The sequence below is a fragment of the Pelodiscus sinensis genome, chromosome 17 (assembly GCF_052426305.1).
Source record: "Pelodiscus sinensis isolate ZL-2025 chromosome 17, ASM5242630v1, whole genome shotgun sequence".
NCBI lineage: Eukaryota > Metazoa > Chordata > Testudines > Trionychidae > Pelodiscus > Pelodiscus sinensis.
The window spans coordinates 6,330,140-6,402,228 of NC_143068.1; the positions used below are offsets into that span (position 1 = coordinate 6,330,140).

At 46.8% G+C, this 72,089-nt stretch overlaps 1 long non-coding RNA gene across 1 annotated transcript; it reads right to left on the bottom strand.

Moving 5' to 3' along the window:
* Positions 1-25,110: 25,110 nt before the first annotated feature.
* Positions 25,111-31,713, bottom strand: LOC142818797 (uncharacterized). The gene is made up of 3 exons (XR_012896449.1): positions 31,238-31,713; positions 28,334-28,445; positions 25,111-25,416 (listed from the first exon to the last, which is right to left on the bottom strand). It is a non-coding gene; the product is annotated as an uncharacterized LOC142818797 (long non-coding RNA).
* Positions 31,714-72,089: the final 40,376 nt, after the last annotated feature.

Sequence of the window (72,089 nt, forward strand, 5' to 3'; positions counted from 1 at the left end):
GCATTAGACCCAAGATTCATCATTTGTTTCTTTACAAAGTAAGAAAGCATTAGTAGAGCCCTGCAAATCCGTAGATATCTGCATCACATCTGCAGGCATCTGCATCCATGGACACATATCCAGGGATCGTTTTTGTAGATGCAAGTGCGGATACAAATATAAAGTTTGTATCTGCACCGGGCTTTAAGCATCTACTTCAAGGCATTATTTAATGTAGATGCTGTTAATTGGGACCAAAATCCAAAGCAAAGCCCTGGTCCAGGCGGTAAGTTGTGGAATGGCTGAGTAGCTGCCCTTTGTGGTATGCTCCACCCCAGAGCCTGGAATTAGCTTGGTGGGTCTTTAAACATCCTTCATTTCTCACGTAGTATAGGGGTGGACAAGATCCAGCCTGCAGGCTACATTTCACCTGTCACCGTCCGGTGGCCCAGGGAAAGCGGCTTCAGGGATTCCCGGAGGGCCTGGCACAGGGCAGCAGCAGCAGTCGGGCCCCCCGCACTTCCTGTGGTAGCAGGAGCCATGGGCAAGCAGAGCACAAGTGCGCCTGCTGATTGTGTGCCACTTCCCTGCAGCTCCTGCCCCCGTGGGGAGGGCAGGGTGGGCAACCACTACTGCTGCCCCGTGCCAGGCTCCTTCAAGCTGCATTCTCAGGGGGTTGGGTGCCATGGGGGAAAGGTGGCAGGAAGGGGCAGGGCTTGGGGAACAGGAATGGACAGACCTCCCATGGCCCACCAGGACTCCCACACTGGATTGCACAGCTGCTCTGGCTGGGGATGTCCCACAGTCTGGGGGACCCCTGCCCTGCTTTATGCTAAGTGCTAAGCTATTGTCTCATAGGTTTGGGCCTGTAGGTCCCTTGCATTACAGCCTTGTCGGTGTATCTGATCGTGGCTGGAGCAGAAGCCATTGATGAGCCCTTTCCCCACCTGGCCCTTGACTGCACAGGAGGTTGACTAGTTTTGAGATAATGCTGCCTAAGGTGAAAGGGGGGAGAAAGAAAAAAGCTGAAAGATCTGGAAGCACTTGACACATTTCGATACTGAGGTCATATCACTCGACAAGAAGATGCAACAGTTTCTGGAATGAAATGTGGCAGCTGTTTAAAAACGCACATTGAGCTGGCACAAGAAACGGAGGGCAGGTGGTGGAAAGGAGTAGCATATACATCCCAAAGGGCAGGCAGGCACATGCGTAGAGATGCAGAATGTGATTACGTCAAGGGGAAATTGGCTAGACACCAAGTATAAGGTTTCTACAATTCAGAACCCTGCCATCACATCTAAGTTTGTTGTTTCAGCATAAAGACAGGTCATCATCCCTAGCAAAGATGAGTCTGGTTCACTGACTGAAAGGGGAAAGTGAATCACAAATGCCATTTTTGCAGCACCTATGTTCCTCTGAGGTCTGTCTTTCAAATAATTTTCAAATCCAGTGCTGCTTAAATTGTGATAGACAACAAGATCCCATTGAAAGATGGACGCATTACAGAAATAAGTGAAAAAGAACTTGTGTATCATGTCCTCTAAGCCATTTACTTCCCTTGCTCTGGTATGCAGACTTGAATTCCAGTTACAGAATGCGTTTATTTTTAAAGTAATCAAGATAGAGCTAGAGCCAAAATGAATTGATGGCAGAACCTTTCCTCTGGCTAGTCTGTGTTCTGACAGTCCTCTGTCGTGTTGCCACTGTGCAGAACTAGAGAGAACACAGACATTCTGTGCCTTTAGGGCTCAGCGCATAGTGAGGAATTCTGGGATTTGCATGGGAATGGAGCTAGATCAATGTGTGTGTTCAGGGGCCATTGTCTAGAATAGCCGCTAAAGCTGCCAGCAAAAACCCATGTGGGCTCCTGTGTTCAAGTTGTGTGTTTCGAAAGGTGTATTTTTAATCTGTAGGTCTCCATAGGGTGCCTCTGAGCTCACTGGCTTTCTGCCTCTGTAAACAAAATAGTAATGAATATCATTATGGTTAAGTTCTAGCTTCCTGCATGTACTAAGCAGAGCCGTGTCAGTACAGAGTTTTGAGTTCATTGATGTGCACAGATACCGCAGTAGGAGTTGCGTGAGTGAGTCCCTGCTCCAAATGAGCTAACCGTCTGACTGGACAAATCCTCCCAAGAGACTGCAACGAACAACTGGGCAGAGAGTAACAAGAGTAAGATGCTGTGTTAGTACAGACTAACGGTCTTAGTCAGTCAGCAGCAGGAAAAGACTGCTTTTTATGCCAGAATATTTGGTGAGGTCGGCAAATTTGAAGCATCTATTGTTGAATGTTTGTGGCAAACAGCTATTGGATTTGTAATCATGAGTAGGCATGCTGGAAATGTAGCTCTAAGAGTGAACACTCATTCAATCACGGAACAGACATATCTAGGGCTACCAACTTTCTGAACATCCTACACCCTGCCCAGAGCCCCATACGTTCTCCAAAGCCCTGCCTCTGCTTATTTCATTCCCTCCCTCCATCGCTTGCTCTCCCCCAGATTTACTCATTTTCACCAGACTGTGACAGAGGGTTGGGGTGCACACGGAGATGCGGGCTTTCAGGAGTGGCTGAGGATGAAAGGTTTGGGGTGTAGAAGGGGTTTTGAGATTGGGACAATTTGGGTGGGACGTGGGCTCTGGGTGGTGGTTACCCCTGGAGGCTCCGGCAAGTGGCTGGCATGTCCCTGTGGCCCCTATGCAGGGGGCAGCCAGGCAGTTCTGTGACCTTTGTGACATACTTGGGATATGTCTACACTAGCTCCCTAATTCAAACTAAGGTCTTACTTCGAATTACCGTTTCATTGCCACGTGTAGCTGTGGGCAGTTACTTCGGACTAGTGGAATTTAAAAATGGCGACCTGATGGGAACATGCAAATAAAGCCCAGGGTATTTAAATCCTGGGCTTCATTTGCAACTTCGAATGCCTACATTAGCTTCCCTACTTCGAACTAGGGGGCTAGTGTAGACATACCCTTGCAGCCTAACTCATTAGGTGATTGCTGTCAATGGGGTTTGATGAGGTGGTTTCTTGGTGGGTCCTTATTTCCCATTCCTCATGGCTTTAGTTATACACAATATAATCAACCACCCTTGATTTTAGTGCACCAGAGGCTTGTGAAAAGTGCCACAGAATCAGCGGTGGATATGGTGGTTGGGACCACAACTCGATCCTGTGAACACCTACCTGTATGAGTAACTTGCTCTCTTGAGAAGCTCCATTGAACTCAATAGGCTTATTCCCAATACAAAGTTACTCAGGTATGTAAGTGTTCTCACTGGATAATGCTAGTTTCAGCAGAGCAGTGTTGCAAGCTACAAAGCCACAAACTCTTAGCGTACTTTTGAAAATATTGCTTGTGAGTTGCCTAGAATAGAATTGACACAAGCAAGCACTTGAAGGAAAAAAAAAAAAAAAAAAGGTTACCTACCTCTTGTAACTATTGTTCCCTGAGATGGGCTGCTCATATCCATTCCATTACCTGCCCTTCTGTTGGAGTTGCTGTCAAGAAGTATCCGAGAGGGCATAAAGTCGGTGGTGCCTACTATACTAATGCATGATACCACTAAGGCAAAAGTCTGACTTTGCATGTGGGTGCACACACACCTAGAGTGGAATGGACATGAGCAATACAACTTAAAGAACAAGAGTTATACAGATAGGTGACCATTTTTTTTAGAATTGGGTCCAAAACTCAATAAATGAGATGGCTCTATTGATGTTATTCATTCCTGGAATCAGGAGGCAAACTCAATCTCCACAGTGGGAGCAAACACCACCGTGTTTTGCATAGCAGTCTGTGGGCACCAGTGTGCCAGGTGTAGGCACTGGTTTCCTAAGATGTATTGTGAAATAGAGCTGCTTTTCAGAGACTTGGATCTCAGCCCCCATGACTGAGATGCTCTTGGATTTGCAAAAAAATCTCCTGTCATTTATGGTGGTGAGAGAAAGCAGCAGATGTCCATTAGGAACAAAACAATTTCTCCTTCTTCCTTACGTAAAAGTATGATCTCATTCCAAGTTACAGGTTTGCTGCTGATTTCCTAAACGAAAAATATGACAAAGGGTGACAAACAAAGCCTAAAATCCATTAAAATATTTTATTCTGTGGGCTTTTAAAATACCATCTCACTCTGAGGCTAAGCTGAAATCTAATTTTGCTCCAGTAGCTTTGCTAACTAGATCCACCTTCCAAGGTCTTATCACTTGGAAGATTTCTTCTAATTCATCCGGATTTCATTTTTAATCTCTCTGTCTGACTTCAAATAATTTATCCTTTTTCATATACTTAATTACCTAACCTGCTTTAAATAATCGGTAGGAGATTTACCTGGTGTTTCTCATGTCCTTAACTCAGTTAAGTTGGCGGGGGGGTTTGGTTTGGTTTTTATGAGAAGCCATCTCATTGGAAGCACATCCCCATTTTCCTGGCGCAACCAAATCCCATATTACTTTAAGTTATGATAAGAGGAAGCTGGATACTGAATTTGGTGGTTCTAGCTCTTCGGGTATGTCTACACTGCAAAGTTAATTCGAAATGACAGCCGTTATTTTGAATTAACTTTAAAAGCGTCTATACATGCGGAGTACTTAATTCGAATTTGGTAAACCTCATTCTACGAGGAGTAATGCCAAATTCGAAATAAGTGCTGTGTAGACACTTAATTCAAATTAGCTGGCCTCCAGCCCTTCCCAGTTTCCCCTGGTTGCCACTCTAGGCCAAACCAGGAAAACTCCTCTCCTCTCCCCCAGCTCCAGAGCCCTTAAAGGGGTAGACTCCGACCAGATGGCACGTGCCAGATCCAGGCCTGCCAGCAGTCTCTGCCCCTGACCCAGTGGCCCCACGATAAGCCGGGCAGCCAGTGCCAGCCAGACGTCCCCTGCCCAGTCCCCCAGCACCCAGGAGCCATCCAGGGTCGTAGACACTGTGCTCCATCCTGGACTAGTGCGGAGATCATGGACTTCATTGAGGTTTGGGGGTAGGGCCTCAATGTCCATGATCTCCGCACTAGATGGAGGAACGCGGCCGTCTATGGCCGCATAGCTGACACCATGGCCCAGAAAGGCCACAGGTGCACCCAGGAGCAGGTGCGCCTGAAAATTAAAGAGCTATGGCAGGGGTACACCAGGGCCACTCGAGGCAGCTCCTCAGCAGGGGCAGACAGTCTGCCCCTACTTCAAGGCACTGGACCACATCCTGTGGGGCAGGATGATCTGTGCCACCCCAGTGGGCAGCGAGCCGGGACCAGAGGACCCTGACCAGGGCGCAGAGGAGAAGCCACCACAGAGGGTGCCACACTGGCCGGACAGCGGACTCACCAGGGTCGTCCAGGGAGGCCACACCATGTAAATGCCATCACTGTCCCCTTCCTGGAGGGGAGGTGGGGAGGGAGACCAGGGACCACGCGCGTGGCCCTTACTTACTATGCATCACGCTGCAACCTGTGCACGTGCGAGCATGTGCCGGGTCACCCCTGGGCAGGTGGCTCCAGCTGCCTGCCACACAGGGGCCGTGGCCTGATAGCCACACGTGTGTATGAAGAGATCTGACATGCCCTTTATCCAGGGGTGGGACACAGCAGGACGCCCTTCCTTCACAAGCCCCCTCTAATATCTCCCCCCACCTCACCCACACTATACACAGCACAGGGGCCTGGGTGCAGTCTCGGGGCAGCTCCCACTCCCGGGGATAGCCGGACATTCCGACCATGGCCTCTGGGCAAGCACAGTGGTTCTGACGGTGCAGGGCACGGTCATCCTCGAGGGGGCTGGGCTTCACCCACTGTGTCCCCAGGAAGAACTGACCACTTCTCTTGTTTCTCCATAGCCGCACGTGCAGGGCGCACCACCCCACCCGCACCTGACATGCTCCCGCACCTGAGGGCTCCACAGGACAACTGCAACACAGCAAGGGTTCGGAGACCAGCAGCTGGGGGTCCTGCGAGCTCTGACCCACATCATGGAGCAGCAGGCACAGGAAGAATGGGAGTTCTGGAGGGAACAGCTTGCTCAGGGTTGTGCCATCTGTACCCCTCTGCAGACCCTGGTGCAGAGCGTGTTGCCTCATACCGCTCCAGCACCTGCTGCCCCCGTAGCTACCGTTCCTCCTCCCACTTCTCCCCCTCCTGCCTCTCCCTTCTCACCCTCCTCCTCAATCTCCACACACCCCACCTCAACCTCCACATCCTCCTCCCCATCCTCCCGGGGATGCTGAGGCCCCCGCACCTGCCCTGCTGGGACATGTGGCCCAATGAGACCCCCACCACTGAGCGCTGAGCTTCCCCTCCCCCTTCCTCTCCTTGCTTCCCCCTTCCAGCTCTCTCCTCCCAGTTTTCCCCCTCCCCTCTCCCAACCTCTCTCTTCCCCTCTCCCACCTCCTTTTCCCAGTATCCCCTGAGGTTTATCCCTCCCCCCCCCCCCCCCCAGTTTTGTTCAATAAATCAGTTTCTATTTTTGAACATACGTGTCTTTTGTTTGACATCAGGAAGGGGGGCTAAGGAAGGGTAAGTATAAGGACATGAGGGAGGAATGGGGCATGGCCCAGGTGGCTCTAGGGGCTCCTCAGGGTGGACGCTCTCCCACAGGGCATCCTGGACCCTGACAGCCCCCCGATGCATCCCCCAGATGGCAGCCTGCAGCAAGTGCAGCCAGGCTGATGGCAACAACCCCATGAGACGCACTGGCATGCCCAGGGGCAGCTCTGGCTCCATGTGGCCGAGTGCTGTGGTGGCCGAGTCAGGACTGCTTTGCTGTCTCTCATCGAGGTACACAAGCAAGTGGGGAACCCTGAGAACTGTCTGTCTGGGGTCGGGGTAGGGTCCCTTTAAGAACAGAGCTCAGTTAGCCTCAGGCAGCAGCCCCACACACTAAGTCCTAACCTGATGCCCTGCCGGCACTGGTTCCGCCCAGCCTTAACTTCGGTTCAGGGTCCACTCAGTGTGGACGCGCTATTTTGAAATAGCAAAACGCTATTTTGAAATAGGTTTTGTGTGTAGATGCATTATTTCAAATTAGCTTAATTAGAATTAACTATTTTGAATTAAGTTAACTTAAATTAACGCTGTAGTGTATACATACCCTTACTGTTTAGAAGGAGTTCTTGAACAAAACAAAAACAAACTATGTAATATATACGGTACATATGGTCAGTGTGTGCGTGTCTGTACATTATAGCTGTGGTGGCAAAATTGAATCTCTGATCCCACTGCTGAGATCTATGTGAGAGTGCATAAGTCTCTGACTTTGCATGTGGGTGCACCCACACAGAGTGGAATGGACATGAGCAACACATCATAAAGAACAAGAGTTATGCAGGTAGGTAACCATTATTTTCAGAACTGGGGTCCAAAACTCAACAAATGAGATGGCTTTATTAATATTATTCATTCCTGGAATCAAGAGGCAAACCCAACCTCCACAGTGGGAGCAAACAATCTCTATTGATTAGTCTCTAATCAATACAAATTTGGAAACATCTGTGCAAATCAAGGTTAGGAAATATAAGGGGGGAGCAAATATAACGGGGGAGCAAGTTTGCACAAAATGAGACAATGAGAAAAGCATTGAGACAATGAGAAAAGACAAATATTTCAGTTACATTAGTCTGCTTTACACCAAGAAATTAAATCAGAGGAAACTCAAGTCTGTCTTCTTGTCCTCTCTCAATTTCTGCTCCCTATTATAGGGAAACATCAATGGGGTTGATGGTGGTTTTAATGCACAGGGACATCAATGGGATTTGATGGTGCTCCAAACTGTAAATAATCAGGACCTAAATTGGGGAGATGGAGTTGTTACTGGCTTTTTACCAGGTGCTGTATAAAATGCCATATTTCAGGCTCTGATTGCCCCAGAATGACAGCATCTCTGTCTTAGTGCACAGCTACACTCCGGAGATTAATCTACACTCTGAAGTTCAATCTTCGGCATTTGATTTAGCGGGTCTGCCCATTGACTCTGGAATTCCTCTCAGTTGTGAGGAATAAGAGAAGTCAATGGGAGAGTTTCCCATTGACCTCCTCCTTTGGGGCCACCAGAAAATTGATACAAGGTGTGTCAGCTTCCCCCAGCTACACAATTCACGTAGCTGGAGTTGCATATCTTGCATCAATTTTCTCTGCCAGTACAGACCTGGACTTGGGGTGTGTCTAGACTACATGCCTCCTTCGACGGAGGCATGTAGATTAGCCAGATCGGAAGAAGGAAATGAAGCCGCGATTAAAATAATCGCGGCTTCATTTAAATTTAAATGGCTGCCCCGATCTGCCGATCAGCTGTTTGTCGGCAGATCGGGGCAGTCTGGACGCGACGCGCCGACAAAGAAGCCTTTCTTCATCAGCACAGGTAAACGAGGCTTACCTGTGCCGATGAAGAAAGGCTTCTTTGTCGGCGCGTCGCGTCCAGACTGCCCCGATCTGCCGACAAACAGCTGATCGGCAGATCGGGGCAGCCATTTAAATTTAAATGAAGCCGCGATTATTTTAATCGCGGCTTCATTTCCCTCTTCCGATCTGGCTAATCTACATGCCTCCGTCGAAGGAGGCATGTAGTCTAGACACACCCTTAGAGGCAGCATGCTCAGCACTTAGAGAAAGAGAGTGTCTTATACTACTGTACGGGAAGCCAACCCTCTCTGTTTAATGTTGGGAGCAGAATTGTTGAGAACTGCCGCCATCTCTCCTGAACCAAAAGTTAGGCTGCTGTAGTCTAGAAGAGCAGCAGTGGGAGAATTGAAGCAAACTGAAAAATAAGGTTGATGTGAGGTTCATTTCAATAAAGGCCTGATCCAGAGCTCATTAAGTCTCATTTTGTAATAATGAATGTGATTCCCACGGTAAAGAAAAATTACAGTGATTAATCATGAGTAACTTTAATTTTCACAGCAGTCTTTAGCAGCATCTCACAGATTTACCTTCTGCAGAACTGTGAAAGAGGTGAGTATTTCCTGAATGCAAGCTTCTTGTTCAGAGGTCTGGTCTGCAGAGCTCACTCAGGTGTGTGCTTCTAACAAGTAGTCTTTGATTTTGTCATGATCCACAATTAACTTGGAATGCAGTTTGTGCTACTTAGATATCTAAGTGCCTGCAGATTTTGGGAGCAGTAGCATTTGGTTAGAAAGATGTTGAAGGGCTAGGAATTTTGCTTGCCAGTTTTGTACCTGCAATTAAATGCAATCAGGTGGAGATTATTTGAAAAATAACAGCCTATAGTTCAGAGTCTGAAGGTCAGTATTTGAATCCATTAGAAATCAGGAGACTTAAATAGAACCTAGCTTACAACAATTCCTTTCTTATTATTGTAAACTCCTTTTGAAACAGCATTAGAAGTCTCCTGCTTTCCTATATATTCAAATGTGAGCTCCATTTCTAGTGCCAAAGGGAAAGAAAAAACTCCCATTGATTTCAGTGGACTTTGGATCACATTGGTAATGTGATCTTTACAAATCTTTGGATCTTTACAAATCTATCTGCCAGCATGGATTTGTAAAGAACAAATCACGTCAAACCAATCTGATAGCTTTCTTTGATAGAATAACTAGTCTTGTGGATAAGGAAGAAGCAATGGATGTGGTATACCTAGACTTTAGTAAAGCATTTGATACGGTCTCACATGATATTCTTATCAATAAACTACGCAAATACAACTTAGACGGGCTACTATAAGGTAAGTGGATAACCGTTCCCAGAGAGTAGTTATTAATGGTTCACAATCCTGCTGGAAAGGTATAACTAGTGGAGTTCCATAGGGGTCTGTTTTGGAACCAGTTCTGTTCAATATTTTCATCAACGATTTAGATATCGTCATAGAGAGTACACTTATTACGTTTGCAGAGGATACCAAGCTGGGAGGGGTTGCAACTGCTTTGGAGGATAGGGTCATAATTCAAAATGATTTGGACAAATTGGAGAAATAGTCTGAAGTAAACAGGATGAAGTTTAATAGGGACAAATGCAAAGTGCTCCACTTAGGAAGGAACAATCAGTTTCACACATACAGAATGGGAAACGACTGTCTAGGAAGGAGTATGGCAGAAAGGGATCTAGGGGTTATAGTGGACCACAAGCTGAATATGAGTCAGCAGTATGAAGCTGTTGCAAAAAAAGCAAACATGATTCTAGGATGCATTAACAGGTGTGTTATGAGCAAGACACAAGAAGTCATTCTTCTTCTCTACTTTGCACTGATTAGGCCTCAGCTGGAGTACTGTGTCCAGTTCTGGGCACCACATTTCAAGAAAGATGTGAAGAAATTGGAGACGGTCCAGAGAAGAGCAACAAGAATGATTAAAGGTCTAGAGAACATAACCTGTGAAGGAAGACTGAAAGAATTGGGCTTGTTTAGTTTAGAAAAAAGAAAATTAAGAGGGGACATGATAGCGGTTTTCAGGTATCTAAAAGGGTGTCACAAGGAGGAGGGAGAAAACTTGTTCTTCCTGGCCTCTGAGGATAGAACAAGAAGCAATGGGCAAGAAAGGTTTAGGCTGGACATTAGGAAAAAGTTCCTAACTGTCAGGGTGGTTAAACACTGGAATAAATTACCTTGGGAGGTTGTGGAATCTCCATCTCTGGAGATATTTAAGAGTGTTTTACCTCGGTGTTTTCGTACCTCGGTACCTTCGGTGGTCTGGACTGTCAGTGTCAGCGTCGTCTGGTCAGGGTCATCCTGGCATGTTCTTGACAGGACCTCTACTCTGTCGGTGATGATAATCTTTCGGCTGCATGCGTAACAATTGGTACTCCCTTTATCTAGAGTGTTAGACCCTGTGCACTTGGGTCAACACAGGAGATCTCTCAGAGGCCCCGGAAACGACAGATGCAGGCAAGGTTTGAAATCAATCGAGCAGGTTTATTGTCAAATGCGAAGCTCTACCAGTTGGTAACAGAGATCAGTACAATGTTACACCACTGGGCACTATGGCCCGCGTTGACAAGGTACCAACACTGGGCAGGCCTATTGCCATATACAGATACTAACAGCAGTTAGTCAAAGTTAAGCTACTGTGTATTCTGTAAGTTTAGGCAATGACACCTGCCATTCAGGTGCCTAGTGCGCCTGCCCCCCCCAGGTCGGCCAGCGGTGTCCTTTTATAGACAGGTACAAACAACTTCCATCATTTCTTTACGTACCAGGTTACCACCCTCTGTTGCCTAGTTACCACCCCTCACCTTATGGAAGGGGGGCTTACTTACTATCCTTCATGCCGTCAATCTCGACCCGGTCCTGAACCTAGGTCGGTATGTGCATTAGTTTTTAGGGAGTCTTTGTACCAAGACATTCCTTAAGATGTTCCGTTACTCCCCTTTGGCTCACAGTCTGTACCCAGTGCCTCCCTGTGTCCTTCCATGCTTCACCTAACTTACACAATTGCACAGTTATCAGTAGTGCCTCTTTCTTTGCTCCTGTTACTGAACCAAAGTCTTGCTCACTAGATTGCAGGCCTGTGGCTGTTTTCATGTTACTGGCCTTTATTTAGGCCTGCTGACTCCATGTTACTGATCTCAACTTACTACAAAGAGTCGGTTAGAAAATGTCTATTGGGATGGTCTAGACAGTATTGGGTCCTGCCATGAGGACAGGGACTGGATTCAATGACCTCTTGAGGTCCCTTCCAGTCCTAGTATTCTATGATTATCAAATTGACAACTCCTTAGGTGCCCAACAGAGGAAAACACTTAAGAATATGCTGAACATTCATCATTTGCTTAAATCCAACTGAAACTGGTGGAAGTTAAGCAGATACTTTAGTTAGGGAGACCAGATGTCCTGATATTATTGGGCCCATCTCAATAGTAGGGGCTTTGTCTAATATAGGACCGTCTCTCCCTCCCCATCCCAAATTTTCACAGTTGCTATCTGGTAAACCTAGCTTCAGTAATTTCTTGAATCAGGATCCTGTTGTTCTGAATCAAGACATTGGAGCAAGTGTGAATACCCTCTGGCAATTTTTGTTTTGTCCACTTGTGGGTGTCAACATAAGTTTTGCTGATAAAAGTTGCTAAAAACTTAAGAACGGCCATCCTGGGTCAGACCAAAGGTCCATCTAGCCCAGTGTCCTGTCTGCCGACAGTGGCCAATACCAGATGCCCCAGAGAGAGGGATCACAACAAATAATCCTCACATGATCCCTTCCTCAAGAGAAACAGAGACTAGGGATGCCATTCCTACCCATCCTGGCTAATAGCCATTGATGGACCTAACCTCCATGAATCTATCTAGCTCTTTTTTGAACCCTGTTAAAGTTCTAGCCTTCACCACATCCTCTAACAAGGAGTTCCAGAGGTTCACTGTGCACTGAGTGAAGAAAAACTTCATTTTGTTTGTTTTAAACCTGCTTCCTATTAATTCCATTTGGTGACCCCTAGTTCTTATATTGTGGGAATAAGTAAATAACTTTTCCTTATTCACTTTTTCCATACTAGTCATGATTTTATATCATATCATTTCATAGCCCCCCTTAGTCTCCTCTTTTCTAAGATGAAAAGTCCAAGTGTTTTTAATCTCTCTTCATATGGGACCCATTCCAAACCCCTAATCATTTTTGTTGCCCTTTTCTGAACCTTTTCTAATGCCAATATATATTTTTTGAGATGAGACAACTACATCTGTATGCTGTATTCAAGATGTGGGCGTATCATGGTTTTATATACAGGCAATAAGATATTTTCTGTCTTATTCTCTATCCTTTTTGCAATGATTCCTAACATTCTCTTTGCTTTTTTGACTGCCGCAGTACACTGAGTGGATGTTTTCATAGAACTATCCACAATGACTCCAAGATCTCTCTTGAGTAGTTATAGTTAAATTAGTCCCTTTCATATTGTATATGTAGTTGGAATTGTTTTTTCCAATGTACATTGCTTTACATTTATCAACGTTAAATTTAATTTGCCATTTTGTTGCCCAATCACTTAGTTTGGTGAGATCTTTTTGAAGCTCTCCACAGTCTGCTTTGGTCTTAACTGTCTTGAGCAGTTTACTATCATCTGCAAAATTTGCTACCTCACTGTTCACCCCTTTCTCTAGATCTTTTATAAATAGGTTGAATAGGATGGGTCCTAGGACAGACCCTTAGGGTACCCCACTAGTTACTCTCTCCACTCGGAAAACTTAACATTTATTCCTACCTTTTCTTTCCTGTCTTTTAACCGGTTATCAATCCATGAAAGGACCTATACTCTTATCCCATGACAACTTACTTTACTTACGAGCCTTTGGTGAGGGACCTAGTCAAAGGGTTTCTGAAAATCTAAGTATTCTATATCCACTGGATCCCTCTTGTCCACATGTTTGTTGCCTTCCTCAAAAAACTCTAGTAGATTAGTAAGGCATGATTTCCCTTTACAGAAACCATGTTGGCTTTCCCCCAACAAATTATATTCATCCATGTGTCTGAATTTTATTCTTTACTATAGTTTCAACTAATTTGCCCGGTACTCACGTTAGACTACCAGTCTGTATCTGCTAGGATCACCTCTAGAGCCCTTTTAAAATATTTGTGTCACGTTGGCTATCTTCCAATCATTAGGTACAGAAGCCGATTAAGGATAGGTTACAAACCACAATTAATAAGAACATAACATAAGAACATAAGAACGGCTGTACTGGGTCAGACCAAAGGTCCATCTAGCCCAGTATCCTGTCTGCCGACAGTGGCCTGCACCAGGTGCCCCAGAGAGGGTGGACCGAAAACAATCATCAAGTGATTTGTCTCCTGCCATCCCTCTCCAGCCTCTGACAAACAGAGGGCAAGGACACCATTTTATCCCCTGGCTAATAGCCTTTTATGGACCTAACCTCCATGAAATTATCTAGCTTCTCTTTAAACTCTATTATAGTCCTAGCCTTCACAGCCTCCTCTGGCAAGGAGTTCCACAGGTTGACTACACACTGTGTGAAGAAGAACTTTCTTTTATTAGTTTTAAACCTGTTCCCCATTAATTTCATTTGGTGTCCTCTAGTTCTTCTATTTAGGGAACTAATAAATAACTTTTCTTTATCCTCCCTCTCTACATCACTCATGATTTTATATACCTCTATCATATCTCCCCTCAGTCTCCTCTTTTCTAAACTGAAAAGTCCCAGTCGCTTTAACCTAATAGAGCAGACAGAATACTGGGCTAGATGGACCTTTGGTCTGACCCAGTACAGCCATTCTTATGTTCATTATTTGTATTTTCATTGTCCTTTCCATTAGAATAATGAACATTTTTGGCAATGCTGTGAGGCCTCTTAAACTTAACATAACGTAGGGTCTCAGCATGTCTTAATTCAGCCTGGTCACTTTTTTGCAAGGTACAAATTAGTGGTTCCTTTTTAGCAAGTATCACCACCAAATTCTTCCTACCCTCTGACCCCCTTTTCCTCTCCAGTGGGGGGATGGGGCAGGGAACTCTATTGGAGTGGACCTGACTGTTTTCTCTTTCTAAGGTGCAAGAGGCAAATGAAAATGGCAAGACAACAATTAGCAGCCCAAGATCACAAGCAGTGCTGAACCCATGTAGTTTTCATGCAGTCCTTGAGTTAGCATCATGGTAATGTAGGTGCAAAACCAGTAGGCCTGAATGCAAGTCTGTGTGAAAAGCGTGTGTTGCTGCCAATGTCTCTCTTGCCAAGTTCTCTGGAAAATAGGTCCCAGGCTAAACAAGAAATGGAGCTCAGTGTTAACAAACACCAATAATAATACTCAGCACTTTCTTTCTAGATGAGGATAATGAAGTACAAAGAGAGGTTAAATGACTTGCATAAGGCCAGATTAATTAACATGGAGTCACATTATTACAAAATTAGACGAGCTTTGATCCCTCTATTAAGGCAATGGAAAAAACTCATGGACTTAATGGGCTCTGGATCATGCCCTTGTGGAGATGAAGCTCATATCTCCGTGGCCTTATCGCTTGATTAACCTCTTTTCACCCTATTACCACTCTTGCAGGTGCTAATCTGAATCAGACTGATTTGTGTGTGGACAAAAAGGGGTGTGAGTTCAAACCTGAGTCTGAGCTAGGCCTTGTCTATACTTATGTGAAGATCAGCTCTCCAGTAAGGACCTGCTAAATCAAACATTGATAGTCCATGGGGTCACAAGGAGAAAGGGAAGTCCACATACGGAATTTCTCAGAAATTCAGTTTAAGGTACATTGACTTCAGCTACACAATATTCATAGCAGGAGTTGCTTATCTTAAGTCAAATTTCTGGCATAGTGTAGACCTGGTCTCAGTGTACAGAGGTGGGAGAGGGGAAGAGAGAGGGTGGGAGAGGGGAGGCCAACTAAAATGATTAGGGGTTTGGAACAGGTCCCATATGAAGAGAGGCTAAAGAGACTGGGACTTTTCAGCTTAGAAAAGAGGAGACTGAGGGGGGATATGATAGAGGTCTATAAAAGCATGAGTGACGTGGAGAGGATGCATAAAGAAAAGTTATTCATTAGTTCCCATAATATAAGGACTAAAGGACACCAAATGAAATGAATGGGTAGCAGGCTTCAAACTAACAACAGAAAGTTCTTCTTCACAAAGCAAATAGTCAACCTGTGGAACTCCTTGCTGCAGGAGGCTGTGAAGGCTACAACTAGAACAGAGTTTAAAGAGAAGTGAGATAAAGTCATGGAGGTTGGGTCCATGGAGTGGTATTAGCCAGGGGGTAGAAATGGTGTCCCTGGCCTCTGTTTGTGGAAGGCTGGAGATGGATGGCACAAGACAAATGGCTTGATCATTGTCTTCGGTCCATCCCCTCCAGAGTACCTAGTGTTGGCCACTGTTGACAGGCTACTGGGTTAGATGGACCTTTGGTCTGACCCAGTATGGCCATTCTAGGCTCAGGGTCAGGGGTGTCAGTGGACCACCTTGATTTTCATGCAAACCTGCTCCTTGACGGCCACTTTCCTGTGCCTAGTGCAGAGGTCGTGGATGAGGTCCACGATGTCTGCACTAGACCAGGCAAGCGCCCGCCTCTTGCGGACCTGGGCAGGCTCCCGGGAGCTGCCAGCCTGGTCCCAGGAAGAGGCGGAGGGCTGGGTGGCAGCGGGTGGCTGGCTCAAGCCGTGCCAGGTGCAGGGTCTGCTGGCTGGGTGCTGGCAGGCTTGCACCTGGCATGGGCACCGTAGCCAGCCTGTGTCCCTTTAAGGGTTCTGGGGCCAGGAGGGGGGCAGAAGAGTTTCCCTGGTGGTGCCCAGAGTGGCCACCGGGCAAGCTGGGGAGGGTTAGCCTCCCACTAGTTCAAATTAAGTGGCTACACAGCCCTTAATTCGAACTGCTTAATTCGAACTAGGCATTAGTCCTCGTAGAATGAGGTTTACCTAGTTCGAATTAAGCGCTCTGCTAGTTTGAATTAAGTTCGAACTAGCAGTTCACGTGTGTAGCGCCTATCAAAGTTAATTTGAACTAACGTCTGTTAGTTCGAATTAACTATGTAGTGTAGACATACCCTTACAGACTAACTGAAGTGTAGAAGCATAAGCTTTCGTGGGCAAAGACCCACTTCGTCAGATGCCTGTAGTGGAAATTTCTAGAGGCAGGTATAAATATGCAGGCCAGAATCAGGCTGGAGATGACGAGGTGGATCCAATCAGGGAGGATGAAGCCCACTTCTAGTAGCTGATCTGGAGGTGTAAATTCCAAGAGAGCAGAAGCTGCTTTTATAGTTAGCAAGCCATTCACAGTCTGGCTGTGTCTACATTGGCACACTTTTCCGGAAAAGGGATGCTAATGAGACACTTTGGAATTGCAAATGCCGCGGGGGATTTAAATATCCCCCATGGCATTTGCAATTCCAAAGTGTCTCATTAGCATCCCTTTTCCGGAAAAGGGTGCCAGTGTAGACATAGCCTCTTTGTTTAATCCAGAGTTGATTGTGTCAAACTTGAAGATGAACTGTAGCTCAGCAGTTTCTCTTTGAAGTCTGGTCCTGAAGTTTTTACAGCAAAAAAACTATTTTTGACTGAGGAAGTGGGTCTGGCCCACGAAAGCTCATCATCTAATAAACCATCTTGTTAGTCTTTAAAGTGCTACATTGTCCTGCATTTTGCTTCAGCTACCCCAGACTAACACGGCTACATTTCTATCACTATTCTGCTGAGCTACAGTTCATCTTCAAGTTTGACACAATCAACTCTGGATTAAACAAAGACTGTGAATGGCTCGCTAACTACAAAAGCAGCTTCTGCTCTCCTGGAATTCACACCTCCAGATCAGCTACTAGAAGTGGGCCTCATCCTCCTTGATTGGATCCACCTCCTCATCTCCAGCCTGATTCTGGCCTGCATATTTATACCTGCCTCTGGAACTTTCCACTACGTGTATCTGATGAAGTGGGTCTTTGCCCATGAAAACTTATGCTCCTACACTTCAGTTAGTCTATAAGGTGCCACAGGACTCCTTGCCGCTTTTGCAGTTCAGACTAACCCGGCTACCCCTCTGATACTTGACAGTCTGTATGGGTCATGCATTCCTTCCAGGTTGAACAGTTCCCCAATTCACCCACCACTGTGCCCAGCTGTGGCCTCCAAGCCCAGCCCCTCTATCTCAGGGACAAGCCACAGTCTGTACTGGCAACACCTTGGAGGCAAAGTATAGAGCATGGGGGAAGGGGAGGACCCAGGCCCACCCACTACTCTGGGTCCTGTCTCAGGGACCCTCTGGCTGCAGGCTTGCCCTGCCCTCTTTTACTCCCCTTCTCTGCCTCTTTTTCCCTGGGCCACTTCCCCTGTGACCCTTTGCACCTTCTTGGCCCTAGTAGCAACACCAGCAGCCTGACAGGTATCAGTTAGGAGCCTCCCTCCTGAGCCTGCCCAGCCCTGCTCTACCAAAGGTGCTTCTCCAGGAACCAGGTCCTGCACATTTCTTGGTCAGGCACTAATTAGGCTCTTCTGAGCAGCTTTTATACACTGCTGCACCAGCAAGCTGCACCCTGACTGGCTACTTGAAAGCCTCTCCCTCATTGGCCAGGGGTCTGTGCAGGCTCCCCCTGCCTGCTTTAGCTCCTTCTGGCCAGTGGGGCAGTTGCCCCACCACAGATGTGCTCAGAGCCTATGTGATGGTAGGTTGTGCAGTGATTGTAAGTCACCCTTGTAAAGACCCAAGGAAAGACCCAAGATGTTTTCCAAATGAAAAGTTTATTTTTGATGTTCCCCAATTAAAGCAAACTAAAGGCTTGATGCATCAGCTTCCTAATCACCAGTGATAATGAATCCATAACCTCTAATGAGGTCTGAGTATCTGTTTCTCATAAGTCACTAACACAGACTCAATTTGTTTCCTTTTTTAGTGAATTTAGAATTTGAAGACTGAAGACAACTTTTAATCCAAGGTCAGGCAGGAGCAGTAATAATTCCCCAACATTTTCTCATCTTAGTTCTTGAAGGTCAGTAGTAGAGCTGGAGAGGAAATGGTTCTCATGACCCCTCCCCACTGCGCCACCAAATTTCCAGGCAATGGCTCAGGCAACAGAATTCTATTTAAAAGCCTCATGGCTCCTGATTGCAGCACTACCCTGGCAGAGGCTGGAGTTGTGAGCCTTTTATATAGCCACAGCAACCCCGGGCAACTGCCAGGCAATACATGAGCAGGGAGCTGCAAGCCCTTTGCTGTGCTTTTAATTCAAAGCCTCCAGTGCCGGACAACTCTGGGGAAAGGCTAGTCCCCAGCCCCGCCCCTTCTACCTCAGGCTCAACTCCTTCCAGGGAGTGGAGCTGGCCCTGGACAGTGTACTAGAATTCATTAAGTGCCCCCCCTGTGAAAATTATTGCCCACCCTTGCTGCAGTCAGACCACTGAGCTACAGATGAAAGGTTCTGTGCCCCAGAGTAGTTCTCCTGGCCCCTCTCAAGAGCGGAGCTGCACTCCGTATCTAAATTCCCTCTTCCCATTAAGCCCTGTGCAGGGGCTCAGGGCTGCAGCAGGGAGAAATCACTCTTCCCAAGCCCTAAGCTCTGTGGCCAGTGGAGTGGAGTCCCTCTCTGCCAGCCCCATCATGGAATTGCTGTGGTCAGGGCAAAGGGGCCCCTCCTCACTGTCCCCAGTAGGGAGCTGCCCTGGTAAACCCACGCTCCAAACTCCTGCTCCCCCCCGAATACCCCGAGGCCTGAGCATTTTCCATAGTCCTCATCTCTAGCCCAACCCCAAAGCCCAGTCTCTCAGCCTAGAGCCTATAAACCCTCCTGCATCCCAGAGCTTATCGCCCCAGCCAGAGCCCTTGCACTGCTCTGTCCCAGCCCTGACCCTAGAGTCTGCACCACGAGCCAGAGCCCTCACACTCATGCACCCTAACCCTCTGCCCCAGTCCTGAGCTCCCTCCCACACTTTGAACCCAATGTGAAGGTGATGTGTCACACAAAACTTCCACTCGGATGCACATAAGAACATTTATTCTGCTCGGACGTGGAAAAAGTTAGAGGGAGCATTGCAAACAATTCTACTTGCTGAAGACGCAAACATTGTGAGGGCTTTTTAACAGAAGAGGCGGGATTTGGTTTCTTTGTCTGTTTTGTTATTGCAGGGTAGTAAGCACTCTGGGACTGCTATTTCTCAGACTCCTTTTTCTATTATTTGTCAGAAGTGTCTAGTGGGCTCAAGAAAGCACCTCTAGATATTTTATACATGAAAATAAATGACAGACTGTCCACAGCCTTCCCTCCACCCCCGCCATTGAGTGCCAATGAAGAGCAGATATTTAAGATGCATGCATGGATGGTCTAGATGGCGGCTCAGTGATTTATCTGCAGTTCCCATAGTGAGAGAGGCCATGCAAAGCTGCAAACAATGTGTCAGGCTGAATATATTTCCCCAACGATAATGGAAAAACACATAGGGTATGTCTACACCACAGCGCTATTTTGAATTAGGTTAATTCGAATTGACTATTTCGAATTAAGCTAACTCAAAATAACTCATCTATACACAAATACTATTTCGAAATAGCACATCCACACTGAGAGGACCCTAAACCGAAGTTAAGGCTGGCCAGAACCAGTGCCGGCAGGGCATGAGGTTAGGACTTAGCCTCAGGCAGTAGCTATACACTATATCTGAGCTCCATGCTTAAAAGGACCCTACCCCCACCCCGGACAGACAGTTCTTAGGGTTCCCCACTTGCTTGTGTACCTCAATGAGCGACAGCAAAGCAGTCCTGTCTTGGAGTGTCCTCACTCGGGACACCACAGCACTTGGCCACATGGAGCCAGAGCTGCCCCGGGCATGCCGGTGTGTCTCGTGGGGTTGTTGCCATAAGCACAGCTACACTTGCTGCAGGCTGCCATCCAGGGTGTCCACTGGGGGGCTGTCAGGATCCAGGAAGCCCTGAGGGAGAGCGTCAACCCCGAGAAGCCCTCAGAGCCTCCCTGGTCCTCCCCACCGGGGGCTCATGCCCCATTCCTCCCTCACATCCTTCCATCCCTGACACCCCTTCCTGATGTCAAATAAAAGACATGTATGTTCAAAAATAGAAACTGGGTTTATTGAACAAAATGGGAGGGGATGAACCTCTGGGGAGACTGGGAAAAGAAGGTGGGAGAGAGGAGGGAGAAACCTGGGAGGAGGGAGCTGAAAGGGGGAAGCAAGAGGAAGAAGGGGAAGGGGGAGGGGAAGCTCAGGGCCCAACCTGACTTTCATGTTAACCTGCTCCTGGGTTCACATGTGGCCTATGGTGGCCAGGCTGGCAGCTACCCTGCCATAGACGGCCGCATTCCTCCGTCTAGTGCGGAGATCATGGACATTGGGGGCATCTCCCCGAAATTGAATACGGTCCATGATCTCCACCCTGGTCCAGGAAGGCGCCCGCCTTCTCCAGCCCCTGTCAGGCTCCTGGGAGCTGGCAGACTGCTCTTGGGGAGCGGTGGAGGGCTTGCTGCCAGTGGCTTGCTGGCTCATGTTTTGAGGCCACTGGGTCAGGGGTCCCGGTAGCCACTGCTGGCCCTGGGCTGGCAGGCTTGGAGCTGGCACAGGCACTGTGGCCAGGGTCTACCCCTTTAACGGCTCCGGGGCTGGTGGAGAGGAGAGTAAGTTTTCCTGGTTGTGCCCAGAGTGGCTACCAGGGCTCCCTGGGAAGGGCTGGCGGCCCCCTATTTCAAATTAAGTGTCTACACAGCATTTAATTCGAAATAGCTATTTCAAATTTGGCATTAATCCTCATAGAATGAGGTTTACCAAATTTGAATTAAGCCCTCCGCAACTTCGAATTAATTTTAAAATAGCGGTTTGCATGTATAGATGCTATTAAAGTTAATTCAAAATAATGGCTGTTATTTCAAATTAACTTTGCAGTGTAGACATACCCTTAGACATAACATAAGAACGGCCATACTGGGTCAGACCAAAGGTCCATCTAGCCCAGTATCCTGTCTACCGAGAGAGGGTAGACCGAAGACAAGGATCAAGCGATTTGTCTCCTGCCATCCCTCTCCAGCCTCTAACAAACAGAGGCCAAGGACACCATTTTATCCCCTGGCTAATAGCCTTTTATGGACCTAACCTCCATGAAATTATCTAGCTTCTCTTTAAACTCTATTATAGTCCTAGTCTTCACAGCCTCCTCTGGCAAGAAGTTCCACAGGTTGACTACACGCTGTGTAAAGAAGAACTTTCTTTTATTCGTTTTAAACCTGCTCCCCATTAATTTCATTTGGTGTCCTCTAGTTCTTCTATTTAGGGAACTAATAAATAACTTTTATCCACCCTCTCCACACCACTCATGATTTTATATACCTCTATCATATCCCCCCTCAGTCTCCTCTTTTCTAAACTGAAAAGACCCAGTCGCTTTAACCTCTCCTCATATGGGACCCGTTCCAAACCCCTAATCATTTTAGTTGCCCTTTTCTGAACCCTTTCCAAGGCCAAAATATCTTTTTTGAGGTGAGGAGACCACATCTGTACACAGTATTCAAGATGTGGGCGTACCATAGTTTTATACAGGGGTAGTAAGATATTCTGTGTCTTATTTTCCATCCCTTACCTAATAATTCCTAGCAACCTATTTGCCTTTTTGACCGCTGCTGCACACTCTCCCATAGAGAGATGGGATGTTAACGCTGAAATCCAGGGTACATACTGATTAGTGTTTGGGCACCATTTTCCAGGCCTTCATGGTACCCATGGAACATGACAGGAGCCTTCTGGAGGGTAGCACTTGATGAGGTTGTGCTGAAGGCAGTGTCTCTTACTTTGAGTCACACTGCTACCTGGAGCAGAGTTATGGTGGGAAAAGTGTTATGTAAAAAAGATGGGACCAACTGCCACTCAGGGGGAGAGGGAGGTGAGAATGGCTAATTGCCCCATCCCCAAAATATGGACCATGATTGGTCCAATCCAATACAAAGGAAGAGCTCCTGCTTTTCTATTGCCGCTTCCTGGTTTTTGCCTCTGCTCTGGCATCATTTATGTTAACAGCTGGAATATGGGTGCCTGGCAGGATGAAAGGCAGGCCATGGAAGGGTTATTTTCTCCTTCATGTACAATTATCTCTTTGTAAATGTTTGCAAGTAAAAATAAATAAATAAACGCAGACGCGAACCCTAGATATGATCTCCAATTAGATTAAGACCCAGAGTTATGGAATAATAAATATTCTAACCACAGCTGTACAGCTTCACAATCATTTTAAGATTGATTTTAGCCTAAGGCCCTGGAAAAGTGACTTAAACAAAACTTTAAAAAGTTAAGACTGATTATTAAGTGAAAATGCTTTTCTAAAAGCTCTTCTAGACACACGAGCAGCTCAAAGCAGCTCTGCATTTCTTCCCCATCTGAAGCGGGGCATGGAGCCCTGCATTGCAATGGTGGTGACTAGTGTGATAGATGGGAAAGTACTTGCAGGTGCATACATGCCAGTTGGGCCAAATCCTGAAAACTTTGCAAGCTCTAGCTTGCCGGTACACTTGTCTGGCTGTTCAAGAAACTATAGATGGATAGATATTCCTCTTGTTCAAATGATAGGACCTGTGCTGTAGAATTGAAGGCCCAAAGTCAATTGCACCATAAACTTCCCATCAGCAAGAGGAATAGCTGCTGCCAGTAGTAGCTCCTTCCCCTCCTCTCCACCATGGAGTACCCATGACATTAGGACAGGCTGCAATTAACTTGTGCGCTATCTGTTGTATGTGGGACAAATGTAAACATCACAGTGCTGATATAAATAGATTACATACAAAAGAGACCATTAAAATACCCTTAAAATTGAAAAGCTGAGCACTTAGAAGTTTGGCAACACCAGAATTGAGCTTGCCTGGGTATCTAAAGCTCCTCAACAAAACAGGAAGAATTTTTGAACATGGCAAACACCTCAAAATTTCAGAAAAGCAGATGCATATTTTCAGCATCCCTGTAAACCCTATTCTACAAGGAAGAAGGGGTGTTCCAAAAGAGGCTTTTTTCCTGACATTTGGCCCAGTGTAAATCGGTCAGTTGTTGGAAAAGCCTCTTTCGGAAGAAAAGCGGAAAAAGGTACGAAATTGCAAACAGCAATTTGCGTATCTTTTTCCAATAGAACTTTGTAGTCTAGACACAGTCCAAGAATTTGAACCACCACACAAATGTAGGTTGGTGCTAATAACTCTTGCAAATCCTACTGCCACCCCACCACACCTGCAAACATACCTAGGGAATACTCAGGAGCTATTCCACTGAGGCCATCTGTGCAAATACTGCTAGGTCGGGAGATTTAGATTTGTTCATTCTTTACAATTTTTCTTTCAAATAAAAGGAATCCCAGCTGAAAAGACCTTGTTTTCTTCAATGCATCTGGATAACATAGCATTCAATAAGCCTACCCTATTTAACATTTTGGCCTTTTACTTTCCTAAGTGATTGTGTTTTCCCTCTGAAAATAAGTTGGTGGGAATACTTTATGATATTTATAATGCTGGCCACCCAGTTCTGGCTGTCTGCTAATAAATTTGAGGCCTCCCATTACAAGATGTCATGCTGAATTTATATTGCAGGGAACATTTTACCTGCAACTAAAGCAATAGCTAATAAGTCAAAGACTGAACTGGAAAGGCTACAGAGAAGTAATTCTTATTTTTAGCATTTCTAAATTTTAAAACATAGACAACCCTCCCCCAAGACTAACTTCAATTATTTTTGTTCAGTGTATTGCCTCTGTAATCCAGACTGACTTTCAAAAGGATTTACCTCCAATCTGTTAATTGAGAGAGGCTGAGTCCATAAGTAATCATTCAGATTTTCAAGCCATCCTAATGTGGTGGGAAACCTGTGCTCCCTTACCTTTCCAGCCTTGACTGTCCCTCACAAAGGTATGCCAGTGACAAACCACGAACCCCTCCAGAGGCCATGGTCACTCGGCTATCAATAGGTGAAGACATGCCCCCCCTCCCACACACGATTAAATTGCACAAAGGCTCTCCAAGCCATTTATGAATCAAACACAGAGAGGCACTAGCCAATCACCCCATCGCTCAGCCTTCCATTCCAGAAATGTAGAAAACGTTACACTGACTCCCTTAGTGCAATTAGTTCATCACTTGAACAAAAGGCAGGGGACAGGAAACAGGCCTTGCTAACAAAAGGCAGGGGACAGGAAACAGGCCTTGCTAACAAAAGGCAGGGGACATGTGTAATCTTGGGTGGACTAGACTTTACTGCCCTTCTCCAGTGTCTAAAATACCCCACTGCCACAACACTACTGGAGACCCACAGTTCAGTCTAAGGAATTTCAGCAAGGGTCACCCAGGGTGTATCTAGACTACATGGCTCCATCAATGAAGCCATGTAGATGAGTGTACTCGGCAAAGGGAAATGAAGCGGCGATTTAAATAATCACTGCTTCATTTACATCAAGTGGCCACCACGCTGTGCCGATCAGCTGATTGTCGGCACAGCACGGTAGTCTAGACAGAGATCAGCCGACCCTAGAACCCTTTGTCATCAGATCCTTTATGCCTTGTGAAATCAGCTGATTGGCAGAGCGCGGTGGCCATTTTGATGTAAATGAAGTGGTGATTATTTAAATCGCAGCTTTATTTCCCTTTGCTGAGTACACTCATCTATATAGCTTTATTGACAGAGCCATGTAGTCTAGACACACCCTCAGTGTCAACCTCACTATATTCAAGTTCCAAAAGAAACTAAAGAAATGAATTTAATTAAATAACTTTATAAAATCTTACGAAGAAACAATCTAATTCTTACAACAGAACACAGCTATTTTATAACCCACAGGTAATGTCCATAGTTACAGTAAACATCATTAAAAAGAAAATTAAAAGTAAAATTTGAACAGTTCAGTTCCCATAAACACAGTAAAAGAGACCAAGAGATCCCAAAAGCTTAGATTTAGTTCACCAAAGTCTCAGTTTGTGCCTCTGTTCATCAAATCTGCACCATATGATGAATCTGAATTCACTCTCCACTTGCTTGTAGGGAATCCTCCATTGGAGTCCAGGCAGAGACTTCCTCTCCTGTGGTCACTTCAAATCTATTTTTCTGTAGCGAATATACTTCTTTTATATTTTACCTCAAACACTGTGGTTTTTGGTTGAAGTTCTTAGAAAATCTTAGCTCAGGTTAACAAGGCCTGTTGCATGTCTCCTACCTTAACAAGGCCTGTTGCATGTATAACCCATGCACTTAATAGGGTGTGACGGGGTGAGGCAACCCCGCACTAAAGGGGCCCCCCCCAGCGAGGCAGGGGAAAGCGGCACGGCTTGTCTCGCCGCTGCCAAGGACGCGTTCGGTGGGGTAACCGGGACACGCCACTTGGCAGGCGGTCGAGCTGGCGGGACCCCGAACAACACGGGGGAGGGTGGTGACGGGGTGAGGCAACCCTGCACTGAGGGTGCCCCCCCCCCAGAGAGGCAGAAAGAAGCACCGCGGCTGGACCCGCCGCTGCCGGGGACGCAGGCAGCGGGGCAGCCGGGACACGCCGCCTGGCTGGCGGCTCCAGGGATGCAGCCCGGGACATCGCAGGGGAAGGACCCCCCGCGGCAAGGTTAGTAGGGACAACAGGACAGGAACGGCACCCCACCAGCCTCGGGGCGGGCAGCCCCGTGGACACCCCAGCCAGCCCTATGCCCCACAGCTGCGGGAGACAGGGAGGACGCTGGGGGTGAGGGGAAACAGCTGGGGAGGAGAAGCTGGAGCCCTGGACGAACACAGGTGTGGGTGCTCTGGAGGGGCGGGGGCAGCACCTTCCCCAGGTATAAGGTCAGTAGAAGCAGAAGCAGAGGGGAGGACGAGGACGCTGGAGAAAGAGACTGAGAGACACGAGGAGGCAGCAGGACCAGCCGGCTGGTGAGCGGACGAGCGAGGGCGTGAGGAAGCAGCCCAGGGCGGGTGTACTGGAGCCCGAGGGTTGATGCGTTGCGGCTCTGTGCCCCATCAGCCAGGTTGGGGGAGAGAAGAGCATCTCCCCCGCCTTAGGGCCCTGGGCTGGGGTCTGGAGAGAGGGAGGGCCCGGACCCCCCTCACCTCCTCACTCGTGGGACCTTCTGGGCAACCGCCGGGAGGGTCGACCTGGCGCCGTGTCACGGAGACTGGGACCTTCCGGGGCGACAACCGTGGTAGTGTGACTGCCCCGGGCGGGGTGGGCCTGTGGATCCCGTAACATAGGGAGCTAGCTCTTTAAGAGACCCTTGTGTGGGAGGTCAGAATGAATTGAGTGTTAATGTTGCTGGGCAAATTCAGCACTCCGAGAAGTTTCTGGAGTTTGGGGGGGGGGGGGTAGTTTGGGGTCAGACTTCATGAACGAGGAGGCAGTAGGGTTGCCAGATGGTTTCAACCAAAATACTGGACACACTTGACATTACATCACAATCTACATTACATCTTATTTAGAAAATACCGGACATTTCTATTTTCTCAATTTGTTTCCCGAACAGAAAGCTCAAATACTGGAATGTACAGTTCAAAACTGGACACCTGGCAACCCTATTCAGTATACAGACACACAAAGTGCACTACTGCATAACTTCACATGTTGAATTGCATGCTCTATTGCTGCAATCTAGTAATGTTCAACAAATCAAGATGCATTAAATGACACCTCACAGGCATACTTTGTACTAAACAAAACCTAATCATATCTCAGTGGGTGTTTCAGGGTGCTATTTTCAGGTACAGAGTGTCACACCTACACATTCAAACTTGTAATCACTAGACCTTTTGTATCCAGCTACTCACCCACCTAAATATTCTTACTGAATTCTGCCATGAAATAAAAAGATTTCCTCTGGAACTTAAGGTACTGAAAGTTGTATCTTAAAGCCCTGCCCTGTGGTGCTAGAAATCATGGTTTGATTCCCAGTCTGTCATAGACTTCTTGTGTGTCCTTGCGGTTGTGGGTTAACTGCTCTGGTTCCTCTTCTGGAAAATTATTATTATTAAAATATTTTTATCCAGCCTTTCTATTTAAAATAGTCAAGGCGGCTTACTAGAACAAACAAAAAATACAAATATATATAAAAATTTAAAATATGAGAATTAAAAATATGAGACCTCAGAGGGACATAACCAGCTAAAAACCTAGAGGCTGCGTCTAGACTGGCATGATTTTCTGCAAATGCTTTTAACGGAAAAGTTTTTCCGTTAAAAGCAGTTGTGGAAAGAGCGTCTAGATTGGCACGGACGCTTTTGGGCAAAAGCACTTTTTGCGGAAAAGCATCCGTGCCAATCTAGACGCGGTTTTGCACAAGAAAGCCCCGATCGCCATTTTCGCCATCGGGGCTTTTTTGTGCAAAGCGGTTCTCAGTTGTCTACATTGGCCCTCTTGCGCAAAAGCATTTGCACAAGAGGGCTTTTTCCTGAACGGGAGAGTCATTGTATTTGCGTAAGAACACTGACAATCTTACAGTAGATCATCAGTGGTCTTGTGCAAATTCAAAGTGGCCAGTGTAGACAGCTGGCAAGTTTTTCTGTATGTCAGTCATGCCAGTCTAGACGTAGCCTGTAAGTTTGAGATTTTGCATAAACATATAATTATTCATACAATTGCAAAAAGTTGACATTTATTTATTGATATAAAATTAATATCTATTTTGTGATTTTATTTGGGAATAAATAAATAAACAAAATACTAACAAAAATCTCCTCCCCTTTTCCCCAGATCCAGGCACACACATACCCCCATTCTAACCCAATCTCCCTCCTCTCTTCCAGATGGCTGTTGGACATGCCTGCTTTAAGGCACTGAATTGCTCGGGTCTTGCCTTGGATGCTAGCCCATGGCATTGCTCAGAATGCACAAACAGCCAGCCTGACTACTAGCTAGGGGACTTTGCTAATTGGTTTTTGCTGTGATGTCTCTCCATCAATTGGCAGCACAACATCAACGTGAGCTACACTAGGAACTTTTTCCTAACCAGAAAAGTTGAAGGAGCAGGACTTTGAAATTGCCTTAACGTACCTGCATCAGAATCCATGAGCCCCACCAGAGTCCAATATATTTTTCTCATGAAGGCTTTCTAGAGTTCCCTACAACACTCAAATAGCCCCTTTTCAGTGTCGAATTCAAGGAGCTGGAGGGAGAGAAAAAAATCACAATTGTTTGTGTTTCACTTCTCCAATTCTCTGAACATTTTGAAATTTCAGCACCAGAATATAGAAATTAGCTCCATCCAGCCCTCCACCCCATCTCCCACAAGGGCTAGAAACAGATGATTCACAGGAAGGCGCAAGAATCCCCTTAACAGACAATTATGGTACATTAAGCACTTGTACAGCCCATGTTACCATAGTATCAGAGTGTCTCACAAACCTGAATGTGTATATATTTGCAGCACCGTGGAGAAGAAATGCTCCTTTTACAGATGCAAAACTGAGGGAACAGTGTCAGATTTTTAAAGGTATTTAGGCAGTTAGGCTATGTCTACCCTACCAGGTTATTTTGAAATAACTCCTGAAATAACTATTTTGAAATAAGCTTATTCGTCTTCACAAGCAGAAGTTACTATTTTGAAATAAAAAGCCCATTATTTCGAAATAACAGGCTTGGTAGCATGGATGCTCACCTTGTTATTTCAAAAGAAGGGGAGTTATTTCAAAATGCCCTTAAAGATGCAAGTGGCACCTGGTGGGATTTTCAGAAGTGCCTAGATGCTCAACTCTCTTCAGGGACATCTACACTACAGGGTTATTTTGAAATAACAAGGTGAGTATCTACACAGCAAGCCCATTATTTCAAAATAATTTTGAAATAAGGGGCTTCATATTCCAGAATAATAAACCCTCATTTCATGAGGAATAACACCTATTTTGAAATACAGGCAGTCCCCGGGTTACATGGATCCGACTTACATCGGATCCCTACTTACAAACGGGGTGAGGCAACCCCGCACTAGCTGCTTCCCCCCAGCAGACCAGGGAGACACGAAGCTAGCCCCCCCCCCCCCCGCAACAGACCAGGGAGACGCAGAGCGGCTTTTCTCAGCAGACACCTCAGCTTGAGAAAAAAGGACTGAGGGAAGTGAGGTGTGGGAGAATAAAACTGAGCTCTGGAGAAATGTTTGGCTAGAGTTTCCCCTACAATATGTACCAGTTCCGACTTACATACAAATTCAACTTAAGAACAAAGCTACAGTCCCTATCTTGTACGTAACCCGGGGACTGCCTGTAGTTATTTTGAAATAAGCGCATAGAGCAGACATACCCTTTGAGTGTTTTAGGAAATCCCAGGTGGTGACTATCTGCATGTTTAGGCATAGAATGCATTTAAATATTTGTCCTTAGTTACTCATTCAAAATTATGAGTTACTCTTGGAGAGGCAGACCCCAGGTGTTCCTCAGTAGATGTAGTTCAGGTAGATCCCAGGAATGTGCTAGATTAGTTTACATTAGACCATGGGTTCCCAAGCTTTTTGACATGGGAACCAGTAAATCCATTCACGAACTTTTGGAGGACTGTTAACATTCATTTGCATAGTTGCATATTCATTAATTCAATGACGAATATTCAAATAAGTTGTTTCTGGTCCTCCCCAAACCCCCAGTGCCAGTTTTAGCAAAGCTTTTGATATGGTCACCCACAATATTCTTGCCAGCAAGTTAAGGAATATGGATTGGATAAATGGGCTGTAAGACAGACAGAAAGCTGGTTAGACCAGGGTTTCCCAAACTGTTTACTTTAATTGGAACCCTTTTTTTTCCGTTCTGCTTTTTGCAGCCCAAAAATATAAACACATGAAAAACACCTACTGAGAAAATACCAGATGTGTTATATGTCTGGTATTTTCTCAGTTTAAGTTGTATTATTACAAGATGTATCAGTTTGTAGTTTCAAACTGCCTGGCTGGTAAATGTGCTCAGGCTGCATGAGTGTGTCTACCAGCCTGACAGTTCGCAACTACTCCAGGGGTGTGTGTGTGGGGGGAGGGGGGGACAATAGAATCCCCGGATCGGACTAACTTGTGTTTTGTGAAGGGGAGGAGGGCAGCGCCCCGAGATCTACATATGGCCGAGTCAGTCCCACTCCCCACAGGCCGATTCATTCCTTCCCTCTGGTCCCCCCCACCCCCCCGATGCGCCTCTGGCCAGCCCCACTTCCCCTAACCCCCTCCCGGGCAGCCAGTACTCCCCCGCTTCTCCTCCCAATCTCCCTTGGCCAGTCCCGCTCCCCGCATCCAGCCCTCCTTTTGGCGGCCGCTTCTTCCCCCCCCCCCCCCCCCACCACACACACATCTTCCCTGGCCAGCTCCCTGCCCCCAACTTCCCCTCCCCCGCTTCCCCTCCCCTCCCCCGCTTCCACCTGCCTCCCAATCTCCCCAGGCTGCCCCGATTCCCCAGTCTAGTGCTGCTTCTGATGGCCGGCTCTCCCCTCCTCCCCCCCCCCCCCCCACCTCCCCTAGCTAGGACTCTGCCAGGAGCCGGAACATCTGGCTGCAGACTCCGCCCAGGCCGGCAGAGGGCTTGGAGGACCCGGCACTCCGGGAGCGCAGAACACCCCGGCAACCACTCTGAGGCCCGGTAGTTTTTTTCTGCGGCCCGGTACTGGGCTGCAGCCCATAGTTTGGGAAACGCTGGCCTAGTGAGATTGCGTAATCTCCATCACTGGAGATATTTAAGACCAGGTTAGACAGACACCTGTCAGGGATGAGCTAGGGCAATTCAGCTTTGGAAGCCCCAGAGGCCACACTGACACTTACAGAACAGGCTGAGGGCCTCAACTTAAGTGTGGTTGCATATGCAAGCAAATATATACAAATAGCTTCTCTCACACTGACAGGCATGAATACAAAGATTAAGGCAAGACTACATAACACACAGGGCCCCATTTATGTCAGTTCTGCTGATATTAATGAAATTCAGTATTTACCTGATTTCTACCCATGCGACAGCACTTTTCATGAGCAATGATAGTCCAAGAATTTAACTACTAAAGCACATATCAACAGAAGATCATTACACTGACTACTTTTTTGTTTTGGCTCCCACTCGCCAGTCACATGTTGATCCCCACATAAACCCAACCTGCACCACGGGACACAAACAAACTGGCCGTGGGCAGCATACCAAGTTATTAATCAATATTTTTAAACCTTTACCTTTTCTCTAGGCTGCCATATCTCCTCTCCTTGCTCCATCCTCTATCCTGGTGCCTGCTGCCCCCCAACTCCTCACCCTCCTCTGCTATCCTGACTCCTGCCTGTCTCACTGCCCTCAGCCCTCCTGCGACCAGCCCTTCTCTGCCCACTCCTCCAGTAGCCCCACTCTGATCATGTGAGCTACTCCTCTTCTAACCCCTCCTTCTACACACCTGCCCTGTCTCTCTCCTCTGGTGCTGGTCCCGCCCCTGCAAGTGTCTGCCCTTCTGCTTCACCCCAGAATCCCCTGGCACCTGCACCTTCCCTTACCCCTGCACCCTCCTGGTGCCTCCCCCTTCCCCCTTTGTCCTCTTTTTCCCTGATACCCACCCCCTCACCACTCTCTGCCCCATTCCCCTCCTGCCCCTCACACACGACTTGCTCCATCCTGGCCTTCCTCATGCCCACCCCTTCTTTCAAGCCTTCTCCCAGCACCTCCCCCTCCAGCCCCCAATGCCCTTCCCCCCTCCTCTCCTCTCCCAGCATCACCCTGTCCCCCTCCCACTCACACCTCCCCTCCTGCCCTTTCCATTGTCTGCACTTGTCCCCCCCGGCGTTCGTCTCTCTCCCGCAGCCTGTCCCCTTGGTGCCTTCCCCTCCCCCGCCCAAGCCCCTTCTCCTTCCACCCCTCCCCCTCCGCCGCCGCCGCCGCCGCCCAAGCCCCCCGCCACCGCCCAAGCCCCCCGCCACCGCGCAAGCCTGTTCCCTGCCTTCTGCCTTCCCCGTTGCGGGCCCGGGGGCGCAACCCGGAGCCAGCGTAGCCCTGTCACATTTTAAAACCCCGGGCCGTGACGTCACGTCACGCCCGGGCATCCTCCCCGCCCACGTGCAACGCCGCACATGGGCAGCAGCAGGGCGAGGGGGGCCGCGCTCGGCAGGGATGGTCTGGACCCGAGGGGGACTCTGGGGCCAGGGTGGGAGGACGCGCAGGAGGGGTCCGGAGCCCGCTCCAGGCAGAGCTGGGGGAGAGACACAGCTCCATATGGTGGTGGAGCAGGGCCCCCAGCTCTGTAACTCGCCGGCACTTCCAGGTTCCGGGGCACGGGGCCCGAATGGGTCAAATCGGCCTAAGGCCGGCCCTGCTGGCAGCCATCAGGCACGCTGAGGCCTGGTATTTTTTTTCGGCGGCTTGGGAAATGCTGCATTAGACCCTCTCGTGTGTTACTTTGTATTTATCAGCAGTGAATTGTATTTTCCATCCTGTATTTTCCAAGTGCTTCCCATTCACCTAGCTTGGTGAGGTTCCTCTGAAGTTCCTCACTCTTCTTGAACCCAGGAAGCCCTAAATAATTTTGTATCCTCTGCAGATTTTACCACCTCCCACATCACTCCTGTGTCCAGACTGGAGTGATGTGGGAGGTTATGGTGGGTTATGATGACAAAGTGATACTGGAGAAGGGGCAATCCAGCTCCTGTGAGGCTAGCTTAGGAAGTAGAATTGATAACACAGACTCCACTCTGAGGGGGTCTGCAGTGTAAACATTAGTGCCTACAGTGCAGCAGCAGCTGGCAATGGTGGTACACCGCTAGGATAGACAGAGGTTCAGGCATATGTGTTACAGAACCTGCTTAGAGCAAGATGAGGTGATGAAATGTCAAATTCTCCTGAATTCAGCATTTTCTGGTGTTTCTGCACTGTCCCTTTCATTCCTGTGACCACCCGGGTAGCGGTATTGCTGCTAGGATAACATGGGTATTAGTGCAAAAATGGATTGGCAGAAAATATGCAAATGAGATCGTGACTCATGCAAATTAGTCCCTCATTAGCATATTTTCTGCTGAAAAAACTTGTAGTGTAGATGTAGCCTAACTGGAAAATAGTAGTGGAGACTAGGCACATAGCTAGTTGAGATCAGCCCCAGGTGGGGAAGTTATAGGGTTGACTTCACAGACGTAAATTCTTCCCTGTCTCTCTTACCACTCAGGCTATGTCTACACTGCAAGTTTTTGTGGCAGAAAATATGCTAACGAGGGACTCATTAGCATGAGTCGTGATGTCATTAGCATATTTTCTGCCTATTCTTTTTGCGCAAAAGGTTTTTGCTCAAAAAGAAGCAGTGAAGCCACTTGTTTTGTGCAACCCCCCCCCTTTTGCGCAAGATCCTTATGTCTCTCCGGCCGCATAAGAGAGGCATAAGGTTTTTTTGTGCAAAACGGAAGTGGCTACACTGCTTCTTTTTGCACAAAAACCCCTTGCGCAAAAAGAATCGGCAGAAAATATGCTAATGACATCATGACTCATGCTAGCATATTTTCTGCTGCAAAATCTTGCAGTGTAGACAAAGCCTAGATATTGCAGCAAGAGAGAGATCTTCAGCTATCTATCTCAGTGTGAAAGATACTTCATTTTACAATGAAGACGTGGCCACAGAGGGCAAGAGGAGAAACAGTGGGATGGAGAGATGAAGTGGCTTCCTCAGGGTCACACAACACATAAGATATTGAGTGGGAATCACAGGCACCATCTCTGCTGGAACTCCAGGGTTGGAGCCCCTACAGGAAAAAATTAGAGAGGGCAGAGCACCCACTGGAACTAAGCTTCGATCCTCTACCCCCTTCTGTTGGCAGCCCTGCACTTACTAATTCCTACCCTCCCTCCTAGTGCTTTGTAGCATTCAAGCTCTAGGAGAGAGGGAGAAGAGTAGGGACAGGGTGCGCTTGGGGGATGTCACGGCAGTTCCCCACTCTGGCATTCGAGTGCAAAAGGTGGGAGCCCACAAAAGACTTTATAATACTCTGCCACCTAAGGCTTCTGCTTAAAAACTCCCCAAGGTCACAGAGTCCCTGACCTTGGGTGATAAGCTGCCATCACCAACATGAAAATAAAATCCCTTTTGAGAACACAGACAGAGGCATTTGGGAATTTCTTCCTGTGGGAGACCCTCGAGCTCTTTAACCCTCCCTCTGTAGAGAGAGCTTGAAAACAAACTGTCATTTTCCTAATCACAGACCTTGCAGTTTGAGGCACGTGCACACAGAATCTCCTGCCCTCTAGGACTCAGGAATCAGATCATGGTCTTAAAAGGTGATTTTATTAACAAAACAAAGAAGACATACTTGGTAAAGCATAACTTTGGTTTCTAGCTCTTAAAGAGAAACTGAAGAAAGGCAAAGATTAAAGACACAGAGAATTGCTTCCTGGTGATTCAGCTTAAAATTTACAGTTTGTGGGGGAGGGATAGTACATAGGCTCAGCACAGAGAAGTCCAACAAAGTTCAAAATAAAGAAAATAACTTGATCAAGTCTGATGAAGCATTCCCTATTCTACTCACGTATCTGTTGTTCAAATATTCAGTCGTTCCCCAGGCATGGATGTTGCTGGGTATTTCCAGCTTTGTTCCTGGTTCAGTTAATGTCTTACATCTCTACTCTGGTCACACAAAGACTGTCTCAGGAAGATCACTGCTTCCAATTAAAAAACCCATACTCTGTTTTCATTGACTCTCCTGGCTTCCTGCCAACATTTCACTAGCAATCATGAAGATTAGACTCTCTGGCTACGTCTAGATGGCAGCCTTTTTCCGCAAAAGCTTATGCAAATGAAGCACAGAGTAGAATATCACCGTGCTTCATTTGCATAATTAATTAGCAGCCATTTTTGCTGAAAAAAATGAGGAAGAACAGCTCTTGCGCAAGAGGGGTTTTTTGCACAAAAAGGAGCTCTACACAGCTCCTTTTTGTGCAAAAGCCCCTTGTGCAAAAATGGCTGCTAATTAATTATGCAAATGATGCGTGGCAATATTCTACTCCATGCTTCATTTGCATAAGCTTTTGTGGAAAAAGGCTGCAGTCTAGACATAGCCTCTAGGACCCACTGTCACGGTCCTCTCTAGGACCATACAGGCAATTTAGTTAACTGAATGACTGGGATGTCTAGAAAAGGGTGGTACCACTCATTCATCATAGGGGAGGAGGTGAAATGGTGGAGGAGCATGGACAGGAAGTGGTGAGGCACAGGCTTTGGAGAAAGGGTGGAGTAGAAGTAGAGCATGGAGTGGAGGGCAGGGGTCAAGCAGCCCCCAGAAAGATGAGAAATCAGCACCTACGGCTGGGATTATAACCCATGATTCCTGATTCCAAGTTCAGTGTCCTGCCCATTAGACCATACTGCCAGCAATGATTATCACTCAGGATTACATTTCTAATGAATCAGAGAATGGAAAACTTGTGACTTGTAGTGGTACAACAGTGCTGACATACATTGCTTTCCATCTTGTTAGCCTGCCTTGTTTATGCTTTGGTTATAAATGGAAAATCCTTTCCTTTACAATTTAACTTCAGATAATAATTTTCCTGACAGCTTTACCTGCACCAGAGAGCTTCTTTGCAGAAATAAATTCATATGACAAGTCATTTCTGGATCAAAGGGTTATTAATGAAGAGCCAACGTGGGTCATATATCTAATGACTGCTATATAATTTGCAATTATTTATTACATTTGAAAACACATGTGAAGTTTGTATCATCAAGGTTTGGGATGGATAGATTGATGGATATGATCTCACTGAAATTGTATACAGAGTGTTTACAGTAAGGATCCTGGATGTTAAATGAAAACACTATTGCTTATGCACTAAGGCTGTGTCTAGACTACATGCCTCTGTCGGCAGAGGCATGTAGATTAGACACATAGGCAAAGGCAAATGAAGCCGCGATTTAAATGATCGCGGCTTCATTTACATTTACATGGCTGCCGCGCTGAGCCGACAAACAGCTGATCAGCTGTTTGTCGGCTCGTCCGCTAGTCTGGATGTTCCCTCTGTCGACATCAAAGCCCTTTGTCGGCAGCCCCGTTATTCCTCGTGGAATGAGGTTTACCGGGGCTGCCGACAAAGGGCTTTGATGTCAACAGGGGGAACGTCCAGACTAGCGCGCGAGCCGACAAACAGCTGATCAGCTGTTTGTCGGCTCAGCGCGGCAGCCATGTAAATGTAAATGAAGCTGCGATCATTTAAATCGCGGCTTCATTTGCCTTTGCCAAAACAACAAATCTACAAGGCTCCGTTGACGGAGCCATGTAGTCTAGACGTACCCTAAGTGTAGATTATTGACTTCAGTTCTTTAAAGCTTTGTATGTTTGTAGATTAGCATCTGACACCGGTGAGGAAGGAGCAGTGTTACAGAAAACAAATGTTTTAAATGGTGGCGCCAGATACATGCAGCGTGGCTGTATGCTGAATAGGGAGCAAGAACTGAGCTTTGGCTTCAGGGAAAATAGATGTTTCTGGTCAGAGAGCAGAGCTGTAACATTTTATAAAAAGAGAAAAGCAAGAGGCAGCCTGGTCCAGTGGGTAGTATACTGGGAATGTAGAAACTTGGGGTTCTGATCTTAATCCTGTCATTCACGTATGTGACTGTGTCTTTCATCAAGTAGCTAATGGCTCAGATTTTAAAAAGTGGCCTTTAATTTTGGGTGCCCAGTTTAAGATACTTAGTAATCCAAGTTGGGCCACCAGAAATGGAAGTGCACAAAATTAGCACCTACTTTTTTAAAACTTTCCCCATCACTGTGCTCTGCTTTTCTGTCTGCAAAATGGGAACAGCTCTAATTTACCCATCTTTGTCCAGCACTTTGAGATTTCTGAGTCCTTGGACAGAGACTATTTGTGGCTCTGCCATTCCAAACTGCTGTCTAGTCCTGTGTGGTCCTGGCTGCACCAGTTGAGAATGGGTGAAGGTCATTGACAGTGCACAGCTCACATAGGGAGGGAGCCAAGTGATAAAGTTACAATTCAGACCTGAACTTTGCTACATTGCAAAAGGGCTTGCATGGTGATGTTTTCCCAAACGCTGTGATATTTTTGTGGTGGGTGAGTCAGGGGGAAGAAAAATCAGTTTTACCATTCACGGAAGATCGGGAAACCTTTCCTGAGCTTACCAGGAAGACACAGAAGTCGATTTGCATAGCACTAGATCACTAGATCTGACTTTGAGCTGGCCTCATTGAGGGAAATTCATCCCTGAATAAATTAGTTGGTGACTGACAAGAAAATGTTATAAATTATGTATTTGGTTATATTATTCAGTCACCTGCAGAGGAGGTTGAACAGTGGAAAAATGTCTGTGTGAATGCGTTGTGATAATTGACAGAACAGACTGAAATACTTTGCCACCAGCTCCAATCCAAGTTCTCCTGTTATGGCTGTCTGACACAGGAGTTCCCAAATCAGGCAGATGAACAAACGCAAAATCCCCGCCCTAGGCCAGTGTAAGTTCTGCCAGGCATTTGTAGTGCTATGGTAGGCTATAAAGGGCTAATTCCTACAGTTTTGTGACATTCTTCACCTACAGCTAAGCGGCTCTGGAACAAGGTGCAGAATTCTGTCCTGCTTTTGAAATCATCAGAGGAACCAATTCCAGTGCAGTGAAGGGTCCAGGGATCAGTGTGAGCTATAGGCAAGCTTAGAGCCACCAGCGGGGAATGGGCTTGTGAAGGGTAGGATTTGATTCACTGAGCCAAACCTGGAAGTGGTGAGCAGTAAAACTGAATTCCACTGTAGCTGAGGCAGTGCCAGAATGAGTCTTTTCATTCTGTGTCCTGGTGAGAGGGACATTTGTCTACCAGTCCCTGGATGTGTTCTGCTCCCAGAGAGAACGGTCACTTCTTGCTATAGTGTGTGAAGGCCTGCCAATGGGCAGGATAGGGGCAGTTGTCCTGGGGCCCAGGACTCCAGCTGCCACCATTGTTACAGTAGCAGTGATGGTGCAGGCCAGATATCAGAGCTCTTTGATTCACTGTTGGAGCACTGCATGCTCTAGGCAGTGCTAAGGAATGGGGGACCAGTGGCTGCCCTTGACCCCACCCATTCCATTCTCAGACCCACTCCTTTTGGGAGCATGGAGTTGCCCCCCCACACACTTTGTTCAGGGATCTGCAGAAGCTGTTAGTGCCCCTGAGTGTGTCTCTGCATTGTGAGGATGCTTTCATATTTTTTTCAGCACACTCTGTAGCTACAGCAATGCAGCCATACTGTGTAAAAGCCTGATGTATCCATCTAACCTACATGGCCCACGTCACCATAACATCTGCACCACTTGCATGTGTGTAAAGACAAAGTGAGACTGGGATGCACGTAACTTATCAGCTACTCCCACACCAAGACAAAATCTGGAAAAGGTGGCCAAGTCCACTGGTAATGATGGTATGAAGGGAAAAAGATGCCACTATGAAACAGCAGTGCAAAATGTTGAAACTCCTAGGGTACGTCTACACAGCTGTGTTATCTTGGACTAATGTTGAGCTGGAGGACGTCTTACTCCAACTCCTGTAACCATCATTTCATGAGGAGTAAGAGAAATCAAAGGAAGAGTGTTCTTCCTTTGACTTCCTGCTGTGTAGATAGCATCAAAAGACATATTAAGATATTTCGACTTCAGCTACGCAATTTACATAAGCAACAAGGAGTCCTGTGGCACCTTATAGACTAACAGATGTATTGGACCATAAGCTTTTGTGAACAAAGACTCAATTTGTCAGATGCATGTAGTGGAAATTTCCACTACATAGCTGAAGTTGCATCGCTTAATTCGACTTTCCTCCAGGGTAGCTTGGCAGAGGCCCTGGAGGTTTTTCTCCTTCCTCTGTAGCATGGGGTACAGATCACAGCTGGAGGATTTTCTGCATCTTGGGGTCTTCAAACTATTTGAACACTTCAATATCTGAGATATAGGTGAGAGGATTATTCTAGAAGGGGGTGGGTGAGATTCTGTGGCCTGCACTGTGCAGGGGGTCAGACTAGATGATCATAATGGTCCCTTCTGACCTTAAAGTCTATGAGTCTATGAGACTTTTGCCCTGTTGTGTAGATGTGCCCCTAGAGCAGTGTTTGCCAAATGGTGTTCCGCAGAACCCAGGGGTTCCTCGAAGTGAACATAAGGGTTCCATGAGAAAATTCTATTACAATAACATTTTATGATTTAAAAAATAATCTTTGTGTACACATTACATGTGATTTTTGTTTTTAATTATGTGCAATTAAACTAATTGTAGATCTCATGACCTTGTTTAGTATTTGTTTATTATTATCCTTACTTATTTGTGGTCTACTTTTCAGCTCCATATCTAAGACTGTTATTAGGGGTTCCGCAAAATTATTTTGAGTTTAAAAGGGTTCCGTGGCCAAATGAAACTGGGAAACACTGCTCTAGAGAAAAGAGGGTAATGCATGGAGTAGCTTAGAAGCACAACTGGAGTTGCAGCTAGCAAGGTATGTGAAGGATAACAAGAAGAGCTTCTAAGGGTATGTTTGCAACAACATCAGGGGAAGTGAGGGAGCCTTACTGACTGGAGAAGGCAACCTAGTGACAGATGAAAAAAGCCGAAGAAGTACTTCATGATTATTTTACCTCAGTCTTCACAGACAAGGTCAATGGAAAATGGTGCCCTGGCAGAATTTGTATTTTGGTGCCCATTGGGTTTAAGTATGTAGTAGTGTTAGTGAACAGCTAAGAAATAAATCGATAAGTTTTTCTAAATTTACTCAAAACATTGACACAAAATTTGATTTATTTTTATTAAAATAATAAAATATCAAAAACTAAACACTAAAGTAAACACTAAACTAATGAAGATGAACAGATACAAAATGTTGTTTGCCAAGATGCTAAGATTCAGAAAGCAGTGCTCTGAGCTTTTGCTGCTGCAAACTATGACATTGCTTGTAACAGGTGAGATTGTGAGTCACAGCATTCTCCATAGACAGGGGGATTCATGCTGACTTTCTCCTGTGTGGATTGCAATTCCCACCAACGACATCTCCTAGGACACACTGCAGTCCTGCAGCTACCACTGAGAGAGGGGGGGCCTATCTTGTATCCTGGAAGATATAGTTCAACCAAGGAGCCTGGCGTATAGAGAAGAATGGAAGTACCACACACCCAAACTACAACACCCATGAGAACTGTTGGCATTTCAGACTAAAAATATTTTGATTTTTGGCCAAATTATTTTGGGGTTTGATTTTTTCACCAAAATATTTAAATATTCTGGGGGGCGGGCAGGAGGAGGGAAATCCAGTTTCCAACCAGCTCTTGTGACAATATGTGTCTAGGTGGCTCATTGAGATTCTCCAATGAGGCAATACCGATGTGGGAGAAGGAACATGTTTATGGCTCGTGCTCCATGTGAATTAATTTTCTGAAGGGGCATGCAAGACTCCTCTGGACCCCTACGGCCTACACTGGCTGGGTGTGTCTCCTCAAAATGTAATAATCCTTAAGGTCTCTCCAAAGTGTACTGAAGCAATTTGAGAAATAGGCCAAGTTATGTGCTCTGCTTTGCTGAAGAGGACACACACTGATTTATATTCTGCTATAACCCCAGTTGGGTCTATTCCACATACATACATCTAGGCTGCTGATTTCTCTCTCCTCCTAGTTGCATCCCTGGGATCTGAAATGAAAGCAAGCATAATTGGATGTGCTACCATAGCAGCCAATGACAAAAAACATTTTACTAAAAGCATCCTTCTCTTCTCCCCTTCCCATTGTCAAAAGATTACATCTGATGTGAGAAACCAGCATTGCTCCCTGTTGGTACCACAGCTAAGTAATTTACCTTTCCACAAAAGAGTACATTTGCTATGGACATCGAGGTGAAATTATTTGTTTCAAATAAGAAAAATAGGAATTTTGCTTTAATATTTTCCAATAATTCAAACTCCTTGGCGAAATATAAGATGTAGACCTCAAGTCAGAGGTGGAGAACATCCATTCTTGGGTATGATTAAAAAAAGACTGGAGGCAAGAGGAGGGGATAGAGATGGATGCAGGTGCACACACATTCACCAAAGTATTTGTCTAAAGCAGGGTGGGGAACCTTTTTTGGGGCCATGGCTGCTGACCCACAGAAGAATCAGTCAGAGGCTGCACAAAAGTGAGCAGCAAGTGAGAAACAAAAGAGAAAAAAACTTCTCACAGTGCGGACTCCCCAGTGTTGGGGGGAGCCCCGAGCCTCAGTGGCCTCATCCAGCCCCCAGGCCTAAGGTTCCCCACCTCTGGTCTAAAGGAAAAAGGTGCAAAAACAGAAATGGGGCTTGCTAGAAGAAAGAGGTGTGTTCTTGGCAGCCTGAAGGGGTCTCCATTGGACAGTTCAGGGAAACACATATGAACCTGTTTGCATTATCTATGTTTTAATTCTGCCAACATAGATTTTGACACCCAAGGGAGTGGACAAATTAAGAGTTTACTAGGATTGCCAACCCTCCAGGATTGTCCTGGAGTCTCCAGGAATTAAAGAGTAATCTTTAATTAAAGACTATGCCATTTGATGAACCTCCAGGAATACGTCCAACCAAAATTGGTAACCCTAGACTTTGCCATTGTTCTTAGAACAGCCTCATTCCTCAGCACTTTTCTGTGTAGCTATCAATATGTGTACGGTGCACACAAACCAATCTGCCTGTTCTCTCTCATTCTTCCCTTGGGTAGGTTGTAATGTGATCTAAGGGGAGCAAGGGAGTCACTTGGATGGACAGCACATTTCTTGCCCCAGGGCTCCTGTTTCAGGAGCAGCTAGCAAGCAGCATTGCAATATTCATTACCTCCTGCCCACTGATGTGTCTAGGCCCCTTTGACTGACATCTTTGGCATGCTCATGCTCCCCTGAGAGAAGTGTGAGTTCGCGTTTGGCTTGATTATGATGAGATCAGAAGAACTGCAACTCTGGGATCCTATTCTTAGAATGAAGCTGGTAGGAGACCCCAGGCCACCTATGGATAAAGAATCAAGGCTACTCCTCCCTACCTCATGGGAAGATGATGACCAATCCTGTTTGGAGTAGCAGACATTTGACAGCAGAGTCATCAACCAGGTGTGGAGCCAGTAGCTTACCATTCTGGTAAGTCAGCAAGCACTTGTCAAGGGTATGCCACATAGTCTGAAGCTGACCACATCTACATTGCAGATCTTTAGAGAAACCCTATTTGAAAAGATTAGCTGCATAGTTGCCCAGTTCTGTTCAAAACCAGTTCAGGGATGACCACAGGTATCATGGCAAGTCAAAAACCTGGTGGGCAGGTAGCTGGATTGGGGATGAGAGAGTGATTAATGAAGGTACATCTACACTGCTTGCTTATTTAGAAATAAGGTATTCCAGAAGAAATACTCTGAAATAGCTTATTTCAAAATAGCATGTCTATGCTACAGGGAAGCCTCAAAATTAGTCCAAGGCAGACTTTCCTAATGTGGACATGCTACCTCAATTTAGAGCCCCAGGAGGCACTGGCAAGTAATTAGTTTGAATGGCCTTGGGGAGGAGCTATTTTGAAATAGCAGCAATGGAGCGTCCACACTATGGCTATTCCAAAATATCTATTTCAGAATAGGCATTATTACTCATGGAATGATATTTACACAAATCAGAATAAGCTTTCCGTTATTTCAATTGCTGTGTTGATGCTCACATTGTTAGTTTGGAATAATGTTCATTATTCCGAAATAAAACTGCTGTGTAGACACACTCAGGGGGTGTGTCTAGACTACATGGCTCCATCAACAGAGCCATGTAAAGTAGTTTACTCGACATAAACAATGAAGTGGGGATTTAAATAATCCCCGCTTCATTAAAATAAAAATGGCCACCGCTGATTGTCGTTTCACGAGGCATAGCAGAGTGGTCGACAAAGGCTTCCCTTGTCGACCGCGCTGTGTCTAGACTGCCGCACTGTGCCAGATCAGCTGATTGTCGGCACAGTGCAGCGGCCATTTTTATTTTGATGAAGCGGGGATTATTTAAATCCCCGCTTCATTGATTATGTCGAGTAAACTACTTTACATGGCTCTGTCAATGTAGCCATGTAGTCTAGACACACCCACTCTGACTGTTTGCTGACCACTTGTTACACCAAGCATATTCCACTGTCCCATCCTATGATGGCATAACTGAACATGAACGCTATGTAGAAAACAGATGAACTGGTTGAAAAGGTCGGAGTACAGAGGCCAGTTGTTCTCACAGATCTTGGCCAGGAGCATGAGGGAGGACCCCTCCGAGATAATATGGAAAGGTGCAATGTTATTACTGATCATTGGCCATGGCAATGATCAGTGAAGTCCCATTTCCTGCATCCTACATGTGAAGTCCCATTTCCTGCATCCTGCCTGCTCAACCTGCAAGAAACCATCCAACTCTGGTGTGATCTTTTGGAGGATCAAGCACACTGATAACAAGGATATTGGGTAGTAAGACACCACCTAGAGGAATCCTTGCCTGGCTTGAGAAGGGCAATAAAATTTGCTTGTTGCCAAGTTCATTGTAGCATCTTCTCATTAATGACCTGTCTGTATAAATTATTGAGCCTTTGGTCCAAGGTATTTAAGAAATTCCAGCAAGAATACCCCACCTGTGTTCCTTTGGACTTAGGACCCTATCTAATTTGTCAACTGTGAATTGGTCTGGTTGGCTACCTATACTCTGTTGTTGAAGTTAATGCCATTCATCCTATATTTTATATTTAAATTGCTTTTCCAATGGAACATTTAGCACCTGCAATAGATGGCTTGCGATCTCTGGGCTTAACCAGTGGGTAATTTTGAGCTAGAGGTTGTTGGACAGCACCAATCTAGAAAATCAGGTTCCAGCTCTTCCCTCTGGAAGTGAGTCAAACTTCTCCATAAATTCCTTCCATTGAATGAGCCCAGGTGGTGTCCAAAGGCTTCGCTGCCATTGTTGGTGTTATTCTAATGGTTAATTACTCACTGTTAAAAATGTATGCCTAATTTCCACTCTGAATTGGTTTAGTTTCAACTTCCACACCCCCCTCTCCATTGGATGTTCCCTTTAGTTCCATTTAGCTCACCATGTAGACAAGTCCTAAGAAACAAGTCTCAAAATACGTGGGTCTTCTGCTTTCTAATCTGAATCATAAAATGGCCTTTCTTGTAGCTAGAAAGATGGACCCAAAGGTAAAAATGTGAAGAGGCTGTTGATAATGTGTCATTTCACGGTGAAAACTAGACCTGACTTCTTTTTCTTTGTCTTTCTGTCATTTTTCATTAACATTGTTAAACATTTTTGACCAAAAATTGTGATTTTTTCACTGATTTTTTTCTAGACAGCTCTGCTGAAAACTTGGTGCATTTCTAGGGGACAGAAGGGAGGCTAGTGCTTGAAAGTCCATAGATTTTTAAGACCAAAAATTTTCATTATAAGCATCTAGTTCAACCTCCTTCATAACACAGGGAATTTCACCAAGTGCTGTCTCCATTAAGAAAAACATTCAGTCTTGATGTAAAGATTTCAAATGACAGAGGTTCCAATGCAGCCATTGTCAAGTTATTCAAAGGGTTTACCAGGTAATTCCTTTCCTGTTGAAAATATGTGCCTTGTTCTATACAGAGTATTCTTATGTTCAAGCATTTTGGCCTTAAAGGTGCAACTTGGCTTTATGTTTAATTCTTTCCTTAAATTCTTTCCCACCAAAGGCTGCTGAAGCTTCTGCACATCAGGAACCTGGACAGTAATACTTCTTATGAACATATATGTCATTTGGTGGCTTTCTTACACACTAGAACATTACTAAATATCATGTGCTCGTCTAGGAGGAACCTGCAGCAGGCTGAATGGAACATTGTTCCTAGGAGACTATTGTGCAAGTTGACAATAAAAGTCTAAAATAAAAGTCTCTCCAACTCAGTAAGAAAACCTCACAGGACTTATTCTGAGCCTTGTTCCTAATCTTCCTGACCCAGTGCAGAGTCTGTAATTCTCCTGTGACCTAATCAAGAAAGATCCAGCAGGGTCCAGCTCTTCCTCCAAAGTTAGAAGTTGGAATATAGCACTGTGAGAGGTACCATGAAAGCTGAGCAAACTGCTTGCAAATGGAAGCCTAAATAGATTATGTGGAGAATGGTTGCCCTGTCTAACCTGCTTAGATTCTCAGAACACGAACTGGCCAAATAACGACAGACAGATCCTCAAATCACAATTGAAAGTGTTGTAAGAGAGCTGCCTCACTCTACTAACTTCCAATAATTGGTGAAGCAGTTGCAATAGAGTTTGTGCACTGCAGTGGAAGAGATCTATTAAGAATACTTTCCAGGCCTATGCTGCTGGGGAAAACAGTTAATTGAAACTACAGCACGTATTTTAATTGTGCCTTTCTCTAAGCTTTTGCTCGAATTGCAGTGCGGAACTGACTTCACCACTCTGATAGTTCCGCTGCTGAGCTGAACAGCTGTACAGTATCAATAAGTGTTTCTGCATTAGGTTGGGGTTTACTTTTTTAAAAAAAAGAAGTTTAGCAACATTCCAGAACTTTCCAGAATTAACTCCTGGAGTTCTCTCTGCCAGTGGGAGAGGGCTGTCTTCCTATTTCCAGCTCCCTGCATACCTAGAGCCTCAATTTTCCCTTTGGAGCTCCTGGTGTCCCACACTGGGACAGAGGGCTGATCTACTTCATGCTGGAATGGAGCTTTCATGATTTCTCTTGCGCTCAGAATTCCCTCTGTCCCAGGGTTACCATATTTGAACTTTCAAAAAAGATGACACTCCTGAGAGGTAGTGTGTATGTATCATATATCCACGAGGAGTAACAGTAGTTCGAATTAGAAAGCCTAATTCGAACTACCTGCTCCGTGCCGCGTGTAGCCGTGGGCACGGAGTCCGAACTACTGGGGCTTTAAAAATGGCGGCGCCTGGCAAGATGCAAATGAAGCCCGGGATATTTAAATCCCGGGCTTCATTTGCAACTTCAGTTGCCTACATTAAGCACCCTAGTTCGAACTAGGGTGGTAGTGTAGACATACCCTCACAGGTCTGTGAAGCACACCTCGGCCTAGCCATTGGCCGAGCAACAACCCCCTATGGCCCTGCCCAGGGTCGGTGCACCAGGCAATAGGGGAAAACAAATAGTTCAAGGGTCACAGTCTAAGGCTTGGTCCTGGGTCAGGGTGCCAGACAAGGGTCGGATCTTCTCACTCCCAGAGAGCTGACAGGCACAGGGGTTTGCCCCACTGGGGGAATCTGCCACCCAAAAGGAGAGGTGGCGGGGGGGGGGGGATGCAGGCCCACCCACTCCACTGTGTCCCAACCCAAGGCCTGGACAGTGACAGCCTTGCAGCCACTAGGTCGGTGGGGATCCAGGCCATGCTGACTAGGTCAAGGGTCAGTGGGAGACCAGACCACAACTCGCTGCCCACCTGACCTCCATCTCCTCAAGCACCCCAAGGTCGGCTATCCCTGGGCCACTTCTCAATTCCCCCTGCGGGCCTACCAAACTCTGGCACTGCTCTGGGGGGGCCATGTATGACAGAGGGGCTGGCAGGGTGCCCATGGGTTCTGACTCCTACAGGTGTCCAGGTGGGCCGGCCCAGTCGTCTGTGCTTGGCAAGGGTCCGAGAGGGTTTGGCATGGGTTCAGGCGGTGGCTAGTGTCTCAGCAGCCCGGGCCAGGACTCTGGGGCTGGCAGGGGTCCTGGCTGCCCAAACCAGTCTGCTGGCAAGGAGCAGCATGGCTGAGTCCTTCACTGCAGGAGCTGGGGCCAGGCATCTGCTCGGGTCAGCTCCTCCAGCTCTGACTGAGCCCGTAGCTCTTATAGCCCTGGACCCGCCCTCTGGCTTCCTGTGGGCGGGGTTAGTTACGGCTGGACCCACCCTCCAATGGGTTTTAGAGGGCACTTCCTCTTCTGGGTCAGCGGACAGCCATGTTGCTGTCCCAGGCTCATTACATTCTTCCCCTTCAAGTCCAGCCCCCAGTCATTGGGTCTGGATTTCGGCCCTTCCCCCAGGCATGAAAAAAAATCTGCATTCAGATGGTCCCTACCTGCTTGATGCCACACTGAGAAGGCATATTGCTGGAGCGTTAGGTACCATCGCGTCAGACGGGGATTGGTGTCCTTCATTCTGTGTAGCCACTGCAAAGGGGCATGGTCCATCACGAGGACAAAAGGAGAACCCAACAAATAAAAATAAAGGGCATCAATAGCCCATTTAACTGCTAGGGCCTCCTTTTCCATTGTGGAGTATTTATGCACCTGCGGGAACAATTTTCTACTTAGGTAGAGGATGGGGTGTTCCTCGCCATCCACTTCCTGTGAGAGGACTGCACCCAGTCCCACCTCCAAAGCATCAGTCTGTAACAAAAATTCTCAATTAAAATCAGCGCTAAAGAGTACCAGTTCCCATGATAGGATCCTTTTTATTGTGCAGAAGGCCTCCTCACACTCCTTCTTTAGGACTGAGTTGAGGGGGGCTGTGATGGTTGCGAACTGGAGTACAAATGATCAATAATACCCAGAGAGACCTAGGAATTGCTGAACCTGCTGCTTGGTTCTCAGGGTCAGCTAGTCCTGTAATGCCTGGACTTTCCCAATAAGAGATTGAACTTGCCCTCAGCCCAGGTTATACCTCAGATAGGTCGTCTTTTGACACCTGATCCTGCACTTTTTAGGGTTGGCCATGAGCCCAGCCCCCTTTAGAGTCCGGAGGATGGCAGCTACTGCCTCAGGTGTGTGCCCAAGTCTTTGCTGTATATTATAACATCGTCCAGGTAGGCAGCAGTGTACTCTGTTTAGGCACTCAAAAGACAATCCATCAGCTGCTGAAATGTCGCTGGTGCTCCATGTAGGCCGAAAGGAATGCAGACGAAATGGTATAGCCTAGTAGGGGTGGCAAAGGTGTTTTTCTCTTATCACCAGGGATCTAGGGGCATTTGCCAATATCTCTTGATGAGGTCAGGAGTTGTAATGTATCGGGCTGTCCCCAGCCGGTTCAGCAGTTCATTGATTCGGGGCATTGGGTAAGTATCAAATTTAGATAGCATTGACTTTGCGAAAGTCAATACAACAACGTAGGGTCTCATCTGGTTTTGGGACTAACGTGATAGGGCTCTGCCATTTGCTCCATGGCCACTCTGTCACCCCCAATTCCAGTATTGTCTGGACCTTTTTTTGGATGGCTTCCTGCCCCTGCTAGGGGAGAGAGTGAGCCACTTCGTGAACCACCGTCCCGGCAGTCATCTGAATTTTGTGGTAGATGACAGTAGTGAGCCCAGATCAGGCTGAAAACACCTTCTGGAATGAGTGTAGCAGGCGGCCAGCCTCCTCCTGCTGTTGAAGGGAGAGAGTGTTACCCGTCTGCAGCATCTGGGGCAGCTATGTCCACAACCTGGGGTCCCAACGCGGGATCTGGGGTTTGAGGGGCACTCCATAGTCCTTCCGAAACCTTCCAGGGTTTTAGCAGGTTTAGGTGGTATATTTGCTTTTTCTGTCAATGGTCTGGCTGAAGGATTTTATACATCACTGGTCCCACTTGGAGAATTACCTCATAGGGCCCTTGCCAGTGACCAAGGAGCTTGGACTCCTCAGAGGGTAAAAGCAATAAGACCTTTTCCCCTGGTAGGAAGGTGCGTGCACAAGCTCCCTTATTGTCTTGTTTCTCCTCAGTCCCTTGGGCTACCCGCAGATTCTCTTGGACAATGGCCCCCACCAATGCCAGACAGTCCCACAGCTGAGAACATACTGCAGCATGTTTTGTGTGGCGGGCAGTCTCTGCTCCCACTCATTCCTTAACAGATCTAGAACACCCCAGCGTTGCTGACCGTACAATAATTCAAAAAGAGAAAAATGGGTCGAGAACTGGGGTACCTCACGAATAGCCAGGAGCAAAGGGGGGGACAGCTAGTCCCATTTCCGCAATTCTTCCAGAGGAAACCTATGCAACATGTCCTTCAACGTCCAATTAAATCTCTCTGCAAGCCCATCCGTTTGGGGATGATATACAGAGGTTTGTATTTTCTTTATGCCTAGCAGGGCACAGACTTGCTGCAGAAGCCTGGAAGTGAAGTTCATTCCCTGGTCTGTCAGGAGTTCTCATGGCAGTCCTATCCGGGTGAATATTTTCACCATCTCTGCTGTGATAGTTCGAGCATGGGTGTTGTGAAGGGGCATGGCTTCGGGAAATCAGGTCACATAAACCAACAAAATTAAAATGCTCTGCGCTCTTTGGGAGGTCCGACTAAGTCCATGGTTACCCGCTTGAAGGGTTTGCCGATCACTGGGAGGGAGACCAGGGGGGCCTTTGCCCTCACAAACTGGCAAGTTGGGCACAGTACTCCATATCCTCCTCATAAACTCCAGGCCAAAAAAACAGTGATAATACTCGGGCCAGGGTTTTCTCATGTCCAAGTGTCTGGCAGCTGGGATGTCGTGGGCTAATTGGAGAACTCCTCTCCGATGCCGATGGGGCACAAGCTGCATCCATTCCTCCTGGGTTTGAGGGTCTCGGGTAACACAATACAGATGGTCTGAGACCAACTCAAATCGGGGCCACCAGAGTGCATGTTGGGAGACTTTTGCCACCCCATTGACCCAGGTGACTTAGTCCAGCAGCGGGTTGCCCCAGAAGCCTGCTGTTGGATGAGGGTCTGTAGACCTAGTCTATGAGAGTGGTCCAGTCTTGTAATCCAACCTTAACCAAGGTGGTCAATTTAAGGGGAGATCAGGGTCGGGCACGAGACTCCCCAGCACACACCTGCCGAAAGTTACAGTCTGCATCGGTGCAGTCTCATTGCAAATGTCCCCGCCAACCGCAGGAGAAGCAGGGTCCCAATTTGGGCCACCCCAGATGGAGGGGCTCTCCATGTGAGAAGCAGCATCTGCTGCCTCAGTTTCTCCCAGGGCCTATGTTGGAGGGCCCTGGGCATGGTACTCCCTGCCCATGGTTTCGGGCTCGGCCTCTGAGACTCCTCTCAGGGGGCTGGCCTTCCCTTCTGGGCCCCACCGTCACACTCGCTGAGGGAGGTCCCAATTCAGGGTCTGGATTAGTCCTTGGCATTTCTGGACCCACAGGTGCTTCTGCTCCCAAAACGTCCGCTATCAGGGTGACCACCCGAGTTAGAGTTGTAGGCTGGTGGTGGAGTATCCAGGCTCTGCCTTGGGGAGGTAAAATGTGCAAAGGCTGTCCTCCAGCTCATCCTATATGGTCCGGTTCTCTGGACATAGCTGGACCTCTGCTGAATAAGTGATTGTCCTAAGGTGCCGCCGAAAGGTCTCTGGGGTTATATCTAGGACGGCCATAGTCTCTGGCTGCTGCAGGAGAGAGGCCTTGATAAGCCATCTGGGTGAGGCCACTCAGGCAGGGGGCGATTATGGCAGCCCACTGTCCCTGGGGCTATCCGGCCATGAAAGCCACCATTTCAAAAGTTTCCAAAAATGCTTCAGGATCATCCTCTGGCCCTGTCTTGGAGAGGCGGATTGGTGGTGCAGCGGCTGGCGAGTCTCTACCTCTTGCCAATGAGACTAAAGCAGCCAGTTGCTGTTGTTGCTCCCGATGCTGTGCTGTCAATTGCTGGAGCAACTGCTCCTGCTGCGTAGCGAGGGGTTGTAGCAACATCTCTTGTTGCTGCTGCTACCTACGAGGAACTTAACAAGGAACTTAATCGTCCTGGAGTCCGTAGTTCCCTAAATCCAAAAACTCCTAACTTCTAACCATACCCTCAAGTCAGGGGGGTGGGCGATGCCCACATTCTCCACCACTTGTAAAGGGTCCTTAGTCAGTGGGGGAAGGGGAGGAGGCGCACCACTGACTCCCTAGAATGCCCACAAGTCTGTGAGGCATGCCTCAGCCTAGCCATTGGCTGAGCAACAGCCCCCAATGGCCCAGCCCAGGGCTGGGGCACCAGGCAATGGGGGGAACACAAATAGTTCAAGGGGCACAGTCTAAGGCAAAGCCCTGGGTCAGGGCGCCAGGCAGGGGTCAGGTCTCCTCACTCCCGGAGAGCTGACAGGTGCAGGCGGTTTTGCCCCACAGGAGGAACCTGCCGTCCAAGGAAGGGGTGGGGGTGGGGATGCAGGCCCACCCAGTCCACTGCATCCCAGCCCACGGCCTGGACAGTGGCGGCCTTGCAGCCACTAGGTCAGTGGGGATCTGGGCTGTTACATGCCAACTACGTTGAGGGTCAGGGGTTCCAGGCCGCAACTCGCTGCCCACCCGACCTCCATCTCCTCAGCCACCCCAAGGTTGGCTATCCCTGGGCCACTTCCCCATTCGCCCTATGGGCCTACCAGACTCTGGCACTGCTCTGGGGGATCCATGGGTGACAGAGGGGCTGACGGGGTGTCCATGGGCCCCAGCTCCTGCAGGGGTCCAGGTGGGCTGACCCAGTCATGTGTGCTTGGTAAGGGTCCTGGAGGGTTCGGTGTGGGTTCAGGCGGTGGCTGGTGTCTCAGCAGCCCGGGCCAGGACTCCGGGGTTGGCAGGGGTCCTGGCGGCCCAATCCAGTCCTCCGGCCAGGGGCAGCACGGCTGAGCCCTTTGCTGTGGGAGCCAAGGCCAGGCATCTGCTTGGGTCAGCTCCCCAGCTCTGACTGAGCCTGTAGCTCTTATAGCCCTGGACCCACCCTCTGGCTTCCTGTAGGCGGGGCTAAGAGCGGCTGGACCCATCCCCCAATGGGTTTTAGAGGGTGCTTCCTCTTCCAGGTGAGCAGGAGGTCATGTTGATGTCCCAGGCTCATTACACATGGTAATAACTTCAGCTACGTGCTTTGCAATCCTATCAGTGAAAATTGTACCACAGGCTGCAGTACAGTCCATCACACCAATATCAGCCTTCCCTTAGGGATGAAAAGCTAGTGTGATGCCCTTGAACAAGAGACCCTAGCAGATCAGACCATTGCACTTCTCTGCTCTCTTTTGTTTCTTTAATGATGGAAACATGATTCTTATTGGATGTGCTGTGGCCCTATTGGAAGTGGCTTCATTTTATATATAACACCCCTGGTGTTTTGGTTAACTTGGTGAAATCAACAAATGAACACACCCCAGAATGGGTGCATACAGGGTGAGGGCACAAAGGGCATTCTCACCCTCGTGTTTCCTGCACAGGATCCAGATACAGCTGCACTCCTGCTTCACCAGCATTTCCCCATCCTACAGCAGCCAGCAGCAACACAATTGCGGCACCCAGGCTTGCCGACGGGGGAAGGGGGCAAAGGGGGCAATTGCCCTGGAGTCTGGCAATACAAAAGGGCCCAGAGCCCTGGGCTCTGTGAATTACTGCTGGAACGCCATGCGGCATGCTCTAGGCCCGTGGTCCCCAACGCGGTGCCCGCCGGGGGATTTATGTGCACCCGCTGAAACATCTGGGCTGGCCCTGCCCCCGGTGCGTGGCACATGCATGGTGCCGGCTCCAGGCGCGGGACGCATGGGCGGCCCCTCCCCTGGGCGCGCAGCACTTGCACAGGGCCGGCCCGGGGCGCGTGAGCGGTCCCAGCCCTGGCCTCAGGGCACATGTGCAGTGGCCACCTGGGGCGCGTGGCTTGTGGGCGGCCCCAGGCGCACGGCCCATGCGCGGTGCCGGCCCGGGGTGCGTTGTCAAGACCCTGCCCCAGGCACGCGGCACATGCGCAGTGCCAACCCCGGGTGCATGGCTCCTGGGTGGCCCCGCCCCCGGGTGCGCAGTGCATGCGTGGTCCCGCCCCCGAAAGCACGGTGTGTGAGCGGCCCTGCCCGCGGATGCCCGGCAAGTGAGCGGCTCCGCCCCGGGCACCTGGCAGCCATGCAACGTTGGGGACCACTGCTCTAGGCAGAACTGATGGCTGCCTTGGGGAAGTGCAGTGCTCTCTAACTTGCACTGAGAGCTGTCTAGCCTCAACCCCGCCCCTTCTGCCTGAGGCCTTGCCCCTTCCACCTTGCCCAAAGGTCAAGCCAGACTGTTGGCCCCACTGCACCCTATGCACACTGGATCACTCTCCTGAGCTCTCTCCTGGGATGGCTTAATGTTTGGCACCATGGGTCTGAATGAAAGCCCACTGAGGTCAGTGGGAATCTTCCCCATATACACAAGGCTTCTTTACTAGCACTTTGTCCTGCTGCAAATAAATGACACAAGGAACCTAATTCTCAGTTACCTTAAAGCTACTTTATGCCACTGGCAGCATCAAGGCTAGCTGCTAACGTGCTAGAAACAGGCCTCACTGTAAATGAGAATCAGGTCCATTGTTTTAAAAAGCTGATCACTTTGGGCTTGGATGAGACCCCTGGAAGCAGCAAAATTGTCCAGCAGAAGGTTGCTTTGTTTGCTTGAATTAAATATGTCAATGTTTTTAGGCAGCGAATGTAGAACAGGGAGAAAAGAAAAGATGAAAAAATATTATGCACTTCCGATTTTTAGATTAATGCTCTTCCTCATAAAAGTATGAATGACATTTATTTGGCTGGCTGAGTAATCCATGTTAACAAGACAATTAGTATGTGATGAAAGTTATTATCATCCTTGGCACGTCAAATACGGAGCTGCTGCTAGATTTGGAATGGATCCTCGATGCATTTCTTATTTGTAGCAGAAGATAATATTGAATTTTTCTCTGACGATCTTGACAGGGTGTAATTAATACTTTTCTGCATTGAATAAAATGGAGCAAAACACAGCAACGCAGATTAAAAGAAAATTTCAACAAAAATTAAGATTTTTTTAAAAATTCTATTTTGAGTGAATGTCACACTTATGAAAAGTAATTGATTGACAGCCATGGGTGACTGCAGTTCTGTTTATTGACAGAACAGATTCAGTGTTGAAAACAGCAGTGCAAGCTTTTTTCAAGCACCATGGCATAGCTATATATTTTCCCTAGAGTTTCTCACTGTTGCTTGCACTGATTCAGTGCCACCAGTGCTAGTAAAGGTGGCAACCCTAGCTTAGACAAGGCTCCAGGTGGTCACTGAATCATATAACCCTGCCGAGAAAGACCTGGCCTGCCCAGAATGATGCTTACAGTGTTAGTGGTGGTTACCAGCAGCCTGTTTCTATTGGACCTTCTACAACGGTGACTGCTAGTAAAGCCAAACCAATAGTAGGTGTGGTAGGAAAAGTTAGCAGACGGTCATTGAGTCCAATGTCCTATATCTTCCTTCTGGGGTCACCACATGAGGAAGTAATTGCATTATCTTCAGAGTGGAGAGACAGCTCAACGCTCTTTCTGCTCCTGCTTTCTGTTCCATGAAATGCCAGAGGTTGTCAAGCATTTTACAATACGAAATGCTGTAATTTAGGTTGCTTGTGCAGCCTTAATTCAGCCCAACTCTATAGATGCATTAAGATAGTATTTAATTATATGATTGCATACTATTTTTTCCATAAGAACTCTGCCTCATTTAGTGCATGTTGAACTGCAATGCTCAGGGAATGAATGGAGGCTGCAGAGAGAATGGGGCTATATGTGGGATTCCTTCATTTGCATTGGAAGATGTTTGGAGAACAAGGCAGGTCACTGCCATAAGACAAAGATGAATTTATGAATAAGACAGGCAGATACCACACAGAAGAATTCCCTGCCTCTGCCACAGAAGGAATATGTAATGCTGGGCAAATCACTTAATCCCAGAAATTTGGCAGGTGGGCCCTGATTGTATGTGTCTCATTTTCTGGGTGCCTGTAATGGGGCGGACCAGGTTCAGAGGCCAGAAAAGAGCCATAGGCAAGTCCTCCAAAGAGGCTAGCGTGGCTGTAAGGAACCAGTCAATCAGGGGCCAGGAAGGTCTATAAAAGGAGCTGCAAAGCACAGCAGCGGTCAGTTGCAGCCCAGCTATGAAGGAGAGAAGACCAGGAGTGTTTGGTTGGCTGACGGAAGCGTTGCATGAGGCATAAAGGATCTGACGACAAACAGCTCTGGGGTCGGCTGATCCCTGTCTAGACTACCGTGCTGTGCCGACAAACAGCTCATTGGCACAGCGCGGTGGCCATTTTGATGTAAATGAAGCATTTCCCTTTGCCGAGTACACTCATCTACATGGCTCTGTCAACGGAGCCATGTAGTCTAGACACACCCTATGTGATGAACTGTGATAGAGCCTCAAGGCAAGGAGGAGGACACTGTCTCCAGGAGGGGAAGCCCTGGAGGCGCCACTCTGAGGGTATGTCTACACTACTCCCCTAGTTCGAACTAGCGGGGTAATGTATGCATACTGAACTTGCTAATGAAGCCCGGGATTTGAATTTCCCGGGCTTCATTTGCATAAGCGAGGCGCCGCCATTTTTAAAACCCCGCTCGTTCGAACCCCGTGCCGCGCGGCTACACGGGGCACGAACTAGGTAGTTCGAACTAGGCTTCCTAGTTCGAACTACCGTTACTCCTCATTTGTCAGTTTGTCTGTGCTACCCCAACTGTAAGAGGGAGCATAGACCTGTGGGGCTCAGGGAGGGGCTCCTCCCCTCGGGGTCAGTGGGCAGCCACTCCGTGCCACTATATCCCACTCAGTTCTTGTGGGGAATCAGCTGTGGCTGCCAGCCCTAGGGTAGTCCACAGCCCCACACACAGTTTGTAATAAAAGTCCTTTAAACATGAGCCCTCATTCAGGGCAGGGCAACAATAACCCACAAACTGTCCTAGCTCAGGGCAGGGTGGCAGGCAAACAAACAGTACAAGGCCCGGACTCTGGTTCAGAGTGGGTGTCATGAGATGCCTGCAGGCCTCAGAGGGCAGGGATGGAAGTTCCCTAGCTGTATCTCAGCCTGGGGTTCGTGTACCCTGCAAGCACAAACACCAGGTGTTCACTAGCAGACGGTCTTCATTGGCCAAAACTCCCTAGGCTTGCTAGCTGAGAGCCAACTATGGGATAAATAACATGACCTCAGCTCTCAGGGAACATTAAAAGTGGCATTGGGCCAGCTAATGCACACGCAGTAAACAGCTAACGTATAAGATCACTGGGAGTCCTGCCCCTAGATGAGTGTCACCCGGGGCCCCAACCTTGAGGGGTGACGGATTTCCCCATGCAGGAGCCATATGCACTGCAGTCGGGTGCAAGGTATCTGGAACGGGGCTTCCACTCCCCCCGCAGACCTGAAGGAACCCTCAAGGTTTGCCAGTGATGTTTTGGCCTGCTGTCCTTTCTGAGTGTTTGCAGAGCCACTCCCGACTTGCCCTTTGTTTTAGTACGGTGCTGCAGCCATGCAACGCAGGAGAACGTATCACTTGTGACATAGTGGGCAATGGGGAGGAGGTGTGGGCTGAAGGACAGCTGTCTCATTATTTACCACCCGATGTATTAACATATAATGTGACCTGGGAAACCTGTAGACCCCCCACTGTTTATAAACACTGGATAGCAGTACACGGAAGGGGTGGAGTGTTAAGGTTGGAAAACCGGAAGACCATTGTATTTCGAGAAGTTAGTGAAGCTTCCCAGTTCTCATGTCTGCAAACTAAAAAACAGGCTTTGGCCTGCTGTTAGCATGGAAAATTCCCAGCTAGCTCGCTCGTTAGAGAGATAGGCCGTGCCCAGTGTGGTTGAGCTCACCGCATAGTTTAGATAAGCTCAGAGGTAAACAGCCTATCTGTGAGACTCTTCTCACAGGCAGGTGGTTGTTTTGGGTTTTTTTCTTTCTGCACGTAGTTAGTTGCGGCTTCGGGCTATATATCGTTTACCGTTGCCAACGCCCTTAGGACTTCCCGAAGGACCTGGAATGGTACAGAGGTGCCTTTCGGACCTGGCCCAGGAGTCCATCCTTTGCTGAGTCACAGTTCCCAGCAAGCCAAAGGGATGTTGTCAGCCTTCTCTTGCCTTTTCTTTTTCTATCACTTGTAATATCGAATAAATCTTGAATTTTTTTGCATTAAGCGATTTGTGTCTTCTTGATTACCCGCCGAACCTGAGCGCAGAGTCTGGCTGGTCCAGCCTCTGAAGTAAAACAGTGGGGCAGCAGGAAAACAGTCTTGAGCCCAAGCCCTGCTTCAGGGCGAGGTGGCAGGCAAACAAATAGTTCAAGTCCCATTCACAACAACTCCAGCCAGGTCCCCTTGCTCAGGCCGGGGTATGACAGAGCCAGGCTGCCGATCGGGAAGAGTGGAGTTGCAGGGGGGATGCAGGCCCATCCACCCCACTGCGTCCCAGCCCAGGGCCCTAGCAGCACAGTGGTCTGCTGCTGTGACAGCGGGGATCCGTTCCACAACACGGCAACCTGGTTCTAGCTCAGCCAAGCAGGGGTCAGCTATCCCTGGGCTTTTTCCATTCTCCCCCTCATGTGACCTGGGTCCAGTTAAGGTCCTCTGGGCACCGTTGTTCTGAAACCTCCGGCCAGGTAAACAGACCCTCCAGGCAGTCATCCAGTAGAGGGCCTGGCAGCCCAGGCCAGTCCTTGGCTTCCCCAGTGTCCAGCTCCTAGCTTGGGTGCACAGGGGAGGCTTCTGGCTTCTCTGGTCTCTGGTGCTTGACTGGCCTCTCTGGCAGTTTATATCCCTAGCTCCACCATCTGGCTTCCAGTCAGGTAGGTTGCTAGGGCCAGGAGCTGCCCACCAAAGCTCAGGGAGGGGCTCCTCCCCCACCGGTCAGTAGGCAACCACTCCACCCCCCTACAGGGAGCTAATAATTCTCACATCTCCTAGGGCAGGTGCAGTGATAACTTAATTAATAATGATGAGGCAGAAAAGGCTATGAGGAAATGAATAATCCAGAGGAGGGTTTGGCTTGAGTGCAGTAAATACGGCAGAGGCCACGCATGGAATGAGACAGGGATACTAAGGAAAAAACAGAATATGATTAGTTGTATCATCTTTCCTACAGACAAGGGGCTGAATTAAGATTGCATGGACACTGTAATAATTAAAGAGAGGGGACATACAGGCTACATCTAGACTGCAAGCCTTTTTTGGAAGAGCGTCTAGACTACAACCAGTGCTTTTGAAAAAGCACAGTTTGCATTACATAGTGCCTTTTTTTAAAAGAGCACTTTCGAAAAAAAGGCATTATTCCTCATAAAATGAGGTTTTCCGTGGTTGAAAAAACTGCTGCGTTCTTTTGATTTACTTTTGAAAGAACGTGGCAGCAGTCTAGATGCAGGGGAAGTTTTTTTTTAAAAGGCCACTTTTTACAAAAAAAACCCTGCAGTCTAGACACACCCATGCTTAAATAAAACAGATTTAATTCATTGCTGGGTAACAGCTTTGGCTTTAGTAGATTATAGAACACAAGTCTTTGATGGATAGCAAATGTGTCAGGAAAATTGCTCAGAAATTTCAGAGAGGTAAAAGATTTTAAGAGTAAGTATGAAAAATGTGAGTTCCTGACAGCATGACAGAGACTTTTCAGAATAATATTTCAGTTCCTATACAAGACTGTTTTATTCAGGAAGGTCACCAGATCTACTGTGACATGTACATATGTGTGTGCATGGAGACAGAAATGTCAGGACAGTTCTGATTCAGTTTTGTATGTTAGCAATGCTGTGCCCCAAAAAATCCTGAGCTGTGGGCTTGAGGGACAGGTGTTCTTATCTGGCAAGAATGAATTCCCCACACTGGCAGTCTGATATGTCCTGTCTCTGGTTATTCCAAGCCCAGGTCTGCTGCAATGAAGTCAATTTTGCAGTTAGCTGTAACAGGAGCAAGATTAGACCTTTGGACCAGAAAACTGTTGACAGCCACATGCCTAGATCAGCACCGGAAAGGGGATTAATTCCATCCATCAGTGGATAAGACTAAATGGCTTTAACCAACAGACTCAACTGCTAGCTGTACCTACTACCAATGAGTACAGAATGCTTTGCAGAAGCAATGATTTCTGCATTTTTTCCTGTTGACATACTAAAAAAATTGCTCCTAAGCTAAAAATAAATGATTTATGTACATTTTATGCTGGTGTCTGGGCCTGGGCCAAACATTGTTGTTGTCATAATTATTATGCTATTCTCTCTCTGCTCGATTGGGCTAATGTCTGGGTTTGTCTGCTGCTAGCATGTTTTCTCCAGCATCTCAGGAAAATGCAGGCAGACTGTACAGAAATAAAGCTATTTTCCAGACATATAAATGATGGCTTTTTGTGTATGTGGATTCACTTTTAGAGGTATTTATTAACTGACTCCTCCTCAAGTCTCTATGAACAGGGAAAGAACCATTGCTCCAGACCCAAGAAACAAGAAACTCATTGGGTAAAAATACCATGGACCACTGAAACATGCCATGATGGGACCAGCATTTGGGATGTAATGTCCCAATGGTGCAGATCCACCAGGGGTCAAAGCTATGAGCCCTAGTGTAGACAGTGCTCTGGATGGCAGCTGCTATTTTTTTAAGCACCATGTGAGCAGGTCTTAGAAGATGATGTTAAAAATGCCTGGAGTCCTCTTTTTACCATCATTTACACTATGGCTGCATCTAGACTGGCAAGTTTTTCCTCAAAAGCAGTCGCTTTTGCGGAAAAACTTGCCAGCTGTCTACACTGGCCGCTTGAATTTCCACAAGAACACTTACTTCCTACTGTAAGAAATCAGTGCTTCTTGCGGAAATACTATGCTGCTCCCATTCGGGCAAAAGCCCTCTTGCTCAAATCATTTGCACAAAAGGGCCAGTGTAGACAGCACAGTGCTGTTTTGCGCAAAAAAAGCCTCGATGGCTAAAATGGCAATCGGGGCTTTTTTTGCGCAAAAGTGTGTCTAGATTGGCACGGACACTTTTCCACAAAAAGTGCTTTTGCACAAAAGCATCCTGCCAATCTAGAGGCTCTTTTCTGCAAATGCTTTTCACAGAAAACTTTTCCATTAAAAGCATTTGCGGAAAATCATGCCAGTCTAGACGTAGCCAATGTTATTACAGGTGAATCTGCATCATTATTTTAGCAACAGTCAGGGATTTTCCCCAAAACTGCTAATTCAAGGAGAGTTCACTGAAGAGACAAGAACTGGAAATGAATTGCAGAGAATCTACGCTGTAGTCGGTGACTGCAGACACATGTATTGTGCAGAGGGCTTCTTGTGCAATCTCTCCAAAGGAGGAATGTTTTTTAATCTCTGAGATGAGCACACCAGGTCTCAGAGAGAATTGGAATTGGGGAAAACCCCAACAGGACTCTCTTCTGAAAACTCTCCCTTTAACGAGAAGGTGGCTGTTGGGGCTCTCTTCACCCACGTCTGTGCACTGCACCGAGAGGAAGAGAAGTGGGCATGTGAGCCTGCTGTGCTGGGGATCCCCTGACTCTGGTTAACCAGTGGGAGCTGGAGTAACTCCCTGCCTGACATTCGCAGGAGTGGACCAGGGCTGCTCTGATTGTCTGGAGCAGCCCCTGCCTGCGATGCCCCTGAGCTTGCCATGGACAGGGCCAGGCTAGAGCTGCCCCTGCCTGCAACATGGGGGCCACTCCAGCCCAACTATGGGAGTGGAGATAACACAGTAGGGGTGGAACAGTTAACTGGTTAAAGATGATTAATTGGTTAACCACTTAAACAGGTTATTACATCCCTAGTATCCTCTGGGTTAAAATTTCTCATCTCACTGCCATGTCTCTTTAAGATATTGGCTGACATTATTATCTGCTACATTTTAAGCTGCATCAAGGCAGTTTACGTTGACTTAACTTTGTAGTGTAGTCTAAGCCGGAATATAAAATGGCTTTTTAATTTTCTAGCACAGAGTTTGTAGGGAAAAAGGGTAGACAAATTATTGTAGGAGAGGTAGAGTTTTGAGTCTCGATCAGAATAATGGGACTCTTATGCTATGTTTAACCCTGCAGAGTTTGCAAATGCCAGTTGGCTGCTTGATTTTTTTTCTTCCTGATTTGTATCAACCAGATTTGGATGAAAGAGAAAATGAGATAGAAAGGATGGGTTGTCACTAAGAGCTCTTTAATTACCCGCTGATCGAAAAAGAGTCCTATAAGAAGTGAAAGCTCAAGGTGGTATAAAAGAATAGCACAAGCAGGTAGTGGCAAAATCAGAAAGATAAAGGCACAAAATGGGGTACAACTAGCAAAGTATATAAAAGGCAATAAAAAGAGGCTTTTATAAAAACATTAGGAGCAAGAGAATGACAGAGCAAAGTACAAGCCCACTACTAAGGCAAGGGAAATATGACATCCAGAATGCTGAGGTGGTTAATGCATATTTTGCTTCACTTTTCATTAATAAAGTTTATGGTGAACAGATTCATAACACAATTAATATTAACAAAAAGGAAGCTGGAATAGAAGCCAGAATAGGGAAAAACAGGTTAAAGAATATTTAGAAATTTAGTTTCATTGACGTTGGCAGAGCCTGATTAAAATCATTCTGGGATTAGCTGAAGCAATCTCAGAACTATTAGAGATGATCTTTGGGTCTGCAGGATGAGTGAGGTCCCAGAGGACAGGAGAAGGGAAAACATAGTACCTATCTTTAAAAGGGGGAACAAAAAGGACCCATGGAATGGTGGACCTGTCAATCTAATTTTGATAACTGGAAAGGTACTGGAATACATTATTAAACAATCAGTTTGTAAGCATTTAGAGCAGGGCTACCCAACACACGGCCCGTGGGCCACATTTGTTTTGCAGCCCACAGTGTGGTTTGGGTTTATGCGGGGCTCAACATGTGGCCCGTGGGTGAGAGCCAAACAAAATAGTAGTCAATAGAATGGTCTTCTTTTGAGATGCATTTTAGCAGTTAAATTCCTGGACTGTCATCGCTCATTAAAAGTGCTGCCATATGGGTGGAAATCAGGTAAATATTGCATTTTATTAATATCAGCAGAACTGACTTAAATGGGGCCTGCATGATGTGTTGTCTTGCCTTCATCTTTGTATTCATGCCTTTCAATGTGAAAGAAGCTATTTGTATATATTTGCATATATATTTGCACGAACATGTAACCACACTCCCCGGCAGGAGCAGAGCAATGAGTGCCTGGGGGAGCGAAGCAGTGGGTCCATCTCGCTCCACTTAGTAGGGTTATAAGTAATAGCCAGCATAGATTTGTCAAAAACAAGGAATGCCAATCATTCCTTCCTTGACAGGGTTCCACACTCAGTGCATGTGGGAAAGCTGTCGATATGATATATTTAGTGAAGCTTTTGACACAGTCCTCCATGACATTCTCATAAGCAAACTAGAGATGGAGTTTGTTAAATTACTATAAAGTTAGTGCAAAACTGGTTGAAAAGTCAGCGATTATCAATGGTTCCCTGGGAGGTGGTATCTAGTGGGGTCTCGCAGGAGTCTGTCCTGGGTCTGGTGTATTAATGGGAAATAATTGCCCCACTTTCAGGGGCAATGCCTGGGGGAGGGGCATGAGGAGCCACATATCTCTCAAACACCATGGGTGGGGGAGGACAAGCGGGAGGGGGCTTGATGCCCACAGGAGAGATCCTTCCCTCATCCTCTGAACTTACTGGCAGCAGCAGGGGGAAGTGTTGCCAGAAGCCCCCTCCACTGCTTTGTTGTCCCAGGCTGTGTCACTCTGGGGGGAGGGCGCAGGCCTGTCCCACACTCCCTGGCTGGAACAGAGCAATGCAGTAGCTGGGGGAGCAAAGCAGTGGGGCCATCTTGCTTCGTGTACCCTGCCACTGCTGTGGAGTGCCAAGAGAGCATGGCAGACCAATAGCACCAGTGCCAGCCTCACAGCCCTGCTAGTACCCCAGGCTGGGGAAAGAGGTAGGGTGGAACAAGGGCAGGGAGGGGGAGTGAAGGGCTAGGGAGAGGTAATGGCTGGGTGCAGAGGGACTGTCCTCTTCTCCCCTGGGCTGGGGGTCATGTGGCAGGTGGGCCTATGGGCTCCCTGTGAAGTGGCTCACCCTCTCGTGAGCACCCCTTTGTGTCCAAGGGCGCGTCTGCAACTTCTCCGCCCAGCTGTTCTCTGGGAGCGGAGGTGTCCCAGATGGCTTTCTGGCCAGTTGCCCGGGACCAGGCTTCTTCTTAGCCCAAGGAAAGAAAAGGAAGGGGACAGGAAACAAGGAGCAGAGGGTATGAAAATATCAAAGGGTTATGAAATGCTAGCTCACTCCTGCCTGGAAACTCTAGTGGCAAATAGTGAAATGCAAACAAACAATAAAAAAAGCAGGGCTTAAGTATGATTAAGAATATTTTCTGCCATCAAACAAGCCTGAGGTAAAATTAACAAGAGCTTTACACCCTTATGTTCAGATCGTTAACTTCTATTTTGTGTCAGAAAACAAGCTCCCTGTATGGCCCAGATTTATATAATTAGGGGCACTTTTGAGGTTTTGTGTCTTTCTTCTAAAACATTCATAATTGACCATTGTCAGAGATAGGTTACAGAGCTGGCAATTTCTTTGTCCTGCGGGATCTCCTACCAAGTCCTCTATTTATCACATATAGGCTATGGAACAGTTTCTGATAGTAGTAATGTTCAGTGATTACCAGACTGCATTTGTACGAGCAACATGCTTTCTAGCCCATTGTTTTGTCTTTTAAGACATCAAATACCATCGCAATAAATGAATTGACCACTGTTCTTGTCCATTGTTGTGCAGCAATAAGCCATGACATATCCCTTTCCCCCGTTTTAACAAAGTAACTTCATTTGAAACTGCAGCAATCTGATGAGTTACTAGCTCTATCCCTGTGTTTAATAAAGAAGGTGTTGCTTGATTATAGACAGTGAAATATAATTTTCAGATGTTGCTGCTACTATCAGCAGGGTGTAATAGAAACTCATTATAGTTCACAAGTCTAATTTAATTACATTTTCCTCAAGAACGTTACGCTGGCTCAGCATGAAGTGGGACTCATCTGCATATATTCAGGCTCAGGCTTATCAAAACTTACATATACAGTGAAATCATTTTAGGAAGGCACTAGGTTCCTTCTGTCTGCCAAGCCGGGGGCGAGTTTTAGAAAACACGGATCTAGTCAGGACTTGGGGAAAAATTAACCAGATCTTGGATTTAGTATAAAGAAGTGTGGAGTAGAATCTGTCCTTCTTGCTTGTAATTCTTCTGGAATAATAATGACTTGGTCTAGTGTTTTCTCTCTTGACCAAGTCCCAAAGGCCCCACTTGGCTTACACTTAGTCCTGCTTCAAACAGAATGTCCATTGACTTCAGAGAGAGTCTTATAAGAGCAAGTACTCTGTAAACACTGAGTAAATCTGTTGATAATAATGCATTAGCTTATTTCTGAGTCATAGCCTTTAGTAAGAAAGAAAGAGAAGGCCTAGGATAGGGAGATATCATCTAAACAAAGTATCATTATCTCCATTTTATAGATGGGGAAACTTAGCTACAAAAAGGCTATGAAACTTGCCAAAGATTCCCCCCCCCCCCTCCAACAGATAAGTGACAAAACCTGGAACAGAATCTTGGCTTTGATCTATATGTTCATATTTCAATCAAATAACATCGCTCCCCCCCAGGAAAAAAAAATGAAACAAACTCTGAAAACCCCCCAGGAGTAATTAAAAGAAGACCAGAGTTGGCAGTGTCTCCTTTATGTTGATCTACATGAACCACAGGAGCTAGTACTTAGATGATCAATAAAACCAGCCCATTTATTTTATTTTATTTTATTTTATTTTATTTTATTTTATTTTATTTTGTGTGGTTTCTTATATTGGCAAAGTTGTGATGGAAACATTGCAAAGGATTAATTTATAGATGGAAATATATCTGGGATGCTTGTGGTTTATTAATAAGATCAAGATAACAAGTGCTGCATTATTGATCAAACCCACAGGGACATTTTCCTTCTTTCTTCTTGTCGATGAAATCCTGTTGTCATTATTTTCTTTCTTTCTTTCTTCTTGCTCTTTTTTAAATTTTATTTTGCCTTTCTAAAAAGATCTCTGGAGTTGTAATAATGAAGTGAATGCAAGCAGTATCAATCAAGGCTGCCAGGTGGCAGACAAAGGGGTGGAGGTGGGTGACAAGTTAGGTTTGTGGGGAAGAGAAGATGTGTTAGGAAGGATGTGCAGAAGAAGTGCAGATTCTCTCTGGCTGTCTCTCGTTTGGAAGTCACCATGGCAGAATACGTATTTTGAGGATCCTAGATCTTTCCCTTCCTAAATATTGCTTTTTAATGATAGAATAAACCAGGAGCCAGAAGTTCATGAAGCTGAAGGGCGAAAGTAAGTTGTTGGTCTCTAATCTGAATGATATCCATACATGGTTTCAGATGGATTAAAATTTCTCTTATGCCTAGAGGGAATGACCCCCGTTCTGTGCACAGCTGCTTCAACATCGCCAGTAAGTCTGAAAGAGGGGAGATAGATTTTATATTCAGACATTGTTTGGCAAGTTCTTGTCGTGGCATTCAATAGCTGGAATATTCATGCTGCAGAGGAAGCAGAAAGCAAATTCAATCATTTCTGTTATGAAAATTCCATAGCTTTTTATTATGCTTACAGATGGTGTCTCATGACTCTGAGCTTTAAAACCAGCGTTCTGCATTTCTAATGCCAATGTAAGAATGTTCCCTTTTTCAGCCTGCTTTGCAGGGGGGAAGATGCCCCCTATTTCCTGCTCACAACCATGTCAATTTCTCTCTTACTGAACATTTTCTTTAAGCCATCCCTTCAGCCAAGAACTAAGCTCAGGGGTGATGGAGGATAGGGCTTTTCTAAATGAACAGTTAGGCCTGGTCTATACTACATGGGAAGATCATAATAAGATACGCAACTCCAGCTGTGTAAATTACATTTACATTGCGTTTCCATCCACACAGCAGGAAGCTTATGGGAGCAAATGAGAAGCAGGAGTACCAGCTCCGTCAGGGGCGCCCTTTGAGTTCGATCTAACGTGTCTATGCTACACCTGCTAAATCGAACCCCAGAAGATCAATTGCAGCAGTGTTGATTTTCTGTGCAGGGTAGACATGCCTTAGTGGGTGTAAATCTACAGCACACTAGTGTGTTGTGTGCAAACAGTCCCTGTGGCCCCTGCTACCAAATAGTTGAAGTTCCCTTATGCACTTTTATCTCCTCTGCTTTGAAATGGAAGTAGATTAAAGTGCACTTGGGAGCTTTTAGTGTGAGGTAGCAGTGTCCATGTGGACAATTAATGCTGTACAGAATTGCACCCCAGCTTGCTGTGCACTAACTTCATATAGACAAGCCCTTACAGGCAGATTTCTGAAAGAGAATTTTTCCAATAGCCTACCTTTCTGTGGCTACTCCTTTAAACATGGTAGTAAAACAATTAGTTGCAGCCCTAAAGCAGCCATTTTGCAACTGGGTATCTCTTTCCCAAGCCGAGCTGGTCAATATCTGATAAGTTTTTACAGCTGCTTGTTCAGAGGTGATGTCATCCTCATGCAAAATCAAATAAAAAGTTAAAATATTCCAAAAAGGTTCAATTGGCTCTGTAATACTGTCCAGATAATAGCATTTGGCAAGAGTTTCTGGGTATCAGATCATGGGCCTGTAAAAAAGTTCAGCCCAACTCTTAATCCAATAGTCACCCTGATGTTCTCTAATAATACCTGACATTTCTATACCATCTTCCAAGTGGAGATTCTCCCAGTTCTTGACTTGAGTTAAGCCTCCAGCACTACCTAGCTCACCAGTAAGTATTACCTAGCTCTCAAAATTGGAAAACTGACACTGAGGGCCATTCACATATGCCCTGTATATTGTTGTATTGATTGACACTAGTGCAAAGTGACTGTCAAAGCTGCCATGCTGTTCTGGGAGTGTATTACACCCCACTCACACTGGTGGCTGGTGGCTTGACTGTGCATGCCAAAGGGCAATAGTGAGGTCATCCCAGAGAGAGGCATCTAGGCACTAAAGCTAGAATCACAAAAGTTAGCTGTTGCAACCCTTAGATATCATGCCTAAGGGTATGTCTAGACTACATGGCTCCGTTGAAGGAGCCATGTAAACTAGTTTACCCGGCCTAGGCAAAGAAGCGGGGATTTAAATAAACATGGTTGCTGCACTGTGCATTATTTAAATCCCCACTTCTTTGCCTATGCCAGGTAAACTAGTTTACATGGCTCCGTCGACGGAGCCACTTAGTCTAGACACACCCTATAAGTGGAATTCTCACCCTAAGTCACTCTCATCCTATGCCAGAGGAGAGTTAAATGCAGAATCCTAGGGCTAGAAGAGACTTCAGGACCATTGAGTCCAACCCCCTGCCCAAAGTAGGCCCAATCCCAACTAAATCATCCCAGCCAGGGCTTTCTCAAGCCGGGGCTTAAAAACCTCCACCCCACCATAAAGGATCTGCCAACGAAGGGCTCTGGGGTTGGCAGATCCCTATCTAGACAATCAGCTGATCTGCACAGTATGGCGGTCATTTTTATTTAAATGACGCAGCGATTATTTAAATCACCGCTTCATTTCCCTTTGTCGTCCTGCCTAATCTACATGGATCTGTCTATGGAGCCATATAGTTTAGACACATCCTTAAGGTATGTCTGCACTAGCCACCCTATTTCGAACTTTGCGCAAAAGGACTTTGCCCGAATGGGAGCAGCATAGTATTTCCGCAAGAAGCACTGATTTCAGACAGTAGGAAGTCAGTGTTCTTGCTGAAATTCAAGCGGCCAGTGTAGACAGCTGGCAAGTGTAGACAGCGGCCAGTGTAGACAGCTGGCAAGTTTTTCCACAAAAGCACTTGCTTTTGCGGAAAAACTTGCCAGTCTAGACACAGCCTATGTGTTTTCAACTTGAACATCCAAAAGTGGACATACCCAGAATTATGAAAAATGTTGGCCCAGATCTTCTGTCTCCCTACTCTGTGTTAATAATTACATCAGTTCAACGAGGCCTTTCCAACAGCTCCTGCTTGACTACCTTACTGGTCCAAATGAATCTGTTGTCTGGGGCAATAAGGGAATGTGTAACAGCACTGTGGGTCTGTGCATAGAGAGAAGATTGCTTTCTTGCATATGCATGTTGTCCATGAATGGCATAAGAAAAGTCAACTGTCATTCACTGAACAAGTTCTAATTTCCCTGCTACCCTGGAGGATTGAGATGGATGCTGGCAGAGTTTGTTTGTCTTAGTAATGACATGGCTGATTTACAGAAGAAGCTTAATGTTTTCTGCCTCTTACCTTCAGTGATACTGGCCAAACTGAACCAAGATGCTGACTCAAATGCAGTTATCATTATGTTTGGGGGAGCAGGGGACAATGCCAATAAATATTTAAATGGTGAGATTTTCCTCTGTGGCCACTGAACTTTAATTCTACTAGTTGCTGCCATTAATAAAGTCCAGGCAACATCTAACTAATGAGGACTCTGCCTCAACTTCACTTAACCTATGACTTTTTTGGGATCCCTTGTGGTAGTGCAATGCACATGAAAGATGACAGATTTCTGAATCAGGTGAATCTTTGAGAATGAAGGTGCTAGTGAGATTAATGGAGAGCAATGGAAATTCCTTTTTAAGGGGTGAATTTGTGGAAGAGAAGGGTTTTTTGAAAATAATGCCATTCAGTCTTGAAATAAATGTCATTCTCTCACTGAAACAAAATACAGGACTATGTAGCACTTTAAAGACTAACAAGATGGTTTATTAGATGATGAGCTTTTGTGGGCCAGACCCACTTTCACTGCATATTCATGGGAACTAGTGGTGAGGGGTTACCTAGCACCCGGGTTCCTAGCTACCAGTCCCACATGCCAGCGGGCCCTCCTGCTGGACTCAGCTGGGGTGGGAATGGACAGGAAAAGGAGGATGGATTTCAGCACCTCATTTCTTAAAAATGTTCCCATACTACTGTTTCACTGACTTAGCTTTTCTCTGAATTTTGAAGTGGTTGAAGTGTTCTGTTCTCTTGCTATGTAGGATAATGCCTTGTATCTATAGAAGGAAAACAGAAGAAGGGTTTGAAAGCTCATGACTAAATACAGCATCTTGTACTCTCCCACCTAATTCTGAACCGCTGGTAGAGCCACCCCTAAGAGGAAAGTGAGGAGTAAGTATGAGGCAATGTTGTAGCTCTTTGGCCAGGTAGTAGCAGATTTGGGGGACTTTCCAATGCTATGTCTACACTGCACATTAATTTCGAAATAAGCTATTTTGGGAAAATTAATTTATTTTGACATAGCACGTCTACACACCAAGGCTACGTCTACATTGGCCCCTTTTCCGAAAGGGGCATGCTAATTTTATACTTTGTAATAGGGAAATCCGCGGGGGATTTAAATATCCCCCGCGGGATTTAAATAAAGATGTCCACCGCTTTTTTCTGGCTTGTAGAAAAGCCGGAAAAGAGCGTCTAGACTGGCCCGATCCTCCGGAAAAAAGCCCTTTTCCGGAGGATCTCTTATTCTTATACTTCAAAGTAGGAATAAGAGATCCTCCGGAAAAGGGCTTTTTTCCGGAGGATCTGGCCAGTGTAGACGCTCTTTTCCGGCTTTTCTACAAGCCGGAAAAAAGCGGCGGACATCTTTATTTAAATCCCGCGGGGGATATTTAAATCCCCCGCAGATTTCCTATTACGAAGTATAAAATTAGCATGCCCCTTTCAGAAAAGGGGCCAGTGTAGACGTAGCCCAAAAGCTCATCAAAATAGTGCTGAGCTATTTCGAAATAGAGCATTCACACTGATTGGATGCTAACTTGCATTTAAGGCGACATGTAATCACTTCAGGCAGGGCATCAGCTCAGCAGTTACAATCCAGGAAGTTTTTGGAGAATGTTGGGGATAACTTGACCAGGGGCCATGCATAGCTTGACCTGCTGCTCACAAACAGGGAAGAACTAGTAGGGGAAGCAGAGGTGGGTAACAACCTGGGAAGCAGTGATCATGAGATAGTAGATTTCAGGATCCTGACCAAAGGAAGAAAGGGGAGTAGCAAAATACACACCCTGGACTTCAGAAGAGCAGACTTTGACTCCCTCAGAGAACTGATGGGCAGGATTCCCTAAGATGCTTACATGAAGGGTAAAGGAGTCCAGGAGAGCTGGCAGTATTTTAAAGAAGCCTTATTAAAGATACAGGAAGAAACCATCCCAATGCGCAGAAAGAAAAGCAAATATGGTAGGCGACCGGATTAGCTTACTGGGGACATCCTTGGTGAGAATAAACACAAAAAGGAAGCTTACAAGAGGTGGAAACTTGGGTAGATGACTAGGGAGGAGTATAAATATATTGCTGTAGAATGCAGGGGCATTATCAGAAAGGCGAAAGTACAATTGGAATTGCAGCTGGCAAGGGATGTGAAGGATAACAAAAAAGGTTTCTACAGGCATGTTAGCAATAAGAGGGTGATCAGAGAGGGTTTGGGGCCCTTACTGGATGAGGGAGGTAGCCTAGTTACAGATGATGTGGGAAAAGCTGAAGTACTCAATGCTTTCTTTACCTATGTCTTCACAGACAAAGTCAGCTCCCAGACAAATGCACTAGGCAACACAGAATGGGAAGGAGGTGGGCAGCCCTTGGTGGGGAAAGAACAAGTTAGGAACTATTAAAAAAAGCTAAACATACACAAATCCATTGGCCCGGATTTAATGAATCAGAGGGTACTGAGGGAGTTGGCAAATGTCATTGAGGAGCCTTTGGCCCTTATCTTTGAAAACTTGTGGTGATAGAGAGAGATCCTGGATGACTGGAAAAAGGAAAATGTCGTGCCCATCTTTAAAACAGGGAAGAAGGGAAATCCAGGGAACTACAGACCAGTCAGTCTTACCTCAGTCCCTGGAAAAAATAATGGAGGGGATCCTCAAGGAATCCATTTTGAAATACTTGGAAGAGAGAAAATTGATCAGGAGTATTCAACATGGATTCACAAAGGGCAAGTCCTGCCTGACCAATCTGATTAGCTTCTATGATGAGGTAACTGGCTTTGTGGATATGGAAAGTCAATGGATGTGATATACCTTGATTTTAGCAAAGCTTTTGATACGGTCTCCCACAATATTCTTGCCAGCAAGTTAAGGGAATGTGGATTGGATGAATGGACTGTAAGATGGATAGAAATCTGGCTATACTGTCCGGCCGAACAGGTAGTGATCAACGACTGGATGTCAGGTTTGGTGGTCGGTTTCTAGCCGAGTGCCCCAAGGATCTGTTCTTGGACCAGTTTTGCTCAACATCTTTTTTAATGACCTGGATGAAGGGATGGATTGCACCCTCAGCAAGTTCACAGATGACACTAAGCTAGGGGGAGAGGGCAGGGATAGAGTCCAGAGTGACCTGGACAGATTAGAGGATTGGGCCAAAAGAAATCTGATGAGGTTCAACAAGGAGAAATGCAGAGTCTTGCACTTGGGACGCAAGAATCCCAAGTATTGTTACAGGCTGGTGACCGACTGGCTAAGTAGCAATTCTGCAAAAAGGACCTGGGGGTTACAGTGGATGAGAAGCTGGATATGATTCAACAGTGTGTCCTTGTAGCCAAGCAGGCAAATGGCATATTAGGGTGCATTAGGTGGAGCATTGCCAGCAGATCCAGAGAAGTGATTATTCCCCTTTGTTCGACTCTGGTGAGGCCTCATGTGGAGTATTGTGTCCAGTTCTGAGCCCCCACTATAGAAAGGATGTGGACGCATTGGACAGGGTCTAGTGGAGGGAGACCAAAATGATTAGGGGGTTGAAGCACATGACCTATGAAGAGAGACTGAGGGATTTGGGTTTGTTTAGTCTGCAGAAGTGAAGAGTGAGGGGGGATTTGATAGCAGCCTTCAACTTCCTGAAGGGAGGTTCCAAAGAGGATGGAGAGAGGCGGTTCTCAGTAGTGTTGGATGGCCGAACAAGGAGCAATGGTCTCAAGTTACAGTGGGGGAGTCTAGGTTGGATATTAGGAAAAACTGTTTCCCTAGGAGAGTGGTGAAGCACTGGGCTGGGTTCCCTAGGGAGGTGGTGGAATCTCCATTCCGAGAGGTTTTTAAGTCTCAGCTTGACAAAGCCCTGGCTGGGTTGATTTTGAGCAGCCATGAACAGCTGCCATTTGGTAGGCCCATCACGGGGGTCGAGCACATCCAGGAGGCTTG